This window comes from Schistocerca piceifrons, chromosome 7, assembly GCF_021461385.2.
Source record: "Schistocerca piceifrons isolate TAMUIC-IGC-003096 chromosome 7, iqSchPice1.1, whole genome shotgun sequence".
Taxonomy (NCBI): domain Eukaryota; kingdom Metazoa; phylum Arthropoda; class Insecta; order Orthoptera; family Acrididae; genus Schistocerca; species Schistocerca piceifrons.
In genome coordinates this window covers 293,034,507-293,106,595 of record NC_060144.1, presented here as the reverse complement: position 1 = coordinate 293,106,595, position 72,089 = coordinate 293,034,507, and positions in this window count along the sequence as shown.

The following is a 72,089-nucleotide window of genomic DNA, read 5'->3' as shown; positions in this document are numbered from 1 at the left end:
TAAACCAACTGTAAAAGCTGCTACAGCTCAACCAGTGAATTTACACGTCTACAGGCACAAATGGGCAATTGCCACTTACTACCTTTGTTGAAACACTCCTTCAAGGAAAGATATCTTCTAGTTGGTGGTTGGTGGTGGTTAATTTGGGGGAGCGGACCAAACAGCGAGGTCATCGGTCCCATCGGATTAGGGAAGGATGGGGAAGGAATTCGGCTGTGCCCTTTCTAAGGAACCATCCCGGCATTTGCGTAAAGTGGCCGGACGTGAATTTCAATCGTCGTCTTCCCGAATGCGAGTACAGTGTGCTAACCACTGTGCCACCTCGCTCGGTTATCTTCTACTAAAATACGTTTGTTCTGCCAGGTGTAGCAGAATCACCACTAGTTTCTTGGTTTTTAATTTTCATTTCAAGCTTTTCTGTATCTATATCCCAAAAGCATCATGGATAAAAGTACCACAGATTTATGTAATTACCTGCTGCGTATTTAATAGCTACTACTTAACATGACATTACCTTACAGGTTTGTTTGTGAAATAATTTTTTGTCACCTGTCACTATTTTCTTTTTATTTATATTTTGCACGACCTGTTTCGGAAATGGTTGAAAATTTCAGGTGCGTTCTCTGACAGCTATGCCCTTTATTATCGAGGTTTTCCATTGCCATGTGCTGCACTATTCTGTTCTCTTGGTTTTGATGTATAAAAAGACGCTCAGTTTTAAGTAGTGACTGAACTTTACACAGAGCTCCCCCAATAACGCTATAAAAAGATCGGTCGTTAGTTAAAATAGCGCGTTTTTTATGCTTTAAACACAACAGAACAATGTAAATAGTAGAAGAAATTTCCACGAACACAGTTTAGGTAAACAGTCGTTGGCTGTACTGTGCAGCTGTATAGGTAACAAACAGATCCTGTATCGCCGTTCTTCCTGGAAGGCAGCTTCCCTCAGCAGAAAATAAAAACGCAGCGCGTTTCCAGTGCGTATGGCCGGCGCCCATCATGAGCAAAAAGGCAGGTCGAATGTACCTCAGCGCATTCGTTCCGAGAGAAGGTAGAAGTCTACGGACAGGCAGCTTGCGAAAACCCATCGTGAGCCCAGTCTCATTCAAGAAACTGTGGTCTATATTGTCAGCACGACCTCCAGCAGAAAAGCACGTGAAAGCACGCTCGTGTGGCCGTAGCATGACACAATGCTGATGTATGACAAAAATTACACCCAATCACCTAACCACGTTCAAAGTCCGTGAGTTCCGCGGAGCGCCCCATTCTCCTCTCTCACGATGTCTAATGATTACTGAGGTCGCAAACGTAGCGTACCTGGCAGTAGGTGGCAGCACAATGCCCCTAATATGATAAACCAGGTTTTTGGGGGCGTACGGATACTTTTGATCACAAAGTGTATGAATGAATTTGTAAATGTACCTGTACCTGGGGTTCAGACTTGATCCCCTATTTACATTCGTTGCTGCAGTGCTATTCCAGACCACGGAGTGCCTCTACAATTCTGTTCGTGTGTGAAGGGGACTTTAAAGTATTTTAAGATGGCAGTGAGAATGTGGATAGGGGAGGCAGGCATGCCAGGGTAACCCAAGAAGTTGTGTGAACATCTGTGCCAAGGAGTGTTAGTGACTAACTCACCTGCCTAGTATACAGGAGACTCGAGTTCGATTCCGGCCTTAGTAGAAGTTTTCACTCGCCACTTCAGTCTATATACATAAAATCGTTATAGGTGTTGTGCTATACAATAATTTTGATAATTAGGTGGAATAATAGGGTGAGAAATGAAGAGGTTCTCTGCGGAACTGACGAGGAAAGGAGTATATGAGGAACTCCGACAAGAAGGGACATAATGATAGCACATCTGTTAAAACAACAGTGAATAACATTAATGGTAATAGATGTTGGTGTAGGAGTTAAAAACTTTAGACGAAGAGATCAGAATACACCCAGCAAATAACTAAGGACGTGGGTTTCAAAGTGCTGTTCTGAGATTTGGCACAGGAGAGGAATTCGTGGCGGGCCGCATCAAACCAGTCAGAAAACTGATGACTGATAAAAATAAATAAAAAATTAGATTTAAAGAAATTCCTTCAGCTACAGCTTTCAGTGACGAATGATGTAATTCCCACCTGTTTTGTGTCTCTATATTCTTTGCATTATTCATTAGCCATTTTTATGATTCACGCTTGACGGTATGTCTTCATTCCTCCTCGACCACTCCCTCTGACCATGAAAAGGGTTCTTTGAGAATACAGGAAACGATAAACAATCGATACTAGGAACTATTCCCGTCTGTTTTTCTTTTTCCCAATTTTCCAAGTTTCGCATCTGTTCTATGAACGTAAGCTGCTTCTTCTTTTTAGGGAAAGGTTTCTTGCGTCGTTAAGTCCTTGCTACTATATCTTTCTTTCTTTATCTAATCTACTTCTGTGATAGCAAAAAAGTAAAATCGTTCCACCTCTTGAAGAGTCTCTTTTCTAAGTATTACATTCAGTTATCGAACACTCCATTAGATGTTCCCACCACTACCATGACTTTTTTTCTTTTTTTTACGCATAACATTTATTATAACATTTATTATAGATTGCTAGAGCACATGTCTCTTGTCATTAAGCTCCCGGCTCAAATCCTCTTGACAACAGGCAACCACTAGTTATCGTAAGTGGCGCACATGACGCTGAATTGCTTCACTTTAAACCTCAGGACCAACACAGAGATAACAATCTACACTCCTGGAAATGGAAAAAAGAACACATTGACACCGGTGTGTCAGACCCACCATACTTGCTCCGGACACTGCGAGAGTGCTGTACAAGCAATGATCACACGCACGGCACAGCGGACACACCAGGAACCGCGGTGTTGGCCGTCGAATGGCGCTAGCTGCGCAGCATTTGTGCACCGCCGCCGTCAGTGTCAGCCAGTTTGCCGTGGCATACGGAGCTCCATCGCAATCTTTAACACTGGTAGCATGCCGCGACAGCGTGGACGTGAACCGTATGTGCAGTTGACGGACTTTGAGCGAGGGCGTATAGTGGGCATGCGGGAGGCCGGGTGGACGTACCGCCGAATCGCTCAACACGTGGGGCGTGAGGTCTCCACAGTACATCGATGTTGTCGCCAGTGGTCGGCGGAAGGTGCACGTGCCCGTCGACCTGGGACCGGACCGCAGCGACGCACGGATGCACGCCAAGACCGTAGGATCCTACGCAGTGCCGTAGGGGACCGCACCGCCACTTCCCAGCAAATTAGGGACACTGTTGCTCCTGGGGTATCGGCGAGGACCATTCGCAACCGTCTCCATGAAGCTGGGCTACGGTCCCGCACACCGTTAGGCCGTCTTCCGCTCACGCCCCAACATCGTGCAGCCCGCCTCCAGTGGTGTCGCGACAGGCGTGAATGGAGGGACGAATGGAGACGTGTCGTCTTCAGCGATGAGAGTCGCTTCTCCCTTGGTGCCAGTGATGGTCGTATGCGTGTTTGGCGCCGTGCAGGTGAGCGCCACAATCAGGACTGCATACGACCGAGGCACACAGGGCCAACACCCGGCATCATGGTGTGGGGAGCGATCTCCTACACTGGCCGTACACCACTGGTGATCGTCGAGGGGACACTGAATAGTGCACGGTACATCCAAACCGTCATTGAACCCATCGTTCTACCATTCCTAGACCGGCAAGGGAACTTGCTGTTCCAACAGGACAATGCACATCCGCATGTATCCCGTACCACCCAACGTGCTCTAGAAGGTGTAAGTCAACTACCCAGGCCAGCAAGATCTCCGGATCTGTCCCCCATTGAGAATGTTTGGGACTGGATGAAGCGTCGTCTCACGCGGTCTGCACGTCCAGCACGAACGCTGGTCCAACTGAGGCGCCAGGTGGAAATGGCATGGCAAGCCGTTCCACAGGACTACATCCAGCATCTCTACGATCGTCTCCATGGGAGAATAGCAGCTTGCATTGCTGCGAAAGGTGGATATACACTGTACCAGTGCCGACATTGTGCATGCTCTGTTGCCTGTGTCTATGTGCCTGTGGTTCTGTCAGTGTGATCATGTGATGTATCTGACCCCAGGAATGTGTCAATAAAGTTTCCCCTACCTGGGACAATGAATTCACGGTGTTCTTATTTCAATTTCCAGGAGTGTATTTCAATATAAAAATTAAATATTAAAGATCATAATTGGTAGCTTTGCCTTAGAATTTGTCGTAGTTGAAGTTCATCAACCATTCCCATAGTAATCACTTTTGATTTTTGCCTCGTAACAAATAGAAGGTGTAACACTTAAATCGCTGCAATTGATATTAGAATGACAAAGAATAGAAAACATTTTATTCCATCGCAAATAACCACTCACCTTTTCCAAATGTAGAAATGTAACGTATGTTTCGTTGTTTTCACTTCATCTGCCCTTTATTATTTGCCACAAGTATGAAATACATCAAACTTATCTTCCCCTAACGAACACAAATATGCCTTCTGTTCTCCAATAGAGTGATCTTGCCAAGTAACTGATCAAGATTCATAAATTTCAGCCACATGATTGTATAATTTCCCTTTTTCCCTTTGATCTGATGCCTGGAAAGTATCTGTAGCTATTTAATTATTGGGCCTCCCTAGGATCTTGTTCCTTTCGAGCTCGTGAAAACCTGTCATAACTTAAGACGTAGTGATTGCCTTTTGCCTATCATCCTCTTGCAGTACATCTTCATTTTTTAGTTACCTCTATTTTCGATGGAGAACTAATTTTCCGTGTATTCTCCCCACCTTATTTTTTTCTTTCATTGGCAAATAACGTTTTTAATCTCTGATTGTACCAACAGACAAACACTTTATGAAACCCTTAAAAAGTTTCATACGTAGAACCATTGTTATCGTGCTTCAGTCGTTCCACGGCAGGAAGATATCATGGAAAATACAAAATGAAGTTTTCTCCTGCTCACACTGAGCTAAGTAGAACCAGTAAAGTGTGCCGTGCACCAATCTGAATAAGAAACATGCAGAGAAACGATACTGAAAATAATGTGACACCTTTCTTGGGCGAGAAGTCTGAATCCTTAATTCAGCAACATGACCTCTTTGAGGGAATATTATAACATCATTCTGATACCACAGCACAGTTCTGCAAGAATCAGTACATTTTCCATTAGATCACTTGTCAGCTCACTGACAGGGTGGAATAGCACGAAGTTGTGACACCAAGATGCAGCGAAGAAATGGTTCAAGTGGTTCTGAGCACTATGGGACAACATCTGTGGTTAACAGTCCCCTAGATCATACAACTACTTAAACCTAACTAACCTAAGGACATCACACACATCCATGCCCGAGGCAGGATAGGAACCTGCGACCGTAGAGGTCACGCGGTTCCAGACTGAAGGGCCTAGAACCGCACGGCCACACCGGCCGACTGCAGCGAAGAAACTGATGAGCCCTGGAAACTAGGACAAATACGATAATCCTTGGCAAGACATAACGCCATTGCATACGATGGACAGGAATAAATGCTCAAGCTTCAAATCTCATATGCGATTCAATTACAGAAAGTCAGCTATGATGCAGACCATGTGATGTGCAGCCTACTATTCACCAGATGATTTCTGCCTTCGAGATGGTTGCCCGCTTGGTCTGACGAACATGGTCACTGTGAGTCTGCATCATCTCATCCGCTGATGGGACTCACTATCTGCAGCTTACTGAGAGCCATACATTTCTTTTTGAATGCCATATATACTGTTGCTGTCATTTTTCAAGATTCTTTACGTTTTCCTAGTTCCCTCATCAATTCCAACAAATGTTATCCATGGCTACTTAATTTCTACATTTTTCAATCTTAGTACCTGTTCCCATGCACGTAATAGACCAGCTCTTTATTTACATTTCATTGTTTCAACTTGTCTAAATCATAACGGTTGAGCTTCTTTCTCTTTTCACAAGCTGCGACATCTTGAATTTCAACTGACATTCAATTAGCGCTTGGTTATAGTCAATGTTAACGTCAACCGTTGGTAATTCTAGAAGGTTTTAACATGAATCATGCATCGCTCAATCTGAAGCGGTAATGCTTTTTTCTGGTGTCGCAAATAAGTGCTTTATTGCCAGTTTTTCTATTCATTGCTGATCTTTCTCTTCATCTGTTAATATGTGACCAAATAAGAAAAATTCTATGATAACTTCTCCATGTCCTTCCTTTTTGGCTATTATATTTTACTAATTTCTAAAGTTACTATCTTCCTCGTATTTACTCACATCGTTTGATTGTCTGGTCTGGCTTGTAACATTGCCTTGGTGTAGAAAGTTCCATGCGCCCACCTTAATTAACATTCCCTTTTAGCCTGACAGCTCCTCACGAGCAATTACCGCTCATATCTTCGAATGAAGATTTTTACATCATGCGTAATATACGAATGAGGAAATCTTCATATTAATAAAAATTCCTTAATGTACAAGGGAAGGATTACGTGGTGGTTTCCAACTTCCCCCCAATATTCCTGATTTCCACCAACTCTTACTTCTCTATGGTGCAGCTTTTCTGTGTATCAACTTCAACACAAAGGGCTGCTGCTTCCACCCCGTTAATCGCATTGGTGATCTCGTTGCCTTATTCACTCACTCATTCTAACCTTTTCTGGATGCAAAAAGATGCTCATCAAAAAATGCCCTGCTACGTCTGTCACAGCTGATAGCTAATTTATGTCATCATTTAGGGAAACTATTGTATCACACTCAGTTAATTCGTAGTGTATTACTTAAGCACAACTGCATCTGAGATATTGGAAGATTAAATGGTTGAGTTCGTGAGCTCTATTCAATGATAAGCCAGAAAAATTACGATCGACGCGGGTCGAGTAATATATTAGCATAGCAAGAAACCACTCCATCATCATCTCAACTTAAATCTGGTGATTAAGCAAAACATTATGACTACCTTCTTAAAATTGTGTTGGTCCACTTTTGGAACGCAGTTCAGCAAAGATTCAGCGTGCTATGGATTAGACAATTGCTTTACACGTTTCCTGAGGTTTGTGGCATCAGATGTCTACTGACAGGCCACACACTGCCTCTAATTTACGGGCTGTCAGTTTGTAGACGGGAAAAAAAATGAAATAAGCATGCGGCACTGATGGCCGGGAGGCCCCATCCGGGTAAGTTTGGCCGCCGAGTGCAAATCTTATTTCAGGTGACGACACATCGGACGACTTGCGTGTCGGTGATTATGAAAGAATGGTGAGAACAACACAATACCCTGTACACGTGCCGAGGAAATGTTCAACTCATCCGGAAATCGAACACGGGCTTTCTGCATCAGAGGCAAACACGTTAACACTCAGATAAGCACGCGGACTATGGACACGGAGCTGGCGCCGTTGGTGTCCCCGCTGGGTTTCAAAGGATACAGATAAGCCGAATGTGATGGTCAATACACCAATGTGAGTTCACTATCAGGCTCCCCAAGCAATTACAGCACTATTCTGCCCTTAAGACACGGTCCTTTATCCTGCTGGAAGATGCCATCGTTTTGAGGAAGACATTAGGCAAAAGGGTTGCAGGTGGCACCTAATAATATAACGTAGTCACCAGCAGTCATGGTGCCTTCGGTTACTACCGCAGGTTCTGTGGATGCCCAGGTGAATGTCCCCCATAACATAATACTGTTCCCACCGATGTGCATCCGTGGCGCGCGGTTGTTCGCCTGGATGACGGCGTATCTAGACACAACCATCGACGTGGTTTAACAATAAACGGGATTCACCTGACTAGGCGACACGATTCATTGATACGCGGTCCAATCTGTACGACCCATGTCCTCTATAAACATAACTGACGACGTTGTTGCGTCACCGTGGGAAGACGTAGGGGTTCCCTGCTGTGGAATAGCAAGTACAAAACTGTGTGCTGAACGGTGAACTCAAAAACACTTGTGTTTGCGGCAGCAATGCACTCTGTTGTCAGGTCTCCCACAGATCGCCACCTGTCCTGCAGTAGAGAGTGGAAAAGCCTCCGATCCCTATGTTTTGTGATGGGGTAGGGACGTCCAGCTTCTTGTTGACTACTCGCGGTTTCAGCATGCTTCAACCATTTTCCATAGATACTCACGACAGTAGCACCGGAATACCCGACTAGACTCGCCGAGATGCTCGCTGCCAGACACTGGGCCTCAACCAACGGGCTCTTGTCAAAGTCGCTTAAGTCGACGGATTTCCACATTTTCTCAACTTATCGTCACAACAATTACTCTCTATATGTCTCTCCCCCGCTCATATACACTACTGGTCACGAAAATTGCTACACCACGAAGATGACGTGCTACAGACTCGAACTTTAACCGACAGGAAGAAGATGCTGTGATACGCAAATGATTAGCTTTTCAGAGCATTCACACAAGGTTGGCGCCGGTGGCAACACCTACAACTTCCTGACATGAGGAAAGTTTCCAATAGATTTCTCATAAACATAGAGCAGTCGACCGGCGTTGCCTGGTGAAACGTTGTTGTAATGCCTCTTGTAAGGAGGAGAAATGCGTACCATCATGTTTCCAACTTTGATAAAGGTCGGATTGTAGCCTATCGCAATTGCAGTTTGTCGTATCGCGACATTGCTGCTCGCGTTGGTCGAGATCCAATGACTGTTAGCAGAATATGGAATCGGTGGATTCAGGAGGGTAATACGGAACGCCGTGCTGGATCCCAACGGCTTCCTATCAATAGCAGTCGAGATGACAGGCATATTATCAACATGGCTATAACGGATCGTACAGCCACGTCTCGATCCCTGAGTCCACAGATGGGGACGTTTGCAAGACAACAACCATCTGCACGAACAGTTCGACGACGTTTGCAGCAGCATGGACTACCAGCTCGGAGACCATGGCTGCGGTTAACCTTGACGCTGCATCACAGACGGGAGCGCCTGCGATGGTGTACTCCACGACGAACCTGGGTGCACGAAAGGCGAAACGTCATTTTTTCGGATGAATCCAACTTCTGCTTACAGCATCATGATGGCCACATCTGTGTTTGGCGACATCGCGCTGAACGCACAATGGAAGCGTGTATTCGTCATCGCCATACTGGCGTATCACTCGGCGTGATGGCATGGGGTGCCACTGGTTACACGTCTCGGACACCTCTTGTTCGCATTGACGGCACTTCTAACAGTGGACGTTACATTTCAGTTGCGTTACGACCCGTGGCTCTACCCTTCATTCGATCCCTGCGAAATCCTACATTTCAGCAGGATAATGCATGACATGTTGCACGTCCTGTGTGGGCCTTTCTGGATACAGAAAATGTTCGACTGCTGCCTTGGCCAGCACATTCTCCAGATCTCTCATCAATTGAAAACGTCAAGTCAATGGTGGCCTAGCAACTGGCTCTTCACAAAACGCCAGCCACTACTCTTGATGAACTGTGGTATCGTGCTGAAGCTGCACGGGCAGCTGTACCTGTACACGCCATCCAAGCTCTGTTTGACTCAATGCCCAGGCGTATCAATGCCGTTATTACGGCCAGAGATGATTGTTCTGGGTACTGATTTCTCAGGATCTATGCATCCAAATTGCGTGAAAATGTAATCACATGTCAGTCCTAGTACAATATATTTGCCCAATGAATACCCGTTTGTTATCTGCATTTATTCTTGGTGTAGGAATTTTATTGGCCAGTAGTGTACTTCTCTTACCGCGTTGCGTGTCCTGTCCGCCACCAGATAGCATACTACCTCCATGTGTGCACTGGTCATAATATTTTCGCTCATCACTGTATGATGTTTGTACCATCCTCATGGAACAAGAGATTACAATTAGATGCATGCTGCCGTACGACACAATGTTCCACAATAGTCACCGCTGTAACATACTCATAAGTACAGCTCCAGACAACTACCCCTAAAGAAACCTCATTTGAGAACCCAGAGCGACCCAAACCCGTATTCAACTCAACGACTGCTGGCATTCTCTGAGGCGCGTGCCACATACCATGCCCAAGCAGACCACTCTTGTTAGTATATTACAGGAAATGTCTCTTTTTTGTCATCTTTCTATCACTAGTTTGAAGTGCCCTGTGAGAACTTCCGAGTCTAGACAACCTCTTCATCTCTGAGTAGCACCTGCACCCAAGGTTTTCGAACTTTTGCGGTATATATCTCATTCTTGTTTCTCCTACAGTTTTTTTTTCCGTCTATGGCTGTCTCTAACACCTAAAAGATATTTTCCAGATATATTAACATATCTTGATGCCTCTTCTTCTAATCAGTGTTTCAACATATTCTTTGCCTCACCAGCTCGTTGGAGAACCTCCTCATTAATCGTCTCATCAGTCCCCCAATATCTACATGCTATTCTTCAACACATCATGCCGAAAGATGTAGTATAGTTTTTATGAAACGAACTGTAAAAATAGGTCCACTTTTCAAACTACAATAAAAGGCTGTAAGACAAATAAAAATTATAGATAGGCCACAGCGTAAGTCTTAAAAGTATCAGGGTTTTCATTCATCGCCAGCCTTCTACTGAGATGTACAATTTTCCCAAGTACTGTATTTCCTGACGTACAATTGTGTATTTCTCGCAATGAGAAAAACGTTGCCGGTATGACACTAGCAAGATTATGCTTGACATTAAATTTACATATTCCAAGAAAGTGTAAACTGCAAAACTGAAACTAACAATTCGCATGATGATATTGCACAAGAGGTTCTCAAAGGCGATGAACTATACCAACACATTTAAAAATTAAATGTAAACATACTAGCAGGACTAAAGTAAAATCTACTTGAATACTAAAGTACAACTTACTTGGGTAGAAAAGAGCATCACATTTCTGAAAATAGAACATGGATTTACGATAAAAACTTTATATAATTCTACAGTCTAATTGCACCGTATAATGAAACTCACTGGGGAGTTTTAGAGCCAGATCTCTCAAGGATCCCAGGCTCGGTAATATATTATGTATGGATGGATTTTGACTTTGTTTTTCAGCAGACAAGTAGCTAAAGTACCAAGAATATAGCATGGAAATGACGCAGTATCGATTTCGTCATGATGTCTGCAGAACGCCCGCATTTGTTTCTGTGTGTGTATGTAAAGACAGTATAGTAAGTGCAATGACCGGTGATGGGGTGTCAGCGAATGAGTTTGGCGTTACCAGTTAAATTGCTTGCTAGCAGGTGCATGCAAAAATACACTGCGCACAGCTTATCAATAGTTTACAAAGAAGACCTGTAAGTACTTAAGTGAATGCCGGTACCCGTTTATTAACTTTAACTGTATTTTCTATTCGTATTTCATTGCTATATCTAACATGCTTGTAGATTTCATACAGTGTACCTAACATAAATTGCTGAAATGACACTTCTACCAGCCGCCAGGCTCCGCGCTACAAACTTTTATTTCTCACACCAAACGATTTGAAACCAAATTACTTTCACTTGAAAAGGTAATCTGTATACAAATTAATTCATCTTCCTCAATCTCCACCTATTTCACCACCTTCTCGAGCTGTTACTGCTATTTGTGCCGAGTACTGTAAAAGTGAATCCAGATGATAAAAATCCAATCTGAGAAATGATCCAGCTCTTATCACATCAGCATCCCACGTTTAAAATCGTCATAGTAATAGCGACCACAGTTAGTTATTCTTGCAACATGTTGCAATAGCACTGCTTCATATTTCTCTTAATTTCCATTTTCGTGATCATAAGCAATATTTGATTTTTTTGACTGGCGTAGCAGCCGATGCTGATGTGTCCAATAGGTGCTACTAATTATGGACACACGTCAAAACTGTTTGTTAATATTGATCTGAAACATTCATGGTGATTTAAAATTACAAACAATGGTGGACAATTTGTATCAGTTGAGGTATAACTATTTTTTTTTACTACTACATGATGCATCACTGCGACAAATATTTTTTGGTTATAATTCTGCTCAAAGGCACAGTAGGATCATTGTTAATGAGTCAGTTGACCGTCGTTTGTCACAAAAGTGCACCGGTAAACTCTTCGTACCGCTGCAGCCCGCCAAGAGCTTATGTACAGAACAGTGGTATTCTCAGAGGAGACTACGGAATGGCCACAAGGTGCTACGATTGAGATGAAACTTACATTGGTCGACTGAAGACTGGCATTTCCTTAACTGCCTACAGGCCTGCCGCAGAAAGCTACTAAGTCCTTTTTCCACTACATGAAGGGAAAAATTACTAGTATGCTGATCTACTTTAACATATGGCCAGTCTCCGTTTTATGTTCTTACTTATTCATTAGCGGTGACCCTGCTTACAAACTTAAGTTCTGGAAAATTTTAACTATGTGCATTTGACTTGTCGTTCACAAATTCATTGTCGTAATAGCTGGTGAATATTTTAAGAATATTTACTATAGTCAGTAATAATCAGTAAGTATGCCATATTGCATTATTAATAATGCGTTAACTACTTAATTTATCACAGATATTAGGAACTGCGTGTCAAATATTGCAGTCAAACTACATTAAAACGAATTTGCAAGATGGTAGTTTGCCTTTAGAAGTAGTTACTACTGGGCAACTGGTTTATTCATCTTTTAATTATTGTACCAAATCGGTGAGGTTTATGACTGTACATTCTCCATTTTACTATAGTTTCATATGTCACGACTGGCGTGTTTAAAGGATTATCAGCACTGTCGTCAAATGCCACTTTTTATGTTTGGTGTGTTGTTCGAAAACTGTCAGTGCTTTTAAGCTTTGTTGATCATTTTCATCAATTTCTGGGGAGATTCTTATATTTATTTGATTTCCAACAGTGCAGTGGTGTCCCACTGAGTTACGAATACACTTACTTCTAGAGGATGGTAGGCAGGTATGATTCGAGAGTTCTCTACGTTGTGTACGAAAATTTTAACAGAGATCTTGTGCTACGGGGGCAGTACTAGGTCGGTCTCTTGGGTTACGAAGTATACACATTTTTCAGTAGATTACTATAGTAATAAAATAGGATTTGATTACTTTTAGATACTCTGATAACTCTCTGAATCTGTTAATATGGATGCTATGTTAGTTCCTTCAAGAAGCATAGGACCAGTCTCCTTCTCCATTCGCGAAATGAGATAGTTTGGACCTGTGTAGGAGGCAAGTGTCCTGTGTATCGGGTTAGTTTACAAAAGTCACTGCCTTGGTTACGTGTTGCGTTATTAACATTGATAACCCTTTCAGTTTGCAGACATTACGTGTAAAAATTACAGCGTCAAATCGTAAGTGTGTAGTCTGTACATCTGCGTACTGACAGCACGCCTGTGCGTCACTGTTTACCTGATAATGGCTACAAAGCCGAAACTCGATATGGGTATTCATAAAGCAGTGTGGGACCAACAAACCGACTTTTATGACCTAACCACTTTCCATTATTTGTCCGTTTTTTATGTCTCTCTATACACAGAACATTTTAATCCTTCAACCAACAGAACAAGTAAAGTTAATTAATTATTAGGTAGCAATTAGAAATTACGCGCGAATTTAGGGGAATAAAAAACGACACACCAACTTGAAGTAATATCCTGTTTCCACTGCCGAATGAATAGTACTCGTGATTACGTTAAAAGTGATATCGCATGCATTGTTCGTCATCTGGCCACATGGTCTACGTTAGTCGCCCTATCTCGATTTAGTTGGAAGAGAAGAAACATCACAGTATAGTCATTATTTACGGTACACTTTTTGTTTTCTAGAACTTGTGGTTTAACTCTCCAGGCTAGGCCGGCCGGAGTGGCTGAGCGGCTCTAGGCGCTACAGTCTGGAGCCGCGCGGCCGCTACGGTCGCAGGTTCGATTCCTGCCTCGGGCATGGATGTGTGTGGTGTCCTTAGGTAAGTTAGGTTTAAGTAGTTCTAAGTTCTAGGGGACTGATGACCTCAGAAGTTAAGTCCCATAGTACTCAGGGCCATTTGAACCATATCCAGGCTTGCTTCATGTTAACAGGACTGTTTCTTGGGTCTTATACCATTCGATTTTATCTACAGTACAGCTTGTTCTGACTCAAATGAACCTCGTTTTTCTGGAATCTAGTTTAATTCCTTATCCACAGCTCCATCTGTCTAAGTATCTTGTTGCAGTCCTCTAACAAGGAGGGAGTACAAACTGGACAGGATAGGAAACAGGCATCAGAGCTGTATTGTAATGTGTAAAGTTGAATTGAGTCCCAACAGGAAATTTGAAATGAACTATTAACTGTCGTCTAATAACAGATCCACGTCCAAAACGTTTTGCTGGGAAATAGATCATCCATTCTAAAACAGTGTTCTTGTAGGTTTTTTTTTTTCGTCACTGATATGGTCAACGGGATTAACTCGAAATCTGCCTACTCGATTTAGAAACTTGTTCAGGGACATTTCATGAATAATTGTCATAACGAAGCCGTAGTCTCGTTGCAGAGTAATAACATTTACTTTTAATTTATTACCAAATTTATCTTTCTATGTGTATTGCAGCGGAAATAGCTACAAAACATTGCAAATTATCGACGGTATTTGCTGTTTGTCTTCTCTGGATGTGAACTTGTTTCATTCGCTCACCGTGCTTGTTTTTGACGAGAGTAATACCCATTTTTTTTTCCTCTCAAGCTCACATTCAGTAGTACACGGTTCCGTCTACAGTTAATTTTTCTGGTTGTGTTCGTTATACGTTTAACATGATACACAACAGTGTGGTAAACATTTGATATTGAAGAGCTAGGTGATATTCGCTTATTCCGTTGCTGCTTTGAATGCAAAGAAAGAACAGAAAACTATGCTACGCTCAGCTGGTCTTTCAGCAATGGCAAACACAGTTTCAGATGAGAGTTTTGGTTTTTTCTGTGTTTGGTGCTCTGCGTATTGGTGGTTGCATATTACGAGCTTTCCCACTGTTGGAAACCTATTTTCACAGAAATAAAGGTAACTTCCCGAACAAACTGAATAGATCATACCTACATTGTTACACTACACCAAGCCGTAGGAGACTAGTATGTCCTTTTCTAAAAATGCTCAGAAAATATCGCTGAGCAGTCTCCTAAATTTTGTCGTTGGAGTTCAGGTTCATCCGATGTATAGCGAACGCTCCTTTCGTCGGTCCTTCGGAGTTTCTGTGGCGTCGCGCGGAACCCATAGGCAGCCACGGCTAAAATCACGCACCCTTTGACGGTATGAGGCGAGTGAGACGAATGTTCCATACTGATTTATACTTTATTTTTTCCCAACATGACTGGTGCGCCATTTGACTCATCGTTACAGTTGCGAGAATCTTGAACTGTGGTTTAACGACGGCCGAAGTGGCCGTGCGGTTCTAGGCGCTGCAGTCTTGAACCGCGAGACCGCTACGGTCGCAGGTTCGAATCCTGCCTCGGGCATGGATGTGTGTGATGTCCTTAGGTTAGTTAGGTTTAACTAGTTCTAAGTTCTAGGGGACTAATGACCTCAGATGTTGAGTCCCATAGTGCTCAGAGCCACTTGAACCATTTTTTTGTGGTTTAACTATAAGAGGCAGGACTATTACTAGAAGTGTAAACCCAACTTTAATGAACGCGGTCGGAAGTGTTTCACTGTGGCCGGCCAATGGATCCCGGAAATATTGCCACAGCATTTGACCGAGACAGTAACTTAAAACGGCTTCGTTGTGCCTGGCGACAAGTAGGGAAGAGTACACTCTTGATTACGTGACTGACCGAAGGCAAAAGACGTCAGCAGGACAGGGCTGCAAGACCTAATCAAATACGGTAATGAAAGAGCACTGTGTACGTGACTATTGGCTCTAAAAGCTTGAAAAGGAGGCACACGAGCCATATAAAAGGGATGCTCGCGAGGATCCAAGGTAGAGGAGGGCACCACAGCCACCAGCATATGCCGTCTCAAACTGACATGGTGAGACCATGGCTGTGTACAATTAATGTAGGTTGCTTCTTACAAAGAAGAAGACAGCAACCATCCACTATTAATAATGTTATTTATTTAAGTAAATAAGTAGCACTATTTTAACAGTGGCTAGTTGCTGTGTTCCTCTTTGTAACAATCAACCTGCATTAATATACCGTCTCCATGTTGCACGGCGCCAAAAACCGGACGTTTTCGACTAACCTCGGGTCCAGAGTTAGTGCCAGAGGAGCGTTCTAAATCTACAAAGGAGAGGTGACTTCTAGGGATTTCTATCCTGATTTCTTAATCATCCTCACCGAGTTCCGTACTCTCTACCCCATACAGATTGCAGTCCAGCAATAGTAGGAGGTCTCCAAGCAACTCAGTCTATCTTCCACTCAACAAATCGTCTACTGAGGTAAGACCCCTGTTACCGTAGCTACATGTCCTTCATACACCCTCTCGGGACACGACACCCCGCAGTCTGCAGGCCGAACTGCTGTCATTACGTGAGCAGACAACACGGAATATGATCACCACGTTATTTCTGCGGAAGGATATTGTAAGACTGCGAATTTAAAGTTACGATTAGTGACACTGTACAGAGAGTGTGCACCGTCAAGGAAGAGTGCTGTTGCGATATGAGGACGTTCGCTCTCATGCGAGTTGGAAAACCACCGCTGCCGTACCTGAAATGGAGATTCAGGTACTGCCACACCTACACTACTCTCCTGGGTTGACTTCTAAGGCCCTGCTATGACAATAACAGTAGAAGACGAAGAATGATGTGCTCGGATTAAGATGGGCTTAAGACAGGAATATAGTCTCTTCCCTACTTTCAGTCTATACGTCGAAGAAGTAATGACGGCAATAAAAATTTAGGAGTGGAACTAGATTCATGGTGAAAGAATATCATTGGTAACATTCGCTCATGACATTGCTATCCTCAGTGAAAGTGGATGAGAATTACAGGCTCTGCTGAACTGAATAAACAATCTAACGAGTACAGAATGTGGATTGAAAGAAAATCGAAGAAAGATGAGAACAATGAGAAGCACAAGAGATGACAACAGCGAGAAATGTAACGTCAGGATTGATCCGACTTCAACTGGCAGAAGAGCTTTTCCGTCCAAGACAAATTTGCTAGTATCAAAGACAGGCCTTAATTTGCGGACGAAATTCCTGAGAATGTACTTTTGGAGCACAGCAATGTATGGTATTGGAATATGGACTGTGGAAAAACAGAAAAATAGGAGAATCGAAGTATTTGAGATGTGGTAGAATCGGCGAGGAAAGGAACACATGGAAAACACAGACAAGAAGAACGGACAGTATGATGGGATAACTATCAAGACATCATGGAATAACTTCCACGGTACTAGAGGGAGCTCCAGAGGATAAAAAGTGTAGACAAAATCAGAAATGAGATACATCCATCAAGTAACTGAGGACGTAGGTTGCAAATCCTACTCTGGAATGAAGAGGTCAGTAGAGGAGAGGAAATCAAGGCGGGCAGCATCACATCTGTCAGAAGACTGATGACTGAAAGGAATGGAAAAGGCCTTCCTCGAACCACATTTCTCGAGTCCCCACCACAGGACAGCTGCTCGCAGTTCGTAGACGTCTGCGAAATAAAGTCACACATGTCTTTCTTTACAGGATCGAATAGGTGGATATCACAAGGGACCAAGTCAGCAGGTTAAGTCTGGTTCGGTAGTAACTATAATCCCATTTCAGTCATGGCAACAGTGATCTTCCGACTCGTATAGGGATTAGCGTTTGAATTGCACAAGCACCTTCCCATGACGTGCACACCCCATACAAACTAAACAAACTGACTGTGAATACATGCAGTGTTTACACACACTTTCAAAAATGATTAAAATGGCTCTGAGCGCTATGGGACTTAACATTTGAGGTCATCAGTCCCCTAGAACTTAGAACTACTTAAACCTAATTAACCTAAGGACATCACACACATCCATGCCCGAGGCAGGATTCGAACCTGAGACCGTAGCGGTCGCGCGGTTCCGGACTGAAGCGCCTAGAACCGCTCGGCCACTCCGGCCGGCTTACACACACTTTCAACAGAGACCTCGTCGTCAAGCTGCGTCTTGCATGAGCACACTCCATCTTGTCCACTCACGTAATGAGAGCAGTTGGGAAAATGGACTTACTGTGCAGGGATTGTCCTGCCACCTTCATTTAGATGACGAGTCAAATGGCGAACGATGGGAAAAAATGAAATTTTAATCAATATGTAAAACTGGTTTTACGTGATGTACTGCTTCATAATTAGTGGTAATCATTTATTGGTGCGCCTGCATTACTTCTCTACACTGTTATAATGCGAAATCAGTATAAATAAGGGTCATCATTCCCACTTTGACCCGCTAGTCAAGATTAAACTTCATAACTGCGAACTCAATAATTAAAAACCTGGAAAGGGTGTTTATAAATGATTATCAGGGTTTTAACGCATTAAAATATTTATTACATTAAACTTACAGTTATAAATATGTCAAATGAAAGACCAACTCAAACAGTTTTACCAAGAACCTTATAAATGTTCAATGTGAGCACTGGCATAGCGAAACACGCGATTGGTTGAACTTCAACGTACCCAAGCGCTAGATAGGCCGCAAGGGGCCCAATGACAGGGCTCGCTTTGCATGGCCTCCACGTTCACTCAGCCTAACGTCATGCGATTTTTTCCTTTTAGGCTTCATCATGTAACGTGTGTACGTGCCTCCGCTACTAACAGACCTCCCTGAATTAAGAAACCGGAATGAAGCAGCTGTTGCTACAATCACTGAAGACACACTTCTCAACTTTTGGGAAGAACTCGGCTATAGATTTGATGTGTGGCGTGTGACAAATGGTGCTCACATTGAACATTTACAAGATTCTTTTTGAAACTGTTTGAGTTGTTCTTTCATTTGACATATTATTTATAACTGTAAGTTTAATATTGTAAATATTATAAAGCGTTAAAACCCCGATATTCATTTATAAACGTTCTGTACTTATATAACACTTTCAGGAAAGATTACGAAATACGACCACTGAACTAAAATATGTTCACTGCTGATAGTTCTGTACATCACTTTCAAGTGTCCGCAGCTCGTGGTTGTGCGGTAGCGTTCTCGCTTCCCATGCCCGGGTTCCCGGCTTCGATTCCCGGCGGGGTCAGGGATTTTCTCTGCCTCGTGATGACTGGGTGTTGTGTGCTGTCCTTGGGTTAGTTAGGTTTAAGTAGTTCTAAGTTCTAGGGGACTGATGACCGTAGCTGTTAAGTCCCATAGTGCTCAGAGCCATTTGAACCATTTGAAGTGCCTACTAGCATCTGTCACCGATAATCCCAACAACAAAGCAGAAATACAGTTCAAAGTCAGTAAGGGAAGAGTCACACAGAGACGTCACTCTCAAATTAGTACGCGGACCAATGAAATTCACTCTGCCTCGTGCTGACTGGGTGTTGTGTGATGTCCTTAGGTTAGTTAGGTTTAAGTAGGTTTAAGTTCTAGGGGACTGATGACCAAAGGTGTTAAGTCCCATAGTGCTCAGAGCCATTTTGAACCAATGAAATTCACAGCACGAATTAATCCTAACCGTGTCCGTCACCTTTATGCAAGACCATCAACAGCTAGATAATGGCTCCACGCCATGTTCTGATATCTCTCTTTCATGGATCGATTCCATGTTCACTAACCCGCAACACTCGCTGAGAGAAGCAGAAATGTACCTCAGCAGAGCTGTACGCTCGCGGACGGGAATGCAATTCAGATTCTCTGACTTCCGTACTGTACTAAGGAACTTAGTTCAAATTTTCTCATTTCGAGAATACTGAAGGACGATCTGCTTTAATTGTTAAAAACCATTCAATAGCCAAGATAGCATAAAAAGTTCTTTATACAAGACGATTGGTTCCAACAGGATTTGCTGTCATCTTCTGGTCTTTTGTTGTAAAACATGTTCATTTTTCGGTGAACATCATGCACAAAGTGTCTCGTGAATAAATGTGCTCTTTTATCCACTTGATATCTTGTGCATGAGGTTCGGCGTAAAGTGAACATGTTTCACAACAAAAGAGTTCAAGACCTGAAGACGACAGCAAAATCTATTGAAACGGGTTGTCTTAAATAAAGAAAATTTTTATGCTATCTTCGCTGTTGAATGGTTCTTAACAAGGAACTTAGTTGTTTACAAAGGATCACCTACTCAGGACTTGAGAAATACACAAATGGAAACACCATCTCCATACCAGAGGACACACGATGTCCCACGAGGGTGGCCGACAGATTTCTAGATTTTGCTGAACTCCAGACTGCTCCATGGAATAATTTGGCATAGACGCCCTTCAGCCAGTCAGGATTAGCAGCAGAAAGTGGTCTTCTCACTGGCCATTTCCTTTCCCTGCTGACAACTTTTTTTTGCTTTACTGGCAGGACTTTAAGAAATGTCTCCGAAAAATATGTTGGGAAACACCAGCCGTCATGAAGAAATTCTTTACCCTATAACCCAGTTATATATTCTCTTGTCACAATTCAGTAAGGAGGATCAGAGAAAAAGAAATCTATCAACACCAAACTGACGAAAGCGTACTTCACACCACCTGAAAACTAGCTGATTGGACGGCTTATTTCTAACTGATTCAGAAATAGACGTCTTGATTCCCGTCAGCTACCATATTTATCTAGCAGCTGACGTACTGGTTCTCAGTAGATGCCATCTTATTTTTCCATAGCGTATGTGTCGATTTCCTTAAGCAAACCACATTACCTTAACATTTCCCTTCACATCTTACACAGACTTAGGACTTTCCACATACAATAGGTATAGTTTTAAACGTTTGACTTTTTTTGGTTGTCATAACGTAATTACAGTACAAACAAAGTTGCAATTGTCAAGCACAAATATTATTATTATGTAGGTGGAAGAAACGTCTAGCAGCTGTTTCGCAGGTATTCATAACGGGTAATGGTTTAAATACACAACATTTTCGTCTGTTATGTTGTGTAGTTTTGTTTGTCCCGGATTTTCTTTGGAGTAGTTTTCTTCTCCATTCTTATTTCAACACAAGTTTCAATTTGAAAACACTTTAATGTCTCTAGCAGACGGTATATGTTGGGATGGGAAGAGTAAAACCGAGCGTTCGGTTTAGAGTGGAATGCCTCGCAGCAGTTGGTAGTCCGTTCAGAACTACTGCCAAAGTCGGCCTACATAATGGGTGAAATATCGCTATCAGCAAGAAAATAGGTGTGAATTAGATAACCAAAAAAGTCATCAACGTGTTCATTATTAGGTTTGTGGGGCATACGGTCTTCGATGAAGCAATCCTAAATTTCAATTAGAAAAAAAAAAAAACAATCAAGATCGCACAATCTCTCATTTAAAAAAATGAACAGTTTCGGCACGTTTAATGGGCCATCTTCTGTTTGCGAGCACTGTAAAAACATAAAAATGCTTGTTCATCACGGAAATCAGCTTTAACATAACATACGCAAAGATAGAAAATACTGTAGCGTGATGTTTGTCTGGAGCTTTACATAACGTATACGGAAGACCAAAAATGCTATAGCGTGGTTTTAACCCATTCGGCTTAAGTTGTCGGCATGGTGAACAACTGCGTTCTTCACAGTTTCTTTTTTTTTTTTGTTGATCATCGAGAAAAGGTCGCTGTCACCGATTTACTATTTTGGCTAAAATTATCTTCAGTTTGGTTAGGGTATCGGAGTGGCAGGACAAACAAAGTTTTCAGAAGTCTTCAGATTCCTTTCATTTAAAATCACTCGATACTTCCAATAATCGAATTTTTTTTTCCACCAAGTCTGCCAGAGATTAATTCTGCAGCTGTTTATATTCGTTTGGGGCCAAACGTAGGCCACTTCCTGTTTAATTGTCGTCTCGAAGTCAACGTATGTTACTTGCAGTTAACTATTCTTGGTCTTTTCACTTCCGATTAAATCGATCCAGATCGCTCACACACAGTGAACTGACTATTGGCAATCGTAACTGACCTGTCTCGGTTATGGTGGAATTGAGTAGCGAAGGGGCGCCAGAAAAAGGTTTGCGGAATCAACATGGATATTACTGTTCGGCGAATTTATCGAAAGTAAGAATCAGGTCATTCACGTTTCGACCGCAGAAGGACGAAAAAGGCATTGACGAACTGGACGAGCAGACGTGAGTGGGCAGGAATTTGTGTGGTCCCATTTTAGCATTACTGTTACAGCCGTGGGATAACCGGAGATACAAATGAGCAGTTTTTGCTTCTCAGGTTTGAGTCTACTTGTGGAGCTACTAAGATCCGTAGATGGTTTGGGAGACAGTTTAGGCGTGTGAGGAAGAGGAAGACAAAGCAGCAGTTAACCATATACATGGTCCTTTTTTCAGTCACTCAACTCGAACATGAACATTAACAAGTCTTTCATTATTCCATCGGGCTACTAGAGTCAAGGGCATTCCTTTCTTCACTGTAATATTCCACGCTGAGCTGCAGACGTAGCCAGGACTAGTGGCACAGAAGAGCTAGCTGCTTACTCAGTGGAACGCCGTCCCGGTGTGCTGACCCAGCGACAATGATACAGACGTCGCACTAATCTTCATACGGTCCGCCCAGTTAGCCCTGGCGTCTAACGCAGGGCTTTCCGGGCGGGAAGGCGTGCTGCGCGCCGGCACGAATCCCCCGGTGTAACGTTCTTCGGATCTTCGGTCTTGGCTAACACTCAGCGGTAGAGCAATGAGATTGTTATTTCTTGTGTATTTCTTATGTATCAGAATTTCTAAAATCATTGGGGGAAGTGGCAACAAAACGACTATTCACGTTGGTGTGTAGAATATATGAGTCTGGCGATATACCATCTGACTTTTGGAAAAGCATCATCCACACAATTCCGAAGACGGAAAGAGCTGACAAGTGCGATAATTATCGCACAATCAGCTTAACACCTCATGCATCGAAGCTCCTTACAAAAATAATATACAGAAGAATGGAAAAGAAAATTGAGAATGCGCTAGGTGACAATCAGTTTGGCTTTAGGAAAAGTAAAGGGACGAGAGAGGCAATTCTGACGTTACGGCTAATAATGGAAGCAAGGCTAAAGAAAAATCAAGACACTTTCATAGGATTTGTCGACCTGGAAAAAGCGTTCGATAATATAAAATGGTGCAAGCTGTTCGAGATTCTGAAAAAGTAGGGGTAAGCTATAGGGAGAGACGGGTCATATACAATATGTACAACAACCAAGAGGGAATAATAAGAGTGGACGATCAAGAACGAAGTGCTCGTATTAAGAAGGGTGTAAGACAAGGCTGTAGCCTTTCGCCCCTACTCTTCAATCTGTACATCGAGGAAGCAATGATGGAAGTAAAAGGAAGGTTCAGGGGTGGAATTAAAATACAAGGTGAAAGGATATCAATGATACGATTCGCTGATGACATTGCTATCCTGAGTGAAAGTGAAGAAGAATTAAATATCTGCTGAACGGAATGAACAGTCTAATGAGTACACGGTATGGTTTGAGAGTAAATCGGAGAAAGACGAAGGTAATGAGAAGTAGTAGAAATGAGAACAGCGAGAAACTTAACATCAGGATTGATGGTCACGAAGTCAATGATGTTAAGGAATTCTGCTACCTAGGCAGTAAAATAACCAATGACGGACGGAGCAAGGAGGACATCAAAAGCATACTCGCTATGGCGAAAAAGGCATTTCTGGCCAAGAGAAGTCTACTAATATCAAATACCGGCCTTAATTTGAGGAAGAAATTTCTGAGGATGTACGTCTGGAGTACAACATTGTATGGTAGTGAAACATGGACTGTGGGAAAACCGGAACAGAAGAGAATCGAAGCATTTGAGATATGGTGCTATAGGAGAATGTTGAAAATTAGGTGGACTGATAAGGTAAGGAATGAGGAGGTTCTACGCAGAATCGGAGAGGAAAGGAATATGTGGAAAACACTGATAAGGAGAAGGGACAGGATGATTGGACATTTGCTCAGACATGAGGGAATGACTTCCATGGTACTAGAGGAAGACAGAGATTGGAATACGTCAAGGAAATAATTGAGGACGTAGGTTGCAAGTGCTACTTTGAGATTAAGAGGTTAGCACAGGAAAGGAATTCGTTGCGGGCCGCATCAAACCAGTCAGTAGACTGATGACCAAAAAAATAAAAAAAAATAAAAAAATAAAAAAAAAAAAATATCGGTTTCGACGTTACAAAAAGGACATTGATGAATTGAACTCGCGACTTGTGCGAATCGATAGTTTATCTGTTGCTATTTACATATTAATGATAAGTTGTCTATCTGTGTTCACTTCCTAAATAGTGTTAACTTCAGGTTATGAAATTGAAAGTCACTTCTGTCCAATTTACGCAAGTCCTAAATTACTAAGTATTAGATTCCTGATACCTTTCTGACAGTGCTTGTCTGCATTTACTGTTTAATATCCAAATAATAGTGTTAACTGGAAATTTGTTTGCTTGTTCATTTTACATGGAATTTGGAACTTGTTTTGGGGAAATCTTTGGGAATTTTGGAGCTAATTTTTGATTTTCATTTCTCGTCCAAGGAAGTGGCATTGTACTGGCGGATTAGTGTCGAGGTACGGTGTGTCAGACTGTGGATGGTTTTTAAGGCGGTTTTCCATCTGCTTCGGCGAATGCAGGGTAGTTTCCCTTATTCCGCCTTACTTACACTATGTTGGAGATTGCTATGCAAACACTGTCTCCACGTACGCGTACAGCATAATTAACGTAACGCGCAAACGTTTTTTGGGGTGGGAGGGGGGTCCACTGAGAGCCGAAGCGCACAATGAGCCTGTGGTCGATGTGAGGCGGTTGGGTGAGTGGGCTGCTGTAGCCTGTTGTGGGTTTGTTGGGAGGCACTGAGGGCTACGGAGGGGACGAAATCTCTCCGTCGTTTCTAGGTCCCCACCTTCTTCCATACAATCTTCATAAGGCTGCGGTGTGAAGCACGTCGGCGAGCATGGTGATCTATCTTAATGCTTTGCCGACTGCGGCGATGGCGTTGCTGGGAGTCGAAGTCTGGACAGACGCTGAATGGCAGAAGTGGTGGGCTGGCTCTGTGTTGGCTACTCAGGCTGAGCAGACAGGTGGCCGTCGTTGGATCGCGACCCAGTGGCGGCAGAGTTACAGCACCGGCATAAATTGACAAGCTGGGCGTCACCTACTGCCCAACTGGTCGAATGATGAGGAGTTACTACGGCCACAGCTCCCCGCTGCTGATCCATGGTAGCAGCTGTCTTTGTGGGTCACGTCTTGGGTCGTGTCGACGTCCTAAAGATGTGGCATAACCGGCAGTAGGTCGACCAAGCTACTTCGATTACGTGATGTCGGGCTACGGCCTGGTACCTACATTCGCGGTCTGACGTTCCTCCAAGTTCTCCTGTAGTTTTTTTCGTTACACATGAAGGATAACTGAGTTAACTTTTTTTTGAGCCATCAATCTTCTGACTGGTATGATGCCGCCCCACACGAATTTCTCCCCTAAGCCGACCTCTCCTTTTCACAGTAGCAATTGAAGCCTACGTCCGCAATAATTTGCTGGATGTATTCCAGTCTCTGTATTCTTCTACAGTTTTTGCCCTCTGTGGACCCTCTAGTACCACAGAGGTTATTCCCTGTTGTCTTAAGATATGTCCTATTATCCTGTCGCTTTTTTTTTGTCACTGTTTACCATATATTACTTTCTTCGACGATTCTGCAAGAAAAACTAAAGAGTCAACCTAATTTTCTACATTCTTCCGTAGCACCACACCCCAAATGCTTTGGTTCTCTTCTGTTACTGTTTCACTACAATCCATGTTTCTCTGCCATATAACGCTGTGTTCCAAACATGCATTCCCAAAAATGCCTTTCTCAAACTGATACCTTGATACTAGCAGACTTCTCTTGGCCAGTAACGTCCTTTCTGACAGTGCTTGTCGGCATTTCATGTCCTCCTAGCTCCGTCTGTCACGGGGTTTTTTGATGCCTAAGTAGCGGAATTCCTTAAATTTATCCGTGATCTACAATTGCGACGTTAAATTTCCCGCTATTATCATTCATAATACTTCTCATTACTTCCTTCTTTCTTCAATTTACTCTCAATTCACATTGTACACTCATTAGACTGTTCATACAATTCAAAAGAGCTCGTAATTTTTCTTCACCGTCACTCAGGATAGCTATATTATCAGCGAAACTTATCAATGATGTGCTTTCAACCTAAAGTTTAATCCCAGTGTTCAAACTTTCTTTTCTTTCCGTCATTGTTTCTTCGACGTATAGAATAATCAGCAGGGGCGAAAGATTACATCCTGGCCTAACACCCTTTTTAATTCGAGCAGTTCGTTCATGGCCTTTCACTGTTATTGTTCCCTCTTGATTGTTGTACATATTGTATATTATCCATCTTTCCCTTAAGCTTACCCCAATATTATCAGAATTTCGGACATTTTGGAGCAGTTTACATTGCCGAGCGCTTTTTGCAGTTCGACAAATCCTATGAACTTGTGTTGATCTTTCTTCAGTCTTGCTTCCAATATCAACCGCAACGTTAGTCAAGCTATAAACTTAGTTCCAAGTAAACAAGCACGTCATTATGGGTAACAAATCATAATATCGCAGTCTAATAAGATCTAAAGTCGAAAAGTTAAGATGGAAACACAGGTGCAGACAGATTCCCAGAGATAGCGTGTTAGGTACAGGCACGTTCCTCCCTGTAGCGTGCATCCGCATCTACATATACGTCGATATTCCAGAAAACACGCTGAATTGCATGATAAGGATACTTCAAATTGTAGCCGTGCTTTCGTATTATTTTAGTACTGAGAGTGGCAAGTACGGAAGCATGCTGTTATTAGTCTAATCTTATGTTCGCTCATGAAACTTTGTAATCGAGGTTTCGCGGGACAGTTGACTTCTTTCAGTATCGCTTATTAGTTCAGGATTTTCGGTAATTCCATGACGTTTCCTCTTGAGTCAAATAAACTGATGCCATTTGTGACATCTTCTTTGTACACGTATGTCAACCCATATTAGTGGTCTGAGTAACTCTAGTACGGGTCACAACTATGTTTTATAAGCTCTCTTGTATATAGACCGGCTTTTACTTACGACTGAGCTAACGTCATCAAGCCATTTCATAACCCCAATAGTTTTCTTCGGTTTAAACAGCTCTTACGGATATACGATAGTGTAGTGCCTGTATTTGTAACAAGTAAGATGCAATGTTCCCACAAACACAGGCATTGCTATACTGTATTTATCCGTCGATACCGGGGTACCGACTTGTAATTAAATGTCTCCCATTTATGGCATTTACAGTAAGCGTCTGATTACAGGTTAATGATACACGGACGAAGACATACGGAAGTTTAGGTCTGTTCGTGAAGCGTGCACGGATAGCCGAATTTGTCAAGGTGGCCGCTCGCGACGCGCGGTCAATACGGGTTCGAGTCCCGGTTCAGCACAAATTTTCAATACCATTATTCCATTCTACAGTTGGAGGCTGCCAGTAATCACAATTGCAAATACATCTCCTGAGTGTTAATGAAAGGACTGGGAACTGATTGTATTCCATGGGCAAAAACTTCTAAGGAATCATGGGCTGGGTACAGCTCGGTGGACGTTATCGACGTATTTTGCTTTAACAATTTAAATTCCCGTTTAAGAACATTTCAGTGATAGAGCATTCTTCGACAGCGATGAAATAAACATCTTAAAATTCAGATTCGAAAGGAACAAGCAAATTACGACTCTGAAAGATTTTCTGGCAGTTCGGGTGGGACGGTCTGAATTTGCATTCCATTCCGCAGAAGGCATTTGGCGAAACAGCGGCGATCGTGCTGCCTCTGCGGCGGCGCTGGCGGCAGAGATTGTTGCAAATGCCGCTCTTTGCATAAGTACCGAGACGTAAACAGGCGGGCGGACATAAATTTGAAAACCATTAGGAACAGCCGCTCCGTGATGGGACGGTAATCGGCTCGGCGGTTGCCGCGACGACGTCTGGGGGGTGAAAGAGGCGGTCGGGCGGGCGCGTGGCACCGCCAGACACGCCGGCCGTCCCCGGGGGAACTTCGGTGGCAGAGGCCGGGGTGGGGGGCGGAGGCTCCCGGCTGGAATAATGACGGATGGCTGGCGCGGCACTAACTCAGGATCGCGGCTGACTCGTACGTCACGTGTAATACGGGGGCGGGGACGGTGGCGTCACGACGCCCGCCGAGGCGTCGCGACAGCGGAGACGGCCCCCGCGCACCTGATGCTCACCGCAGAACAGGTGCGCTCCGTACGGAACAGCGTGACAGCAACTTACTGTTCACCAGCGCTCGTCAGATTTGGATAACGTCAAGGGGAGTACGAAGCGAACAGCTCATTTATTATACAGGTTGTCCCAAAGACGATAGCTGGCTACAAACTTAGAAACATCTATGTATGTGTACTTACGCACTTACTGGAGGAACCACTTACAGTCTCTTAATTACTGCGTCGTAGCATAAGTTCGTAGCGTTTCCCCATAAATTTAATAAATACAATAAACATACAAAAAAATGGTTCAATAGGCTGGAACTTAACATCTGAGGTCGTCAGTCCCCTAGAACGTAGAACGACTTAAACCAAACTCACCTAAGGACGTCACACACATCCATGCCCGAGGCACGATTTGAACCTGCGACGGTAGCGGCAGCGGTTCCAGACTGAAGCACCTAGAACCGCTCTGCCACTCCGGCCGGCAACAACAAACATACATAACAGAGACTTTAGTCATCAGTAATATATTCGCCTTCACTGTTTACAAAGTCCATCAACGCTGGGGTAACTTGTCGATTCCGCGACTGTAGAAAGCTTGTGGTTTTGGAGCGAAGAACTCGTAGAGGCTTGTTCATAGTGTATTTTCATCCGGAAAGAAAGTTCCTTGAAGAGGAAAGAAATAAAAAGTAACAGCGCAAGATCAGATGAATAAGACAGATGTGGAATGACTTCCTAACCCATCTGCTATTTAGTATTTATTGTCAGTCTAGCAGAATGTGGGCGGGCGTTATCGTGGAGTACACTGACTTCACCCAGACTTCCTCGCCGTCTTTTTTGGGTGACTGTCAGCAAGGCACCTCAAGTTGTTAACAATAAACGTCAGCCATGATGGTTACGCCTCGGAGAGGCAATTCATAGTACACCAAACCATCCGCTGCCTAACATAATTTTTTGAGAATGCACTCAGGTCTTTGTTCGGGGTGTTCCTGCTTTGTTTGGGATCAACAATTCTTTCTGGTCCTCATGTTAGTATAAAGACACTATTTCTCGCTACCAAAAACAAAACAGGGATAGCAATGATCGGTGTTGCTCACGAGCCAATTGATGGGGAGCAAGCAGAGTTATACACTTATGGTTTCCCATTGATTTTTATGATTTTGACTAAGGATATGCCTACCCAAACAATCGATTCTTGAATCTTCCCTTTTCCATGTAAATGTCTCACAATTGTGGAATGATTACAGTTTATCACATTAATTGTTCTCGAGTACACAGACGTGGATTATTGTGGATTAATGTGTTTTACTGTTTTCATCAAACCCCTATGGGCTTCCTGAACATGGAGAGTCACTAATGTCAAAACGATACTCCTTAAATTGAGAAAACCATTTTATTGCCGTGCTGTGCCCAACGGCTTTACCTCCATGTATGGTGAGTGCCTCCACCCCTTTATTGACCTCAAACAGAAGAATAGTTTGAAAATCTTCAGATTTATCCTCTTGGCACTCCATTTCATAGCGTCAGAATCTCCGTTCACTATCTCCAAACAATAAAATTAAAATATGTAAATTCAAATAGCAGCAGTGAATTACAAATAATGTAAGACAATCGATAAATAAATCCCGGGCAACCGAAATAACAACACGCGGAATAAGAACGCTACGAACTTATGTACCAACCTAATACCTGCGAAGAGTGGCAACCTTGCTTCGTCAAAGGATTTCAAATTTTTTCTGACTTATTTTCAGTATCCCTGAAGCAATATTGGTTGTATGTGCGAACAAGTTTTACTATTCTATCTCAGATGTCAGTCTACTGATCAAAATAAGAGAAAGATGGAAGAGGGAAACAATAAACAGAAAGGTTATTAACCGGAATTCGACTTCAAGGCAGTATTATTGAAAAAGAAGACGAAGCAGATGAACAAGATAAAGGCGGTACTATATTTACAGAGGAATTTGGTAGAGCACAGATAGGCCCTAAGTCAATAAATACAAGGCCCCTGGTCCAGACGACGTTCACTCAGAGTTCCTTGCGGAACACAGCCATCACTTAAATATTACGACTAGTGTGCAATGTCTGTAATCCAGAACCGCTACCCTCAATCCTTCAGAGCAATATGATAATTCTAACTCCAAAGAAAGGAAGTGCTAAGGGGAGTGAATATTACCGAACTATCAGTTTGATTGATCATAGTTTTAATACGCTGACATTAATTGTTTACAGAAGAATGGAATACTGATGGAAGCCAACCTCGAGGAAGATTAGTTTGCACTCTGGAGGAATGCAAGAACACGTGAGAAAACGCGTATTAATTTCGACTTCAGAACAGTTTCAGACTTTCAGCAACAATTTTCTTCTTTTGAAGCATGAAAATACAAATACATGTTAACTATCACTTTTCGAACGTTGTAATTTTCTCCTGTCAGTTTGAAATTAGCTCAAGTGTGCCTACAACGTCCAAAAGAAAGAAAAAGACGCGGATCAGAAGCTTATAAGGCGCGTAAATGGTATCACAACGCCACCAAACTTTTCCACATTTCTGAACTGTGCCACTGTGGAAACACCGCGCGATGGAATATCGTCATATCCCGCTCTTACTCGCTTATCATCCCTTCTTTGGAAGCCTCTACGATGGAGATAAAACTCGCGAAACGCTGTGTTCATTCACGTGGTTTTCTAATATGTGGCTGTCGACGTTTCAGACGCACCGTCGCTCAAAATCGACACGAAAGGTCCTTAGGGATGACATAAATGGTGTCAGTGCAACCACCGTTTTTGTTGTGGCGTTGATTCTACAAGTTTCGCCATCGAAAACGACAATTCGCAATGTGATGGGCATCACGACTACATTCTCGACAACTCTTGACGCTGCTTAAACCACTGGGTTCTACCCTTCTTTAAGGACATTTTGGGTCAGCAACCACATTGAACATGATGGCACCTCTTTGAAGTTCAGTGAGACTCCAGTTTTGGTTCTTGTGGACCGACTGCAAGCAATATGGACCGTTCAAAACCATTCAACGAAATCTGAACACTGTCCGAAGCAGTAAATGGTTCAAATGGCTCTGAGCACTATGGGACTTAACATCTCGGGTCATCAGTCCCCTAGAACTTAGAACTACTTAAACCTAACTAACCTAAGGACATCACACACATCCATGCCCGACGAGGGTTCGAACCTGCGACTGTAGCAGCAGTGCGGTTCCAGGCTGAAGCGCCTAGAACCGCTCGGCCACAGTGGGCGGCTGGTCCGAGGTAGTAAAGGTTCCTTACTCATTCCCAGCCTCCTGCTCCTTGCCTGCCCGTGATGTGGTCAAGGATGTTGCGACATCGACATTTGCGTGGGTATCACGGCAAAGGGTTCCTATAAGACCCCCAGTTCAGCAATACCCTCAGTGCCACTTGTTCGCCTTTGTTGAGCGCTTTAAAAAAGCAGCTGTATGGAGACAAACTGTGATGTGAGTCGCAGGCACCTGATGGCAGACTACTCTGTTGCACTTGCACTTCCAGTGTCCATGTGGAATTGGACGAGTCTCAAGGGCTGCCTGTCTGTAAGCACGTATTCATCACTTTTTTCTGTACAGTTATGTTTTTGAAGTACTCAACAACTCACCACCGAAAGTGTTGCCGAACTTGGCTATCAGGTGGGGGTGGAGGGGGGGAGTAGGGTTCGGTGGGATTCTTTGCTGTTTTATTCACAGAAGTGTCAATACAGCACGCTTCTTAGCCTCGCCTTAAGAACCCGCGGAACACGTTGGCTGGTTGGTTGATTGGGGGCAAGGGACCAAACAACGAGTTCATCGGTCCATCGGATGAGGGATGGAGGGGGAAAGAAGTCGGCAGTGCCCGTTCGGAGGAACCATCTAGGCATTTGCCTGAAGCGATTTAGGAAAATCACGGAAAACCAAAATCAGGATGCCCGGACGCGGATTTGAACCGTAGTCTGCGAAATAGGAGGGCTGAAGAACTATAGGTACCCTTCATTGATTCAGGTTGCGTTCAGATTTCGTCGGATGGTTTTGAGCGGTCCGCAGTGGTTCCGCCCTGTACACCAAAGCCAGAACTGCAGTCTCACTGCAATCCAGACTGGTTCGCTCACGTTCAGTGGAGCTTCTGATCCATAATGTCCTTATAAGATTGTTGAATTGTCCGGAGGTAGGAGAGGGCAAGGTGTGCCAGCATTGTCTACGGTTATCAAAATCGTCGTCCTATTGCTCATGGGACTGCGAACGGTCGTATTAGACCGCTAAATGTGTGGAAATCAACGCCCCAAGGAAATGGGCAGTTCCATTGACGGTCTTCATGCCATTCCTAAGGCCTTTTAGTGGCGATTCTAAGCGCGCTGCGTCAGAAATGTTTCCCTCGGTACCCAACTAAAACCGCCTTATTTTCACGCAAGGCATCTCGATTCTGACCTCCATCAGAGGCTTCAAAAGAAGGGGTGAAATGTGGATAAGACGGGCTGTGATGACCCGTGGATCACGTAACATATGGCACTGGTCACAATAGTGGAGATGTGGTGCCAATGTGACATCATATATCCACATCAACTTCAGAGCTCTGGCCATCTGCTCACACGTGTGGGCACTTTGTTGTTCGAAGCGTCGGCGAGCCCGAGGGTGATGGCGTGTAGCGCCACGATTCTGTACCATTACAAAGGAATGGTGTAGATATGTTTGAGCCTAATTTCAAACTTATACACGTCAATGGGAAACAATTTCGAAACAGCGATCCTTGAATTAGGTTGCACTATGTATAACACCAACGATGAGTATTGTGCTTGTTATTGTAAGCAAAAGGGAATTATCTCATACCTGTGTAACATACAATATCATTATGCTATTGTTTGAAATGCCTCTCTATATAACTGCTAAGCATCTTTTGTGTCGTGTATGTTTGATGAGAATGTTATTAACGAGCTATGTATGGTCGCCAGAGAGAAAAGGTATTTAGTTGCTTCTGCCTAGAACTACACTCAGCCTTTCGTCGACCGAGCCGCAAATGCAACTTCACTTCTGTGGTTGAATGGGCGAGTTGTAGATGTTATCCTTGTGTAATTTCTGTGATAATTTACGTAAGTGCTCAAATACTGAAGTCTTTTTCAGATTTGCAGAAACATTTTCTGTACTTATTCAGACTGAACTCAACCTAAAAATAATTTAATAATGATGACTTAAAGTCAGATGTTAATGACTTCTAACTGAACTAACAAACCTTTATATTTTCTGTTAGAGTAATTCTTTTGTTGTATTTACTTCGAAGGCTAGTTTGGTGCAGATCACCACAGTCATCCTCCCTGTGGAAGCATACTCACCATGGAACAACTAGCGAAACGTACATCCATTCGTATCTGCTTACTGCCTTTATGCCTACATGTCTCTCAAATTATTATCTCCACTCTTCTCCATTAACAAACTGATAATTACTTTATGTTTCAGGATGTGTCCTATCAATCGATCACTTCTTTTAGCCAAGTTTTGCCATTTTTTTCCCATTTCGATTCACTACTATCGATATAATCTTCTGCATACTTCTGTAGCATCACTTTTCTTGCTTCAACCGCTTAATTTCCAGGTTATCTCTTTGACATATATTTTTGGTTACATATCAAGCATCATTTAAAAAGGCTTCATAATTTTTCTATATTTTGAGTTTCTCAGGTGATATATATTGTTATAGATGTGCAACAGTTAATATGTTGTTTATTGATAGTGTGTCTGAAGACACTCGTTACTCTACATGTTGTCAGGTAGTTTTATAAATATATGTCCGAGAGATTCAGCAGGCAATATTTAACGCAATTTTAAAATACTCTCACATCTATATTCATGCGGTTCTGAGATCATACTGGATCTATAGATCCTTTTCCGTTTTCCCCGCTAATGCGCCGCTCTTTGTATCTTGTGCATGTGATACTATCGCCATCGGTATATGTGAATATCGCTGTTCCATGACTTGTCACTTCAGTGTATATTAACCAACGTTTTAATAACAAGGGAAAGTGTACGAAACTTATTGCCTATTCTTATTGTTACCAATAGAAACATAATTTTAAATACCGTCTAGTCTGAATTGCGATACAGCTGCAGTCAGTTTTAACACCCTTCAAATATTTAATCCGAAAATGCAATTCCTGCTCAAGTAACACTCAACTTCTGTCAAGTTCTCCTATTTTTCTGCAAACTCTACCTGACAGAGGTAATTTTCTTTGGTAAAGTAGCCACAGGTAATAACCGCAATTTGTTCTCTAGCTCACATTGTATTTCATATAAACTTAAATTGAGTTGAAGGCTTAAGCCAGATACAATGTTTCAGTTCTATACACTGCTGTGCTTAGCGTTCACGAAAGTCGACTAACATCCACGTAATCATTACGTTGTTTGCCAAGGTAGGCAACTTATGTTGGGATTTTTTTTTCAAAGAACTGAGGTATTCGCCGTACTCTCTCCGCACGGCAACACAATAAAAGTCATAATCTGAATGACCTCGAAAATTGAGTATTCCATGCCTCGTGCATCAATGACTAAATAAAGCTACAATCAATCGTCACTCAGATGACCAACCATTGTTACGGCAAATTATCAGACACGGAAAAGACAACAACAATTTCATTCGCCTTACTGATTGGACTGTACTATACTTGCCGCAACATTAGCCTCAGTACAAATGCTTATGAGTGTACATAGTCACAACACTAAATGTACGCAAGAAAGTTTACCGACGAGTTATCAGTAATTGTTCGCAGCTATAGGAGGCAATCGGGTTCTTCATGGACCTTGTGTGCGGCACAGAATAAGTCAATCTATTTTACACCCTGAAGTTAGAAAGTCACTGGCTTCAGTTAGCTCCATCATCGCACAAATATCAGAAAATTCCCTTGAAGAACTTTGCACCGTATGACATTTAAAACACCAACCTCATGAAGTGCTATACTCGAGACTATTTTTTTTACTTACGTTGTAATTTCAGGTATTCACAATTTTGAACCTTTCAATGAATCTATAAATAACTTTTTTGTGCAGTTCTTATTATTCTCGCGCAAAAAATGTCAGGAAATCTCTCTTCCATTTGATGTTTCCTCTACGTAAAACTGTTGACCACCTTTTAGTCAGGTTCTCAGCAAGATAACAAAGACAAGTTGGCATACTGTTAAGATTTATTATTCGTCATACCTAAACAGAATTATTTTTTCGTTCTTCCCTTGCGCTTATGTGAAAGAAACTGTATTTTGTAACACATTCGTCAAAATCCCTGCTTCTTTTCAGTTCTGTAAATCATTTCACAGCAGTGGAAGTGTCCTTCGTCATCTCTTTAGGCGACTTCTTTTCTGGATTACGCAGTGCTTCTAGATCATATAATGCAATATTAATGTCCCAGTGGCGTCGTCGTTGTCGTTGCCTGTGGCTCTTGATTCATATTCCACATTGTGATCATAGTTAAGAGTAACAGAGGATACTGATGATGATGACCGTATGCCATTGTTGGCGGGGAGGTCCCATTCGGGGAGTTCGGGTGCCGTATTGCAAATCCTTTTTAGTTGACGCCACATCGGCGACTTGTGAGTCAATGATGATGAAAATAGACACACAACACCCAGTCCACTGCAGGGAATCGAACCCGGCCCCCTGCGTGGTAGGCGCTAATGCTACCGCTACGCTACGGAGGCGGACTGGATGTATACAAAAAATGGCGGCAAGGACGGTCACGAATTTGTTTGACTTAACGGAGATGCTGAAAGAACTGAATTGACAAATTCTTGAAGAGAGACACAAAGTATCCTGCGAGAGACTACTAGTTATGACGCTAAAAATATGCTACAATCCCCTACGTACCACTCCCATAGGGATCCCGAAGACTAGACTAATTATAGCGCATACAGAGGCTTTTAAGCACTCATTCCGAAGCTCCTAATAATTGATCAAGTGGGAAGCTCCCTCTGCCATTCATGTCCCAGTAGTTTGCGGAGTAGCGATAGAGATGCAGAGGTTGAACGTCCCTTTACCTTCTATTGCGTATTCAGATATTCGTAGGTGGTCGCACTGTATTAATGTGCGATCACGCCAAATAACAACTTTGAGGCAGTATGCCTATTACTTATTAACGGCAATATGGGATTGTGGGACTGCCTTGATGCAAAACACTTACGTTCTATTTTCTTTTCCACACTAGTTTCAGCGACAATATCACATTCACCATGGGGTTTTACTTTATGCTAAAACATTCAAAATTGGCGTTGTTATAAGGATTACAAAACATTATTGACGTGTACTGTTCGGTTCCAGATACTGTACTGTGTGTACTGTTTTAAAGTACTTAATTTAAGTCACAGCACGTTTCTGTTTCTTACCGTTATTTCCTACCTATTTTATGTGTTTTGTTCCGTTTATTCGGCATACAGCACGTCATCTGCAACTGTATGAGCGGCTGTTATTACGAAATACGAAAATGTGAAATTTCCTGGATCTTACAATTAAAAATAGCTCATCCAATCACCTGTGACCTCATAAGTAGGCCAGTTTCACACAAAATTAAATACGTTGAACAGAGCACCTCTTAAACCTGAAAACTACACACACCAATTCAACATAATTAAACAAAATGCAGTTGAAAATGAACAGAAAACAAATAACATAAGTAAGCTGGACAACAACGTAAAAACTAAAGATAATGATAGTGGCTACCCACTCAATAGCACAACCAAATGGTTTTAAAAACAGGAAGAACACACAGTCATCACTGCATACCACACCACCTCAGGAAAAAGGAACAGATGGAACACACTAACATACAATAACAAAATAGCGCACAAATTGGAAACGTAATGAAGAAGCCAGGGATCCCAATAACTGTCGGAACAAACAGTACAGTTCAAAAGAACCTCACACATATACAAAAATGCAGGATTATACCAACTCCCTTGCAACTCATGTCAAGCCCACTACATAGGACAAACAAGCAGAAATTTCCAAACAGGGTACACAGGGCATACGCAGAGTACATGACAGCTCTGAAAAGTTACAGAATACAGACCTAATTCTCAGAACACTAATCCCGAATCTGATCAATGCATCATGAGTAACAGCAACCGTTTACACTGCAAAACAGCAATAGAAGAAAATTATTACATACAAGGGGCTATGGTGCGAGGCAAAAAACAAACGAAAAAATAGTAGATCAATGCTTCGTAACAACACACTTTAAGTACTGACACATTACGCAGAACAGGAATAAAACACACACACACACACACACACACACACACACACACACACATACACACACACACACGAGCACACCAACATAAAGAACAGAAGTAGTCAGACTACCAGCTGAGTTTTTCGAAACTTTCCCGCGATATGTGACACATACCATATTCAATACACAAGCGAACAGCAATATGACTTAACGTTTTGAATTACGACCAAAGTATAAGAGTTGCGCTTTCCTATCTTTGAAAGCAGGTGCAGTCTGACCAATGAACGAGAGTACATAACATTTTATGTAACCACCTAGCGCCCACTAAAAATGTTTTCACAGCAGTACCGAAGTTCCCAATAGTATCACACTGATGTATGTAAGTTCATATTTTCATATTTGTTAATAATTGCGGCGCATACAGTTGCAGATGACGTTCTGTCTGCCGAAGGAATGGAACAAGACTCAGGAAATCGGGCGAAAATCACGGCAACAAACGCAGAAACATGCTGTGACTTATTTAATTTGAGGTATTATAAAACTGGAATACTCACTTTCAAATTCTGAAGGTGGCAGGGGCAAAATACAGGGAGCGAAAGGCTATTTACAGTTTGTACAGAAACCAGATGGCAGTTATAAGAGTCGAGCGACATGAAAGGGAAGCAGCAGTTGGGAAGGGAGTGAGACAGGCTTGTAGCCTCTCCCCGATGTTATTCAGTCTGTATATTGAGCGAGCAGTAAAGGAAACAAAAGAAAAATTTGGAGTAGGTATTAAAATCCACGGAGAACAAATAAAAACTTTGAGGTTCGCCGATGACATTGTAATTCTGTCAGAGACAGCAAAGGACTGGGAAAAGCAGTTGAATGGAATGGACAGTGTCTTGAAAGGAGGATATAAGATGAACATCAACAAAAGGTTATAAGGATAACGGAACGTTGTCAAATTAAGTCGGGTGATGCTGAGGGAATTAGATTAGGAAATGAGACACTTAAAGTAGTAAAGGAGTTTTGATATTTAGGGAGCAAAATAACTGCAGATGGTCGACGTTGAGAGGATATTCAATGTCGACTTGCAATGGCAAGGAAAGCGTTGCTCAAGAAGAGAAATTTGTTAACATCGAGTATAGATTTAAGTGTCAGGAAGTCGTTTCTGAAAGTATTTGTGTGGAGTGTAGCCATGTATGGAAGTGAAACATGGACGATAAATAGTTTGGACTAGAAGAGAATAGAAGCTTTCAAAATGTGGTGCTACAGAAGAATACTGAAGATTAGATGGGTAGATCACATAACTAATGAGGAGGTATTGAATAGAATAGGGAAGAAGAGGAGTTTGTGGTATAATTTGACAAGAAGAAGGGATCGGTTGGTAGGACATGTTCTGAGGCATCAAGGGATCACCAATTTAGCATTGGCGGTCAGCATGGAGAGTAAAAACCGTAGAGGGAGACCAAGAGATGAATACACTAAGCAGATTCAGAAGGATGTAGGTGCTGTAAGTACTGGCAGGTGAAGAAGCTTGCACAGGATAGAGTAGCATGGAGAGCTGCGTCAAACCAGTCTCAGGACCGAAGACAACAACAAAAACATTATAAAAGTATTTAAATAATACAGTAACTGGAACCGAATGCAATAACGTTTCATAGTGCTTACAAATGTGCTCATTTTGAATGGTTTACAGTAACGGAAAACTCACAGATGGTGGCAATAATGTCGCTGTAACTAGTTTGGGAAAGAAATAAGCGCAGACGTGTTTTGCATCAAGGTAGACCCGCGATGCCATAATCGAATCGAGCCACTGTCACGAATGGTGGTGATGATGAAATGATGACAGCACAAACGCCTAGTCTTCGGGCAGAGAAAAGCCCCAGTATGGCCGGGAATTTAACCCGGGATCCCGTGATCCAGAGGCAGCAACGATAGCTACAAGACCACGAGCTGCGGACTTCGGAAGGGGTAATGGGATTTTATACCTCAGTACCTACACCGATACTCAGCAAACGATTGTGACGCACATGGCAGAGAATGCTTCTTATTGTATGAATTCTTAGGACTTTTGCCGCCTTGGTTGGTTGGTTGGTTGTTTCGGGGAAGGAGACCAGACAGCGAGGTCATCGGTCTCATCAGATTAGGGAAGGACGGGGAAGGAAGTCGGCCGTGCCCTTTGAAAGGAACCATCCCGGCATTTGCCTGGAGCGATTTAGGGAAATCACGGAAAACCTAAATCAGGATGGCCGGACGCGGGATTGAACCGTCGTCCTCCCGAATGCGAGTCCAGTGTCTAACCACTGCGCCACCTCGCTCGGTTTTGCCGCCTTGCATTCAGGTATGTAGCGGAGAACAGTGATTGTTTATACTGTATGTCTCTGCGGGCCTTGCAGTTAGTCTAGTTTCCGCTATCCCTACTATAGTGATATGTAGAGGATTGTTGTATATTCCTAGAGCCATCACTTCAAGTCCGTTCTAGAAACCTAGAAAAAAGTCTCTCGCTTCATAATTTGCGTTCATCTTCTTTGCTAGTTCAGATCTTTCAGAATCACCGTGAGGCTCTCGCTTCGGTCAGACGAACTTGTCACGATTCATGCTGTAATGTTGCGTAATTCTGGATTAAAAATGCTGTGGTACAAGTTGTGTAGTGTAAAATGTAGATTATGCTCTCAGATGTTTATACTAGATGCATTTTAACTAAGTGGCACAAGCTGTGTTGTGTAAAATGCAGATTATGCCCTCAAATGTTTATACTAGATGCATTTTAACTAAGTGGCATGTTGTTTTTGTATTAGTCGTCCGTCAGCGTTTCGCTGTGCTGCAATGTCCATTCATCATGTTTCCTCTAAATACAGTCACCAATAAAGGTACATGCGCAGGCTAGGCCAGTTTGTTAATGTAGGTTTCTGCCCTGCAATTGACTTTGAAGTCTTTTTTGTTTACCACAAATGAGGGACTCAGTTTTACTACACGTTTAATACAGAAAATTTCACATTCCATTCGCAGTCAGACGTTTCTGATGGTAACGATATGTTGATATGCGAAAAGGTTGTAATGGTACTGCACAATTTATTGTAAAAACAAGGGGTTAGGCGCGTTACCAGATTGTCTACTGTGTGACTATTCAAATTTGTCATTCATGCTATATGTAATTTTTCTGTTGGAGTGTTTATAATCCTTTTCGACCTTTGTTCGTGTATCTCAAGCACAAAATTTTAATTATATTAACTACTGTATCAGAATTGCTGCAGAGCGGATTCTGTACAGTATATTACTACCTAACTTTAAACTGCTTAACTATTCCCTTGCGGGACACTGTATGGAACTATTGACCAAGCTACATAGGTGCGTAACTACACATATTTTACCTTTCTGACTTGTCTTGTCTAGCATTCCGTTGAATATGGATATGACGGCTAATACTGGTCCGGGTTCGTAAATTTTAAATAAAAAAAAAGGTTCAAATGTCTCTGAGCACTATGGGACTTAACTGCTGCAGTCATCGGTCCCCTAGTACTTAGAACTTCTTAAACCTAACAAACCTAAGGACATCACACACATCCATGCCCGAGGCAGGATTCGAACCTGCGACCGTAGTGAATTTTAAATAAATACTGCTACCCTTTTCGCTGTTGGTGTGAAATTCGTGTGACCTATAGAGCCCCGAATATGTAAAAGATATTACAGAACACTGAGCGAATTCCGGTTTGGCGCATGTACCGCGAGAAAAAAAAAATGAAACTAAGAACGTATTCTCAGAACAGAATGTCGATGAAGCTCGCTGAGGACAGATATTAATAACTCCCGTATCATTATTACTGATCATGAGAGAATATCTCGTCGACGGCGGGTGACTCCCGAACCTGGCAGGAACCAAATTCCTTTCGTAGAAGTTTGCTCGAATCTCCCTATCCCTGCCGCCAGCCAATATTCATTAAAAAGAAGTACTCGTGGCATCCTTTATGCAATGAAATCCAATTTAAAACTTTCCGTAGCCCGAAAAAGATTTTCAATCTCTTTGCAACAGCGCTGAAACTATGCGATAAAATCTAAGAAGCGTTCTCGCGATTACTGGAATTGTTGGAGGCAGTTGAATCAAGGAGACGAAGACAGGCTTTTTAAAGATAAGGAGCTTTACCGAACCAGTTCATACCCGTTTAATCTTGGCTTCTGTCACGTTTGATCATCCCGGTTAGTTACGGTGGCAAGGAAAGATGCCTCAGACAATCGAAAGCTTAGCACTTCTTTACTGCCCTTGGCAAATCCGAATATTTGATGTCCGTAATTTTATGCATTATTAGAAGAACACAACTGACATCAACGAGAGATTTACTGTCCGTGTGATGCTACCGTTGAGACATACGTCCTAAGATATATCAATTGGCAATAAATTCCTCTCATCCTCATATGACTTCTAAGAGAATTCAGTTATGATAAACTGTAGGAGCTAAGCGAGTCACTAATTACACATGTCAACGATGGAAAAACTTTTTTGCTGAAAATTCCTTATTCTTATGTTTTTTATGGAAAACCAAATACGATACTTAAATTCTATTGTAATACAGAAAGTCTAGAGCCAAATTGTTTACTCAGATCGAGCTTAACGATCTGGGCTTAACGATAGAAAAAGCCGAATTGCTTGGGTCTAGATTAAAATAAAAGAACTTATTTCGGTTGGAACAAGTATATACTTGCATAGAGAGAGGGAGCAGCAATTTTCCAAGATTTTTCAACAAGAAGATGATTTAGTGTACTGCTCAAACATTCCCAGTCTGATGAATGAGTTTGGTATTGAATGCAAAAAGGAAGACTGGAGGCTGCTTATTGATTCATCCAAAACTAGTGATGGAAAACCCCTACCATGGCCACTGGAACACCAACATGATGGGGGACTACTGTTGGTTACTTCGAGGAGAAGCTCAGGAAGCGACTCATCGTATAAAATGCTACACAATAAGCTTCAAAGAAAATAGAGGAAAAAAGTACAAACCAATTCCTGCTGACAAGTGAAAACTCTATTAACACATATCATTGTTTTAAGTAGCTTACTGTAAACACAAGCCATGCTTATGTTGTAACAAAGCGTTTCATTAACTTCACCATTTACCATATAGCATAGGATTTTTATACTATATAATAAAAAGCATATTGCTCGAAAACTATGGGTGATACAAAAAACTAAGGGTAGAATTGGATTCAGCTCATAAAAATCTATAAAGATCAGCTATCAAAGTAGAAAACATTTTTGAAAAAAAAAATTGTTGGCCTGCGTTATAATTATTAGCATTCAGCAACAGAATTTCACGTGTTCTTCACACTGTACAACTACGCGTATTGGAAGAACATTTCGCTTCATCAGATTTTCATCACTTGGATCCGACTTCTTTAACTGTTCAACGCACAAAATATTATAAAATGAGCAACTGAGGCACATAGTCTTTACGTTCGTCCGTTTGTTGACCGTCGAGAATAAAGCCTACTGACACGTGTAGGATTCGAAATTCCTACGAAAGTGTAAAATGAAAATCTTGATCAGCATTTCACTTTTCATGATAAAATAATTTTCTGGATACTGAAGAATTTTTGTCTTCTTTCCGTGACAGGGGAAGGTAAATTAAGACTCATTTAAGCCACCAGTCGTCTTTGAAAGTGTCATATGCTGAAAAAACCTTTAATAATTTCCTCTACTGCGAACCACATTCTTTTAACCGTACTTAGTCTTATACCATGTTGGCGGACCACTTGCATGGTGCTTGTATTGGAGCTCGGCTCAATATCCAGTAGAATCGGGTCCTCCAAATCTGGTGTTAGAACAGTCCGTCGCCTCTCAATACGTTCGTCCGTCTGAAAGGACCCATGGTCACATGAACGCTCGAAACGGGCTTGAAATGTGGTGTAATTTGGTTGGTGTCCGTGAGGATACTTATTGTGGTATACCCGTGTCGCCGCCTTTCGGCTGTTTCCATCTGCTTTTCCACACAGTCACCATCACGGCTTGTTACCGACATGAATGCTGTACCATTCTGTTGCTTACAGAACACTCCATCAATCACACAACCTGTAGCACATAAGCAACACACTGCATGTGGTCAGCGAAAGTTTCATTCGTCAGCGCCGTTTCCTGTGACAACGATGAATTCCCGGAAAGGTGTTCAGATGATCATTTCTCCTCTATTTCCAGTCAGGAATCCGTTCCTACTGTTTATCGGTTTAATTAATGTTCACCCTGTGTAACTTAGTACCGTGTACAGTGTTAACAGTCACCACAAGGCAGGAAGGAAGTGCCAACATCTCGTGGTCGTGCGGTAGCGTTCTCGCTTCCCACGCCCGGGTTCCCGGGTTCGATTCCCGGCGGGGTCAGGGATTTTCTCTGCCTCGTGATGGCTGGGTGTTGTGTGCTGTCCTTAGGTTAGTTAGGTTTAAGTAGTTCTAAGTTCTAGGGGACTGATGACCATAGCTGTTAAGTCCCATAGTGCTCAGAGCCATTTGAACCATTTCCAAGGAAGGAAGTGTCGACGTATCTATCTATCTGAATTCCCGGTAATTTTTTTAAAAAGCGAAACATGAAAATATAACTATATAAGAACATAGCAGGTGAAAGAAGATTCAAAGCTGAGAAAGGCATACGGAAAATCTCGAAAGAAATGTTGCACTAGCCTAAAATTCTACACAGGTTTATGAAAAGCAACATGTAATGAACGAAATGTAAGTCTCTTCCAGATGCAATTCATCTTCCAGTCAACCTGGAAACACATATGTTTCGAGAAACTGTATCGAGAACTAGACACATTCAGCTACATTACTACAGAACAGTAAGAATTTGCACTGAACAAATGTAGGAGGTAGCATGATATGATTGAGTTCGACACAGCAGTTTCTTTTTACACTACTGGCCATTAAAACTGCTACACAACGAAGATGCCGTGCTAGAGATGTGAAATTTAACTGAGAGGAAGAATATGCTGTGATATGCAAATGATTAGCTTTTCAGAGCATTCACACAGGGTTGACGCCGGTGGTGACGTCTACAACGTGCTGACATGAGGAAAGTTTCCAACCGATTTCTCATACACAAACAGCACTTGACGGGCGTTGCCTGGTGAAATCCGTACCATCACGTTTCCGACTTTGATAAAGGTCGGATTGTAGCCTTTCGCGATTGCTGTTTATCATATCGTGACATTGCTGCTCGCGTTGGTCGAGATCCAATGACTGTTCGCAGAATATGGAATCGGTGCGTTCAGACGGGTAATACGGAACGCCGTGCTGGATGCCAACGGTCTCGGATAACTAGCAGTCGAGATGATAGGCATCTTATCCGCATGGCTGTAACGGATCGTGCAACCACTTCTCTATCCCTGAGTCAACAGATGGGGACGTTTGCAAGACAACAAGCATCTGCACGAACAGATCGACGACGTTTGCAGCAGCATGGACTATCAGCTCGCAGACCATGGCTGCGGTTACCCTTGACGCTGCATCACAGACAGGAGCGCCTGCGATGGTGTACCCAACGACGAACCTGGGTGCACGAATGGTAAAACGTAATGGCTGAATCCAGGTTCTGTTTACAGCATCATGATGGTCGCATCCGTGTTTGGCGACATCGCGGTGAACGAACATTGGAAGCGTGTATTCGTCATCGCCATACTGGCGTATCACCCAGCATGATGGTATGGGGTGCCATTGGTTACACGTCTCGGTCACCTCTTGTTCGCGTTGACGGCACTTGGAACAGTAGACGTTACATTTCACTTGTATTACGACCCGTGGCTCTACCCTACATTCGATCCTTGCGAAACCCAACATTTCAGAACCTGTACGGGCCTTTCTGGATACAGAAAATGTTCGACTGCTGCCCTGGCCAGCACATTCTCCAGATCTCTCACCAACTGAAAACGTCTGGTCAACGGTGGCCGAGCAATTGCCTCGTCACAATACGCCAGTCACTACTGTTGATGAACTGTGGTATCGTGTTGAAGCTGCAGGGGCAGCTGTACCTGTACACGCCGTCCAAACTCTGTTTGATTCAATGCCCAGGCGTATCAAGGCCGTTATTACGGGCGGAGGTGGTTGTTCTGGGTACTGATTTCTCAGGATCTATGCACCCAAATTGCGTGAAAATGTAATTACATGTCAGTTCTAGTATAATATATCTGTCCGATGAATACCCGTTTATCATCTGCATTTCTTCTTGGTGTAGCAATTTTAATGGCCAGTTGTTGTTGTGGTCTTCAGTCCTGAGACTGGTTTAATGCAGCTCTCCATGCTACTCTATCTCGTGCAAGCTCCTTCATCTCCCAGCACTTATTGCAACCGACGTCCTTCTGAATCTGCTTAGTGTATTCATCTCTTGGTTTCCCTCTATGATTTTTACCCTCCACACTGCCCTCCAATGCTAAATTTGTGATCCCTTGATGCCTCAGAACATGTCCTACCGACCGGTCCCTTCTTCTTGTCAAGTTGTGCCACAAATTCCTCTTTACCCCAATTCTATTCAATACCTCCTCATTAGTTATGTGATCTACCCATCTAATCTCCAGCATTCTTCTGTAGCACCACATTTCGAAAGCTTCTATTCTCTTCTTGTCCAAACTATTTATCGTCCATTTTTCACTTCCATAAATGGCTACACTCCATACAAATACTTTCAGAAACGACTTCCTGACCCTAAAATCTATACTCGATGTTAACAAATTTCTCTTCTTCAGAAACGCTTTTCTTGCCATTGCCATTCTACATTTTATATCCTCTCTACTTCTACCATCATCAGTTATTTTGCTCCCCAAATAGCAAAACTACTTTACTACTTTAAGTGTCTCATTTCCTAATCTAATTCCCTCAGCATCACTCGACTTAATTTGACTACATTCCATTATCCTCGTTTTGCTTTTGTTGATGTTCATCTTACATCCTCCTTTCAAGACACTGTCCATTCCATTCAACTGCTCTTCCAAGTCCTTTGCTGTCTCTGACAGAATTACAATGTCATCGGTGAACCTTAAAGTTTTTATTTCTTCTCCATGGATTTTAATACCTACTCCGAATTTTTCTTTTGTTTCCTTTACTGCTTGCTCAATATACAGATTGAATAACATCGGGGAGAGGCTACAAGCCTGTCTCACTTCCTTCCCAACCGCTGCTTCCCTTTCATGTCGCTCGACTCTTATAACTGCCATCTGGTTTCTGTACAAACTGTAAATAGCCTTTCGCTCCCTGTATTTTGCCCCTGCCAACTTTAGAATTTGAAAGAGCGTATTCCAGTCAACATTGTCAAAAGCTTTCTCTAAGTCTACAAATGCTAGAAACGTAGGTTTGCCCTTCCTTAATCTTTTTTCTAAGGTAAGTCGTAAGGTCAGTATTGCCTCACGTGTTCCAATATTTCTACGGAATCCCAACAGTAGTGTAATTTTATTTACCTATTTATATATTTATTTTTTTAATTTTTCGCATCATCAGTCTCCTTCCTTGTATGATGCTGTCGGCCATGAATTCCTCTCCTTTGCCAACATTTTCATTCGGGGCAGCAATTATAACTCTCTTCCTCAATTGGTTGTCGGTTGTATGCTGTCTCTGTCTTCCTTTACAGTTTTTGCCCTCTACGGTTCGCTCTAGTACCATCGAAGTTTTCCCCTGATGCCTTTATAGGTGATCTTACATCTTGCCGTTTCTGTACGGTGAGTGCCGATACTGAATGGATTTATTAGTATAAAGCTTGATTTTTATTTTTTCACTTGATGTTCGTCAGTGCCTTCTGCCTGGAGGTAAGCTGCAGCGTCTCAGGTTGCCCAGAACGGGATAGAACCACCCTGAAACTCACGTGTCGAACCGTTGGCAGCTAAACTCGCGTGTTGCTGACGAGGTAACCCTACGGAACTACGCGTCTTACGATCTGATCGACCAATAGGGAGGCTTGGAGGTGGTCAAGTGGGAGAAGACACGCCGTTCGCTCTCTTTCTGCTGGCAGCTTCCAAAAAGATCAGAAACCCTCCTCACTGCTCTCTTGGGCGGCTACCCATTCAATCTCGGCGGCTTCTCCAGGCCCGCCTTTCTTTACGGCATTAAAACTTCATACCGTTTAAACTATGTTTTATTCTTCACCTCATAGGGTGGCTACTGCTTTCCCCTCCTGGCCAAACCAGACGCATTAACATTTCTTCTTTAGTTGGTATTTTACATTTATTCCTTTCTTCGATGACTCTCCTCATTCCTAACCTTATCAGTAAATCTTAATTTCAACACTCTTCTGTAGCACCACATTTCAAATGCTTCGATTATAATTATCTTCTGTTCCGGTTTTCCCACACTCAGTGTTTCACCACCACACAATACTGCAATCCAAACGTTACATTCTTAGAAATTTATTCCTCAAAATGAGAGCTATGTTCGATACTAGTAGACTTCTCTTGCCCAGGAATGCCGTTGTTGTCAGTGCTAGTCTCCTTTTTATGTCCTCCTTGCTCCGTCCATCATGGGTTATTAGGCTTCCTGGGTAACTGAATTCATCAACTTCACCTACTTCGTACTCACCAGTTCTGATCTTAAGTTTCTGGATTTCTCATTTCTGCTACGACTCATTAATTTCGTCTTTCTTCGATTTACTCCGAGTCCATGTTCTGTAATCATCAGGTTGGGCAACGTCATCAGCGAGTAATATAATTGCTATCCTTTCACCCTGAATTTTGATCTCACTCTTGAACCTGGCGGAAATAAAAGACAGACAGGGTCTTCGGGGGCTAATTTAATTCAGACAAGATGAAGACGAGGTATTCTGTCAGTTATTTAAATTGCTGTGGAGTGTAGTAGCGTAAGGCTTTTACTCATGTTGAAATACATTGAAAATAATCTCATGTTCTCTGAAGAAACCGAAATCGCTTCAATATAAGAGATAGGTTGAAATGTAAATATTCCACCTATTTATCTATATTTTAAAAGAAAATTAAACTGCACCTGCTATGCAAACTACAAATAGGCAGACTTTAATAGGACAGCCAACTTCATAAGTTTTTTTATCAATTGTTGAAGTCCACTCAGTAGAGCATTTAACTATGAACCAAAGGCTGTTCAAGCTATAGACACAGCAGAAACCAAACTCGGTATTTCCAATTGCACCAGCGTAAATTAGTACAACATAGTTTAATAGATGCTGCTAATGAGAAATAATATATCAAGAAAATATAATAACAATCGTGTCAGCCAGTAAAAGGCAAAATTCTTACCTGTAGATTTGCTATATTATATGTTGAACAGTATTCTAGAGCGAGTCTTAATACAGCCAGAGCTCGCCCCATTTTTAATCAGTGTTACTTCAGTTTTCGCACAGGCTTGTTACAGGCTGCATACAGTGCTAATCTTGCCTCTGCCTTTGTTCAGTTAAACCTCCGGACATGTTAGTGTTAAAATTTAGACTTTTTTAAAAACCAAGACTGATTTGATATCCTTTATAGAAAAGAGCTGTTTCCGTGTTGTCTGTGAAGCAACCTTTGGGCACTTGATCTGTATTGTATACTCTTTTACCTTCTGACGAGAAAAGTACTATTAAGCTCTGCGTAAGTCCATACTAGCTTCTTGTTTGTAAACATCATTGACTGCAAGAGACCTGGACTCACCGGGCGGAGTTTAAGGACGCAGTTAAAGATTGACGGACTTCCAATTTTGGACTTATAAAAGAAGCTTCTGGCTATTTATTTTAAAGACGGATCCTACAACACTTTTAGGTGGTGATCCAACAAATCTGTGCAGTTACAGGTAGGTAGGGTTAGTTATGCGTTACTATGTAGTAGTAGTATTTCGACTGGAGCGAAGGACATCGGATGACCGCGATTCAAGATTGGTGGTAAGACCTCGTGGAACAAATGTTCAGGTCTTGCTGTAAAATTGAAACATTATTTCCATTTGCTTCTGATATAGATCTACGCGTGCCACCAAAACATCTTAAAGTGCGTTATTCTCTCCTTCGAGCCACATGATGGGCTAATACTTTGAGAATAATTATAGCTCAAAAATTTAACATCTAACCACACTCACATCGCAGAACAGTTACCTACTCTTTCTTCAGATTTTTTGTGAATAAGATGTAACTTACTTTCAGTTAATAATTGTAAGTATTTTTGTCAGGTCAGAGATGCTTTATCAAGTCCGTTGAATTCTGACTGTAGTTTGTTATTACTTACCAGATGGGGCGGAAGTTACGAAACAGGAGTATTGATTTGTAGAGGCATCTGAGGGTGCTTGCTTGATTTAGTACTCCTCATTTGGGTTTCCAAGAATTTGATGAATGGAAGGAATATGTGCAACAATAGTTTGTCGCTAACATTTCAGCATTCGCTGATCGTAATTAGTAATATAGATATGTTTTTCTTATTGTTATTAATATTATTGTTGCTGGTGTTATTTATGTTATTTAACCATCTAAAGGACAAAAAACTGAATAAGTACCCAATATCACCACTGTTTATGAGTGAATGAAAGGAGCCATCTCATTGTCCTCAGTTCATCACGTAAACTTCAAGTTTTACAAGATTTGGTATCCACAGACTGTGTGACAATGCTTAAAACTGAAATGGGAAGCAGGAAGAAGAGGGTGCCAGTCCATATTCATCCATTATAACAATGGAGAATCGAATAATAACGTCCTGTTTTACCCTCTTCGCCTTTCCACTGCGAATATCTTTCAGAAATTATGGTACTGAAAAATAGAGATTACTGAGCTATCGACAACCGTTTCCAGCATCGTCATTAGGAGTAAAAGCTACTGAATGACGTGAATGGCATGAGGTTATGACTACTTAAGCCCGGTAACATGCCTCTATGATTTGGGTGACGAATTTCAGGGTAGGCAAGATGCAAAAAGAGTTCCCTGGTCAGAAAGTAATCTCCTGGGTCAGAAAGTTATCTGCGGGAGAGAAACAATTTACCGTTGGCCAAGGATTAATGATTAAAGTTTGCCTTAATTTTTTGGGACTAGCACAAAATATTTCACTCAGTCTTTTCACAACTGTCACAGTAGTTACCGGTTTACAAAAATATTTTACAGGTGGGGGTGGGAGATATTAAATCGTACAGGGGGTTCGGAAATTCCTTTCACAAAATTCTAGGACTTCTAGAAGGGAGAGAGTACATAGCATTTTGAACAGGAACCCATGTCCTGAAACGTGCCGTTTCCATTCTGTTGACGGTTTCAATCCAGTTCCTTATCTCATCCACTTCTGCTCGAGGAACTGAATGAGGAATGACGCAGAACAATTATTACGTAACATTTCGAAAGGAAACATAGCGAAACATCCACTAATTCTTTAGCACATTTTTACTATTAACATGTGAACATTATGCGTTTACATTGTTCCAAAACGAAAAAGGTCCCAGCTTATTGTACGCACAAAACAGTACTGATGCACTACAAGAGCTGCTCGATCAGGTGACCACCAACGTTGTTACGAACGTGGTATCTACGAAGCATTTTCCAGTACACACTCTCCTTCTTACCTGGTGTCTCTTCTATTTTCACTGCAACAGCCAGAATTTGTGGCAGTATATCTTCCTCTGCCTAGCAGCAAGACGGACGTCGAGGCCCACTAGGAAGATAGGACGCAGCGCGTACGTCACAGCGCTGCAGGTCTCACGAGTGCCAGCATCCGTGTTCGGCAGGGAGCAAACAACTGTTTTAGATATATTTCATTATTCTTAGCTGCTCGGTTAAATGCTTGTAGGCTCTCGACAGCATACGACAAATTTAACACCTTTAGTGGATAGCTTTTGAATAATATATTGATTTCCCGTGGGTTCACGAAGTGTGGCGAACAAACTGAATAGTGTTGCGTCACAAGATCTGCAAAATCGCAGAGAACCATAGAGTCACTCATAGTCCAACCACACCATTTGGTTCTAACTCGGTGAGATGTTGATAATGGCGTCTCAGTCTCCTTAATGGGATTCTTGCCTAACGTCAACACACCACTTCCGATCTCAAAGGTAACTAACGCTCACGACCATTGCAGTGTGTATTTAAAGCATACCTGATTTGAATCTTCACAGTTGCACTAGTCGCTCCACTCTTATGCTACAGACGGGAAATTTGAGTAGACATCATCACAGTGGCGCTAGTTGCTCCACTCTTATGTTACACACGGGAAATTTTAATGGACAGCATCTTTCAGATGCAGAAACACATGTAACAACTTGCGTTGGTGGCGCATAGTTTCTTTTTGGTGCTGCAATTTTTTTTTAATCTCAGTTTATGTTGGCAACTGAAGTGGAACGTTCGTAATCGTTTGCAGTATGGGCGTTTTGTCCTTTAATGACCAATGGCTAGTGGAAACCGGTTACTGCATTCATAGGTAGTGTTTGTAGTCCTGACGGTAGACAATAAAAGAAGATGACGGGTCGCATTATTTAGATTCACACGACGTAATCTGTTTTGAACTCAGAAGTTTGAAAATCAAGAAGACTGGGGTGCCAGTCCGTATCCATAACTTGTACCAATTTGGTATCTTTTTTTGAAAAATCGCTGTAAATATGAATATGGATTGGCAGAAGGGAATACGAATGGATATCCTTCCGAATGTGAGTCCGGCTAGTGGGCTGCCTCACTGGGTGATCTATTAAAATACGGCCATACATCTGGGCGATGGAATATGGAACATAATCTCGCAGCCAATTTAACGGGTCTAATTGTTACTGAAGCGGTTCCTGAAAACATTTCTTGCGCGTTGGTTCTCTCAGTAAGATGGCCGCCTTCTCAGTACTGCCTCGTTCGAGGCGCACAGCCTATTGTCACTGTTCTCTGGTGTTGAGCTATCGTCGAAAAACCGCCGCTACACCTGCAAGAAGTCTACCGTCCGCGAGGCCTAGGGTTGGGGAGAAACACCCTCCATCAGCTGGCCGACACTGGGGTGTGAGTGGAGCTGCCTCCAGCACACGAGCACCGGGGGGCAGGGAAGCATGTTGTGCCCGGCGGGTTGGGCCAGCCCAAAAAACTGGTAATTACATCGCCATTCATCTTTGGGCGCGGCTGCGCGTGGCGCGGACCTCCTTGTTTTAGCCGCGCTGACGTCGGCTGCAGGGTGCTGAAGGCGCAGCCTCTACAGCCGCAGCAAGTGGGGCGAGTTGTGGGGGCGGGAGGCAGTGCAATAACCTGCCCCCCCCTCCCCCCACCTCTTGCCCTCTCTCCCTGCAGATAGAATCCGACCCCGTTGCCCAGTCGACCGGCGCCGCCCGCCTCGCTGCTCCAATACAGCTCAGCCACCACCGCCGCAGCCACTTCACCCGGCTCCACCCCAAGCCGTTCGGCTGGATCTCGCTCCGGCAATATTCTCCTCATCTGCCCACGAAACGGCCACTTCTAGTCGCTGATGGAATCATCTCCCCTCTTTCTACCTCCGAGCTAAGTAAAATATTAAAGGCCAGCGAGCATTATATTCGCTTAGGTACTGAAGTGGGGACTGGAGTTGGAGTTGACATTTATCGGTAGCACGTGACACTGTGCGCTACCTAATACGTTCCAAAACACCGAGCGCAAAAACAGGCTATCTCCGGGGCACATGCCTATGATTCTGCTGGTTACAGAAAGGTAGGGTGAAGTGCTTTAGATAGCCATTGGGCTAGGGCTCGTTTGTATATTCAACAGATGCCATAACCATCCTACATAACGGGGTCAAAGTCTGGACATTACACATTTCCTCCAGCTTAGTCATATGGAGCAACCGGTTGGTTCATTTTGCATTTTATGTGGTCTACAGTGCGCCTTGAGGGGCTTCTGGAGGCACCCTGTAGTTCATGGGCAGTTCCTGGCTGAAAATTTTGTAAGATATTTTCCTATGATCCCTGTCTCGAACAAACTCTAAATCTGTCTTGGCATCTTTACCCGTTTGCGAGAGACAAAGGTTCGAGTTATTGGATGTATGGTCCACCAGTTACGCAATACACTGTTTTTCAAACTTCCCAGCTTGGGAACTTTGAATAACTGGCGGAACTTACGTCCAACAATTTTAATTGCAACACGAAAAATCCAAGGGCTGCGACTATGTGTGAAGAAATCTAAATAACACACTACGTGATCGAAAGTATCCGAAAACCTACAGAAACATGCGTTTTCATATTAGGTCCAGTGTGCTGCCACCTACTGCCAGGTACTCCATATCAGCGACCTCGGTAGTCATTAGACATCGTGAAAGAGCAGAAAGGGGCGCTCCGCGGAACTGACGGACATCGATTATGGTCAGATGATTGGGTGTCACTTGCGTCATACGTCTCTACGCAACATTTCCACACTCCTAAACCTCTCAAGGCTAGTGTATTCGATATGATACTGAAGGGAAAACGTGAAAGGACACGAACAGCACAAAGGCGTACAGGCTTAGGCGTCTGTTGACCGCCGACAGTTGAAGAGGGTCGTAATGTGTAATAGGCAGACATCTATCCAGACGAATACACTGGAATTCCAAACTGCATCAGGATCCACTGCAACTACTTTGACAGATACGCGGGAGGTGAGAAAACTTTGGTATCACGGTCGAGCGCCTGCTCATAGGCCACACATCACGGCGGTAAATGACAAACGACATCTCGTTTGGTGTAAGGAGCGTAAACATTGGACGATTGAACAGTTGTGTGGAGTGACGAAACACGGTACACAATGTGGCGATCCAGTGGCAGTGTGTGGGTATGGCGAATGCCCGGTGATCGTCATATCTTCCACTGAGTGTACTGCCAACAGTAAAATTCGAAGGCGGTTGTGTTATGGTGGGTCGTATTGTTGATGGAGGGGGCTTGCACCCCTTGTTGTTTTGCGTGGCACTATCATAGCACAGACCTACATCGATGTTTTAAGCACTTTCTTGCTTCCCACTGTTGAAGACCAATTCGGGGATGGTGACTGCATCTTCAACACGATCGAGCGCATGTTCATAGTGCACGGCCTGTGTCGGAGTGGTTACACAACAATATCATCCCTGTAATGGACTGGCTTGCACAGAGTCCTGAACTGAATCATATAGAACACCTTTTTGATGTTATGGAACGCTGACTTCATGCCAGGCCTCACCGACCGACATCGATACCTCTCCTCAGTGCAAAATTCCGTGAGGATTGGGCTGCCATTCCCCAAGAAACCATCCAGCACCTGATTGAACATATGTCTGCAAGAGTGGAAGCTGTAATCAAGGCTACGTGTGGGGCAACACCATATTGAATTTCAGCATTACCGATGGAGGGCTCCACGAACTTTTAAGTCATTTTCATCCAGGTTACCGGATACTTCTGATCACATAGTGTAACAGCAGCAAACTAATCATTTTTTACTGTACATTCTCTAGGCGTTTATCTAGAAGTGCCTGAGCTATGCCGCCTGGTCGACACCTCGCGCCCGGTGAGTTTTTCACTCTCTTTGCTCACTATAAGATCTTTGACTCTCGAACTCTGGGTAGGACATACAAGTTACGGTGCATGGACTAGAGTCGAAGCTGAGTGGCCGTCGTGAGAAGACGGGCAAGGGCTATGGATTTGTTTCTTGGGAGGCGTGGCCAGTTTCTCTAGCGCAGGCATTTTTCAAATGGGATGCTGAGGCTGGCCTTGCGGGACGGAACGGTGTGGCAATTGTCGCGGCGTGCTTGTCGGTGCTAGTGCAGCCACGGGCTGCATCGGGCCTGAGTCTTTCTGAAGTTCCCCTGTCGGAAACAAAGCACCGAGATATCCGCCACTGCTGCACGGTGAGCATCGGTTGTGAAAATTCTCGAAAAACCCGTTTCTGTCGTCGGCAGCTCGTTGTGCTGGAACAGCTCGGCATCTGCCTCCCCACGTGGTTTTGAGTCATATGGCCGCACGATGATCATTGGCTCTTTCTACATCTTAAGAGAACTGTGAGCGCCCTGTTCCAAGTAAAAATTTAATGATTGTGACATGTGTTTCGATTTCAAGGCGTAGCGGGTTGGGCCCTGCTGTACGTGGGACCTTGACCTCTAGTTGTGTTGGACTGAAAAGGTACGTCCGTTCTGCCTTGTGGCAGCCACCCTATTTGTACTTCGTACCATAACCTGTATTTTGAGATGTCACAGCCACCTTGCAGAACGGCCAAGAGTATACGGTTTAGTGCTCCGAAGGTTTTAACATCTGCTACGTTTGTGGTTGAATTGTTCCAGCATCTGTTTTCTGTAGATAATTGAAGTGCCCAAAGTTTTTCTAGCCTACCTGGTCAGCCTACAACCATTCATACAGTGACATTAAAGGCGTTTGGTGGTTTGTAGGGGCTACTTTCTGAAATTTACTTTTGCATTTGTTAGGTTGGTTTCGGTATTTTTCACGACTGATACTTTGGTAATTTTTAAATTTGCCGTGCATGCATTCGTATTTTCCTCGAGTTTGGTATCCTTGACGTGGGCCAAAGATTTATTGTTGTCTCCCTGCGTAGTCTAGTAGAGTTTTGCATTACTTCGCCTGTCTCTGTGGGGACGGGGGTTGGCCTACCTCTGAGTCTACTGTGCCGCCTGCGGGCTTTCGCCACGATTCGACGTCGGCCTGACCAATCGTAACTTATTCTTGTTTGATGTAAATCATCCTTGCGACAGTAAAAATCTTGGAACATGGTTTAAGATTAAAGCGGAGCTAGAGTAAAATAATGTTCCTTAAAGTTTGTTGGTTCTAATGAAAAGAGACAGTTATGTAATGTTTATATTGGTCTGAAGAAAGAGACGTTTATGTTTAGATCGTGTAAGATGTTAGTAAAGAGTTTTGATGTTCAATAAATTGGTTATAAGGATTCCTAAGTAACAATCGATGTTCAAAAAGTTTCCCAGCCCTTCCTCTAGCACCTAAGATGTTGGTGTCCTTTATCTTGGTATACATTCTTGTTGACCGTGAAAGTGCCATCTCCCCGTTATCAAAATACTTTATCCGGGAAACATCTCAAAAAAATGGTTTTTGGCACCAAAACCGAGCAACGCATTCGAAGACGGCTATGCACAGTAAATGGCTGTAATGTATACGGTGTGTTCTTAAGATTCCGAGCTCGGACTGCGTTGAACATGTTCCTGATATCTTCATCCGTTTCCGAGATATAGTGGTTGAATGTTACTGTACTTGTACACGTAAACTCTGTACATAAAATACGGTGGGAGTTGGAAGTGTAGTTTATAAAGTGACGTAGCATGGAGAAACATGCTGTAATGGGTCTCCGTTTTCTTCAGAAGGATTCTGGGAAACGCATATTGTAGTACTCTAGCACATGCAGAATGTTTATGAACTGAAATCTAGTCTGAGGTGTAAAATTAGTTTCTCGGTGTTTCCGTTTCACGTAAGCAAACCATCAAAATTTTTCTAACCCACGAAGTCCATTTCATGGGAGTGACATGTTCAGCTCTAGCAGGGGAAGGAAGAGAACCAGCGGAAAAATGCTCCTATTGGAGCACAAAAAGGTGAATATTCTCCTGTTAAACGACTCTGACTAAAAAGTGAGGTACCAGCTGCCTCATTCTATCTTCCTCAACACCTTTAAAAATTTCGCCGTGCCAACATGCTCGCCCTTTTTTATGCTGAGAGACAAGGAGTCGGTGGTAAAAGAAAAGAAACAAATACTGGATGGAAATGGAAATTCCTTGTGGCTAGGACCTCCCTTCGGATAGACCGTTCGCCTGGTGCAAGTCTTTCGATGTAAAGCCACCAGGGTGACGATGGGGATGAAAATGATGATGATAAGGATAACACAACGGGTCTCTGAGCGGAGAAAATCTCCGACCCCACCGGGAATCGAACCCGGGGCGTTAGGTATGACATTCCGTCGCACTGACCACTCATCTCCCAGGGGCGGAAAATACTGGATGATAAAGGTAATGGACGTGCTATAGGAAGAGGCAAGAAGACAATGACAGGGGCATATTTGCAGTGGAACACACTTAACAGTGACGTAACAGTTCTAAGAAAAGAGTGAAGGAGGCATTGCCAGTGGGGGAGAAATATACAGAAAGAGAAAGTGGAAGTGGGAGAGAGCCAGTGGTAGTGAGAGGCGGAGTCTATGACAATGACAGCGAGGAACAGAGGAAAAGGGACAGTGAGAAGAGACAGCAACACTGGGAAGCAATGAATGAGATGGTAGCGGAAAGAGGGAGCAAGACGGAGACAGTGACAATGAGATGAGACAGTAGTAGCAGAACAGAATGGAAGAGACTGTGACTATGAGATAGAAGACAGTGACAGTTAGATAGACAAAGAGAGATAATGACAACGAATTGTGCTGAATGGGCAAGTCGGAGTGGATGGGTATGGTCGACTTTCAGCGATGGACTACTGGGTGTGAGGGAGTTAAAGTTAGGAGAGCTCTTCGAACTGAGAGTTGCGCTGCATGTTAAAAAATGCGTGAGTGTGTTTGCTTGCCAAACATTTTGGCAGTAGTTTTAAAGTTGTTGAGGAAGGTCGAATGAGGCAGTTGGCACCCCACTTTTCATTCATAGTCTTTTAAACGGAGCATATTCGTCCTTTTTTTTGTGCTCCGATAGGGACTTTTTCCGATAGTTTATTATAATCTAGTTTTACTCCCACAAGAGTGTGGCATTTGCATCATTTGTATACTAGGTTTTAGGCAATGATTTACGTTGTTTATCTTAGAGGACTTTAGAGTGAACGAGATATTATTTCCATTGGTTCTCATTATCCAGTGAACCTATGTTCGTTAGGTTTTTGTTGTACTTGCTTACTCCTGTCGTTTGTTTTGTGTTATTACGTTGTTTCGTTTTATTATTGTTAAATCCAGTATTCGTACGTTCTCCGGTCAGGAATGTGCACGAATTAGCCTGCTTTACTGGTGTAATTCTTTGTGCCTTAGGGCTCTCCTTGGGTACATTACGTCATTGGACTAAAAAACATATCAGCAATATAAATTACATGCTGGATTATATGTTGTATGGGCACCGTTAGTTTACTTTTATTGTGTAATTTCATGGCTTGATTTATCCCAGTTTTAGTCACAAAAAGTGTGACTTTTGTTGTCAGAACTTTCATTGTATTTTACTATCATGCTATGTATATTAACATATGGGGACCTGAAGATGACGTTTTTCCGCGTCGAAATTGGTAGTATGTTTTGAATAAACGATGCCTTAATTACGATAGAGCTGTTTGTTTCAATTTTCATTATTCAAGTACTTTACGTCCGGCTGCTCTCTCCCTGACCTCGAAATATTACCAAAAACGAAAATAAACGGAAGTCAATAACGTTCACGACGGTAATCTATTAACAAATATTTCTTTCTTGGCACAGGTTTGTGGGACCAAATTTTGTACTTTCGATTAATACCAGTCCCACGTATCGGGCACTATTTCAAACAGCTTTTATAAAACTCAGCAGCAGAAAACGTGGAGTGGTCTCGCCTATAATAAAGCCAACATCGAGCTATTTTGTAACCTAGCGCTCAGACTCTGAACAGCTTTCACTGGACTACAGCTTGCGCATCCGCTGTTAGCCAAGTCTTGTCCTATAGCGCTGTCGACACAGCTAGGCGTTTCGTGTCATGGGACTAAGGTGTATTGCGTCACGTGCTACCTGCCTGGTAGCACAGCGGCTACGATCTTTCAGGTGATCTTGTGGTGAATGTATTTTCTTACAGCACAATGCACCGACATTTGGATTAGCTACAAAGCTGACGGCCGCCAAAAATGCTTCTGTTTCAGGAGAGTAAAATCTACCTCCATACGACAGGTCTTGGCATGAAAGACACCTATAAATTAAAAAGATCAGTTCGTTTAATTATAAAGCCCAATGAGATTCGATAAAGGTTGTTGCTCAATGGTAAATATCTGGGGTTTCCCAGTGTAACACACACACAGTTACGGACGCGAAATTAGCTGAACATCATTAATTTGGTACCAGTGAAATTGACACTCACGCTGAAATTCGCTCGTTTTCGAACAGGAACCATTACGTGTAATTGCATTCTGTCCACTAAATACTGGGCTCCGAACTGATGCAGACTGCATCAGCACATGAGTGTTCTCACAGTACGGAAGCTTCACGTGGTCTGTGTTCCTTGTTGTCAGAAGCATTATGACAAGGTAACTGTGTTCTGTTATTAAGAATTTTTTTTGAGGAAGTTTTCAGTGAGTCCTTTTCATAAGAGAGACTTTTTTTTAATTTTGATCATAAGATAGGGACAATGTCAAAACAATGGTACTACACGCCATCCGCACAACGTTCTCGTTTAAGCTCATTGCATGGATCAATAGAGCGGAAGGTAGAATGACTTACTAATTTGTTTCAAGTATTTATGTACAGTTATCCATATAAAAAAGGGATTTAAGGGGACAGTTTACTTCGAACGCATGGAAAAGAGTTTTCCGTGATTTTTTAAAATAAACTATAACGTAATGCTGAATCTTATGACATAGATACATTGCTTTTGCATTTAAGAAATCATTTTTGAGTCCACATCGAATGTTCCCAGTAACCAGCACTAGGTGAAATGTTACGTTTTAGCCGGAACATTACCCATCTTGGTGAATTCTCGAAACCCTCCGATTGGAACAGTGATATATAAAGCCTCCGATCACATATAGTGAAATATAATTTTGTATAAGTGAAAAATTTGTAAACAAGTTGATACCTTTACTACCAGAATATATACGATATTAGAAAAGTATTGACTTCTGACAGAATGACGACGTGCTGAAAGAAAAAAAAAAATCTCATTTTCTTCGCCAACAGAATCGAGATAAAAGCGTGCACTAAAATTGAATTTTGAAGATATCGCGCAACTTCTACGTGCACTCATAGCGAATTCACTTTAGAATGCCCCGCATCTTATTCCGATTAAAATCGTATGTACCGTTCTCAAGTAACTTTTCCCGCCAATCTGAAAAATACGCTATCGAGAAAACGCATTTAATGTTTTCAGTTCACTTTTTTGCAGTTACGTCCAGCATACCTCAAATTATAGATCCCTAGACCATACAGCAATCCTTGCAGATGCAAAAGGAGGTCCTGCTCTTTCTTCTTCGAGGCTGTTGCTAAGTTGGCTGATAGAGAATTAAATTTAAAATAGCAACAGCAAATTCAGATGAAACTCTTGTGTACCGTTCTCAAGTTGTGTTTCCGCCAACTTGAAAAATACTGTTTCGGGAAAGAAGCTTTTAAACTTTGGGGCTAAATTTTTTTGTAGCTACGTTAAACATTACGTCTCGTTATCGATCTCTGGACCACAAAAGAAAGCTTGCAGATCCGGAAGAAGGTCCTCTTCCATGTTCTTCGTGGCCGTGGTGTTCCTGCAGGCCTCTTTGGTAGCTGATGTGACGCGCTGTTCTCCTCGATTGTCACACTAGTAACAGGCTGGTCCCATCTCAAGTTAAAGCACGTTCATAATTTCCATAATGCCTGTCAGGCCATCGTTGAAATTACACGCTCCATAATGGTCGCGATGTCGTCTATTTTTTTCCCCATTGTCAATAGTTTTCGGAGACACTTTTCTTACATATTGCCTGGTAATTCCATTATGGTGTTTCTGACAAGCAAAGGACGAACGCCACAACAAAGTACACATCCAGATGAAGAATTAAGCAAGAAAAAATCAGTTTTTTCACATTTTCAAAGAGAAGTACCCCTTAATAAAGATGAAAAACTTTGTACTCTAAGATACTTTTTTCAAATAGCCCTCTACCTTATTACAAAGAATTTACTGACGTTTAATATTCAAAAAAGGTATCTGTGAACTCTTAATATCTAGAACTTCCCAAACGTAAGCCTAACAGTACGCACCAAGTTTAAGGCAGTGGATGAGTCCATACAAATCTGTGAAACCGTCCACAATCCGCAATAGAATTAAAGATTGATGCTGCACGTCAAAAATAAAATGATCCTTCATGCTGAAAATGTAAGATGGTCTGATGGATGCTCTGAATACACTGAATATGGACACAGTCCCAATCGATGACAAATGTTCAAAATGGTTCAGATGCCTCTGAGCACTATGGGACTTAACATCTGAGTTAGTCAGTTCTCTAGACTTGGGAACTATTTAAACCTAATTAACCTAAGGACATCACACACATGTCCGAGGCAGGATTCGAGCCAGCTACTGCAGCAGCAGCGCGGTTCCGGACTGAAGCGCCTATAACCGCTCGGCCACAACGGCCCACGCAAATATTCATTGACTTAGTAGTTTTACATAATGGCAAATAGCTCCATTCTACTCTGTGGTATATGCAACCAGTGCACAATAAGTGTACTGAAATATGAGAAACTTGCTGGTAGGAAAAGGCTATGGAAGAGGCCAGTGAGACATATACGGGTATTTCGAATCTATTCTGGCACAATGACGCCTTCGTTGATACTGCCGATGAGAATTTATGCCATACTCACTATGGCCGTCACCAGTTATTTTGATGGCCACATAGAAAAGTCATCTGCTATATTTTAGTGTTTCATTTTTCAGTTGAATTCCCTCAACATCATCAGCATCATCAGCATATAACAGGATACAGAACATATTCCAGGATACATTCCTACATACAATACAGAGAAAAATGGTCTATTCCGTAATAGTATGCAAACTATTTTAAGGTTGTACTTGTTACCGAGCTCTAGTTTTTCAATGAACAATAGCAGGACTAACATACAACTCCTAGTCAAATTCCTACGCTGCCACGCGCAAACCACAGATAGGGGTCAGTCTATCAGGATACAGCGAATTTCTTCATTACAATTTCCAATCGTCAAGGACAAAAACCTAAATGTCCTGCTGTTTTCGAAAAATTTATTAGGGCAAACGTGTAGCTGTTTACTATATTGTATCAGCTGTTTTATCTTTGGTAATGGTAAATCGTAATAAAGACGTTCCGTGCATCCCACTTCCCACATCCCCCACCCTCACAGAAACCCTTTCCCCATCTCCTTTCCTTCTCGTTTTTCCCGGGAGTGGTTCCATTTTTACCTTTACCCGGGAAGGTCGTTGCTCTTCGGCTTTATGCCTCTGCGTATGTTACGCAGCTGACATCTCTACTTTACTGTTGGATTAAATAGATATATCATGTTGTCATGTGTCATTATGGTCATTTGGTAAAGTGGAAGAGAGAACTTTTAATTTGTGATTTACCTAGGATACGTCAATAATAATAATTTTATAGGTACATATTCTTTCCTTGGTTAAATGTTTTACGAGCATGAAATAATTCGAAAGGTAATGTTTTAAGCGCAATATTATGTTTCTTTTCGCACTATTTATAGTCCACAATAAACGATGTTATGTGTCACCAGAGCATAACACTTTTGTTTGCATACGCCACAAGTTTCACTCCCCTTGTTTACTGTTCACTGCCTTTAAATTCCCTGTTGTTTTTGTTAAAAATAAGGAGCTTTAAAATTTCGTGCTGTTTCTGGAAAATTTTAAAAAGTTTAAATGTGATGGCTGACTTGTTCTTTTATTGTATAAAAGTTTTTGTCGTTGTGGCTGGAAACTATGATAAAAAATTCCTTGCATCCTGATAGGAGCTGCCTACCTGAGGTCCGCTTGTGGCAGCGTAGGAAGTAGAATGCCAGTTGTACGTTTGTCCTGTCAGTGTTCACTGAAAAACATGACTTCGATTGGCGGGTGTGTACAATCTTAAGATGGTTTACATGTTGTTACGGGTACGCCATTTTGTCGATTTGGTACTTATATCGTGATACATGTTTTGTATCCTGTTATCTGCACTTAGTTTTTGTAACAGTTTTTTTTTAATAAACTGTAATTCTAACTTTGAGTCTCACACTGTGATTTGAAAATGGGTTAATGTAACCCGAAACTAGTTATCAAATAAAAGGACTGAATTTTACAACTTTGGCTTTTTTCTACATCAAACTGAGTAACTCAAGTGGCTGTCCCATTATTCAATCATCGTTTTGCTTTTCTAGATATTAATCATTCCTTTGATTCGGTCTTTAAATCATTTGATGTCTCTGACAGAACTACAGCGCCGTCAGTAGACCTAAAGTTCCCATTATCTCTCTCAGGGTTTTAATTCTCTTTTCACTTGGATTCCTTTACTGTGTGCTATGTTGAGTAGTTCGGTCAAATTTGGTTTTCCCAAGGATGTTAATGATTCTGATGGAATGTTAGCAACTCCGCTTGGTTTAGCTATTGCAGTGACCTGACAAGTACTTCTCTCGATATCTCTTCAACAACTTCTTCTCCTAATTCTAGCTTGTCGTCTTCATATTTGTTTCCATTCTATAGTACCTCTATACGGGCTGAACCAGCTCTCCACCGGCAAACTGTCGGAGGTTGTACAGGGATGCCTTCTGTGAATCTTTGTATATGATATCCACTGTGTTCGGCGGTTCGTTGAGCATTCATAATGTAACTATGATTTTTACGGTTTGTTATTGATGTACAAACATTTTTACAAGAGTGAAGAATCCTGTAAAATGCCATACCCAAAAAGTACAAAACACATCAAACAGTAATGTAACAACCGTCAGACGCAGAATTACTGTGATGCAGTTTCCGTCAGTACGGGAACAGCCCGGCAAAGCGTCGTTGTGCGTCCTTCCATTGCATTCAGTGAACCCGTACGCGAGGTACATGTCGGCCAACTCTTCATCTACAGAAAACCTATCGATGCTGCAGTGTTTCACTGTTAGCCAGAAAACAAAATCCTAGACAGAAGAGAGCAACAGAGCAAACTGAATTCAAACCAGTGGGCAAAGCGTAGAAGTGTAAGTTACCGTTGTCAACAGCAGGTACAGTCGTACTCAAAAGTCTCCGAACGACCTGAATTGCATTTCGCCTGGTTCGCATGCAAGCCACATAACGCAGCTGTCTAGCAGGTCCTCTAATCGCTCCTCGGTACAGTCGTTTGACTATTGAAAATGGTTCCAACAAGTCAGCACTAGAAAACACTACTCTGTATCTCAATTACTCTAGATGACAAAGTAATACTACGATACTAAAAACATCAGAGAACACCCCATCACAGGTAAGACTGTCCTTAAGGCTTGTAAGCTCACATTTATTACAATAAATGACGTACCTGAAATGTTACCACTCTCATTATTACGTCAGATAGGTAATGCTCGTAGTAATTTCGTGGTATTCGTGATTTTCTCTTCAAAGTAACATACCGTACTTATTATTTAACACAAAATGACATTAGAAATTTAAGTTGTTCACGAGCAGCTAGTTGAGAATATGTATGAACTTCAAATGACACGACGAACCGTCTTGTTCTGCATATGGATTCAAACCCGCGTCATGCAGACTAAGCAAAGATTTTGTGACTGACGGAAACTAACAGTCATTCCTGATTAGGCACATAGAGAGTGATATACCTCAATTTTAGACAGTATCAATTAGCAAATACCAACTTTAAATTACATAGCGCAACGTTTTTAACGGACGCGAATTCCCACCCAGCACCTATTGTCCCAGTTAACGAACTACGAGAGATGTTAAATATTGCTTCTTAACAAATAACTTACTTGAAACGCCGTGAGGTAAAGCTTTGTGTTGGAGAAGTATTCGAACCCAGAAAGTAATAAGATAGATATCGAAGCACAATCAACTGTGACATATCGCATTTTCTCGGCAGTAGCTAAATGTTTTACCTGAAACGACGAGACGAAACTATAATTTTTTCCTTCCCAGGACTCCAACCGGGCACCTATCGCTGTTATATTCTAGACAAAACAAACGTTAAATATGGGTTTGTTTCACCAACTGCGATATGTGAGCATGTTTGAACTAGAAATAATATGACGAAGAGTTCAGTGCTGACTGGGATTAGAGCCCCACAGATATCGTTATTAATTACACGCAAAGAGACGTCAGCTACCAAATTTTTCCCCACCGGAGTAACATCATGAACTTACAGTGATCTCGCAAATAGTTCTGTGTCTCTCTGGGAGTCAAAAACGTCAAATATCGTTAGTGTTGACAACGAATGAAAATACATTAAAAATCGAAATTATTATCCACCAGCAGATAGGTGTTCTCATGTTGGATCTTGATAATACATAATTAAATGTTTAGTGCCGGAACAGGATTCGAACCCATTCACGCTCAACATGTGGAGATGTAGAGGAATCTGCTGTTTTGAACAAACAACAAATTGTAGCCGAGCTGTATTGTCACGAAGGGAACAAATTCCACGTTAAGCGCGGTCTGAGTTGCATTCCCAGTTCAGAACCAATTTTATTGACATACATAATCTCAGATAAAAGATGGATTAAGTTTCCTATGAGCCTACATCGCCTTTATTTCGTCACTAGACATAATTAACTAGTTTAAGGAAGGTTACTGGTGATAGAGTTTCTACATGTCGCCGCTCCAGACTTAATTGTGGATCAACCTAACTTCTTCTTGGTAGAGAAAGAATTTCATTTTAATGTGAGTTTCAGACCACAATACCACTATATCTTCTTCACTTGCTGTAGCCAGAAGAGAATGGAATCTGTCTCTACCTATCTAAAATCACAGTGCATACATTCAACTCTATTTTGTAATCACCAAAATAAAATCACGTAACTGCCACCAACACAGACCTGCCAACAGTGTAGGATGCAAAAATTTAAATAGGAAGTGTTCCTTTTCACTTGAGCAACTCTATTGCGCTATCTGTTTGTTGAAAACGTCGTGTAGTGCAAAATAAAAGGTATAACTGTTTGTCTCTCATAAGTATTGACCTGGCCCAATGCATTATCCCACAGCGCTGTGGAATGCAGAAGTTCTGGAGGAATTGTTGTTGACTTCTGGAGGATTTCTAGTTGCGTGTTGGTTAGTAGTGTAATGGTAAATATCGCACACTGTAGATAAGATGTCGCGAGTTCGAGCACATTCACTGCTATATTTTTTAAAACGCAATTCTGCTGTCTGCTAAAGTTATCAATCTAATGGAACTTGTGACATAATTCCCTTCACTTCTCAATCCAAAATAGTCGTATGTGGAAAAAGGGCTAACTTCTGTGACATTTTGCTCATTTCAGGTTTAACAGATAGCCAGACAGTAGTTACATCTCGAAACTTTTGTTGTGGTGTCACCGCCAGACACCACACTTGCTAGGTGGTAGTTTAAATCGGCCGCGGTCCATTTAGTATATGTCGGACCCGCGTGTCGCCACTGTGTGATCGCAGACCTAGCGCCACCACAAGGCAGGTCTCGTGATACGAACAAGCACTCGCCCCAGTTGTACGGACGACCTAGCTAGCGACTAGATGTACGAAGCCTTTCTCCCTCATTAGCCGAGAGACAGAATAGCCTTCAGCTAAGTTAATGGCTACGAACTAGCAAGGCGCCATTAGCCTTACAGTGATTGTAATTAAAGTCTCCTGTGTATAGTCAAGAGCGATGTACCATAATGATTGATTAAAGATAAGTATTAATCCAGCTACGTACTTTTCTTCATAGCATTAATTACGTAGCCTGTTCCAGTACTTCACGCCCGTCTGCGTTAGTCTAGCGTGCATTTTCAGCCATCTCGATCTACAAGGTGTTGGCCCAGCTGCTGACACATCACATGGCGACGAGTCTACAAAGGATCTTGTGTTTTACTTTGCCCTAATTTATTTGTGTCATGGCTTCGCCACATTCTCCAGATGTACTGTCAGAATTTTATCGCTTGCAGAATCAGCAGACGTAGGCGTTATTGGATGCCCTTGGACAGCTCGTCCAGGGTCAACGTGCCATTCAAACCGATGCGGCCGCCGCCGCTTCACCGGTACCGCAGCCACAACCTGCCGTTGCACCACCATTTCGAAGTTTTGATGAAACCCACGAGACTTGGCGGGAATGGTCCCGCCAGTTTGCCTTCCACCTCGCCGCCTACAGAATTCAAGGTAATGAGCGGCAGCCGTTTTTGCTTTCTTGTGTCGGTGTGTCCACCTACCGTGTGATAGTGAAATTGTTTCCCCGACGCGACGTAGCAACTCTGTCCTACGACGAAATTTTGTCTGCTTTAGATGCCTATTTCAAAGAAACAGTTAATGTGGTTGCAAAACGGTATACGTTTTTTCGTACAAAACGTACGGCCGGCAAACTAATAGGGAGTGGGTAGCAACATTGCAAGGACTTACTAGGGACTGTGCCTTTTTACTGTGACTGTGGTCTTTCTTATTCAGATACAATGGTACGTGATGCTATTGCACAGAACGTTTCTGATGTTCGCATACGGGAGCACATTTTGAAACTAGTTAATCCCTCCCTTCAACAAGTGATTGACATATTGGATCCACAAGACACACTTGACTGTGCTCAGGAATCTTTTGAAACTTTGCCAGCAGTGTGTAACATTAACCGGCCTGCCGCGCGAGCTGCGCGGCCCGGTCAACTGCCATCGCACAAACAAACGCAGCTGCCGCCGCGCTCTAAGCCACGTGTGCCGCGCCAGCCCACAACTGCAGTGAAATCATGCCCGCGGTGTGCTACTAGACATTCGCGTGAACACTGCCCGTCACGCCAAGCTATTTGCTTTTTCTGTAATAGGAAAGGACATGTTCAAAGTGTTTGCCAGAAAAAGCTCCGATCAGACAATCACAATCATTCCAGGCCCTTTGCTTCGCGCCGGAATCGAACCAAGGACACACAGGATCGTGGACCTTCGCCCATGGACATTCATGTCGTTAATTCCACTTCGTCCAGTGACACTTTCTCTAACAGTGACTGTGTTCGTCCCACAAAAACTGTGCGTCGACGTCGCCGGAAATCACGTCAATTAGCATGTGATTCTGTACCAGTGTCTATTCAAATTGCACAAAACAGTCGCTCTTGTCGTCAGCAGGACAATAAACTTTTTGTGGACTTAGACTTTGACGGCAAAGTGATACCATTCCAGCTCGATACCGGAGCTGCAGTTTCATTGCTCAATCACGACACGTACAAACAACTGGGCGCCCCTCCGTTGGGTGCCGCAAATGTTAAGCTCACTACATATTCCGAACAGACAATTCCTGTATTAGGACAGTGCACTCTTCTTGCAACATATAAGGGACAATCAAAACTTGTGTCATTTTATGTTCTTCGTTCTTCTACTGCAGTGAACTTGTTTGGCTTCGATTTATTTCAGTTGTTTAACATGTCTATTGTCAATCAGGTGCTATCAGTGAATCAAACTGTGCCTTCAGACAGTGTTTCTCGCTTATGTGACGAATTTGCAGACATTTTTGCACCAGGCTTAGGTTGCGCTAAAAACTATGAAGCACATTTGGAACTGAAGGTCAACGGGCAACCGAAATTTTTCAGAGCGCGCAATGTTCCCCACGCATTGCGTGATGAGGTCGCAAGAACATTAAACGATCTAGAATCACAGGGTGTAATTGAACGTGTGCAAGCTTCTCTCTGGGCCTCACCCTTAGTAATTTTGCCAAAACCTTCCGGAAACTTGAGACTTTGCGTGGACTTCAAGGCCACAGTGAATCCACAACTAGTGACTGCTACTTTTCCTTTGCCCCGCCCGGAAGATCTTTTTGCTAAACTGTGCCCGGGAAAATATTTTTCGAAGTTGGATCTAGCCGATGCGTACTTGCAAATACCTGTGGACGACGAATCCCAGCGCGTATTGGTGGTTAACACGCATCTTGGATTGTACAGGTTCATAAGACTGCCGTTCGGGTGTGCATCCGCCCCTGCCTTGTTTCAGCAATAAACTATTTGTGCGTCGGTCCCTACTGCAGCAAACTATCTGGACGATATAGTGATCTCCGGACAGACAGAAGAAGATCATCTTGCGAACTTCCGAACGTTATTTCAGGTCTTGCGACAAAATGGTCTTCGCTTGAGGAAGGACAAATGTGTGTTTTTTGCTCGTGACTTACCATACCTGGGCCATGTCATCAATGCCCAAGGCATACATCCGAGTCCAGAGCACCTCCGTGCCATACAAGATTTACCTTCCCCTCGCAATGTGAAACAGCTACAGAGTGTGTTGGGTAAAATTAACTATTATCACAAATATATGCGCAATGCCTCTTCCATTTCAGCTCCGCTTCATCGCTTACGCCGTAAAGGTGTTCCGTTCGTCTGGACGACGGAATGCGAACGCGCCTTTCGCCAGTTGAAATCGGCGTTGCTTTCTAATACTTGCCTCACGCCTTTCGATCCCCAGAAACCCCTATTTCTTGATGGTAGATGCATCGGATTTCGGGATCGGTGCTGTGCTTGCGCACAAAGTTGGCTCGCATGATCGCCCTATTGCCTTTGCGTCGAAATTGCTCTCGTCTGCGCAAAGAAATTATTCCCAGATAGAGAAAGAAGCTTTGGCTCTCGTGTTTGGTGTTACTAAGTTCCATGATTTCTTGTATGGTCGTCACTTCACCATCATCACAGACCACAAACCTTTGACATCGCTTTTTCATCCGAACAAGCCTGTACCTCCGCGTACAGCGCAGAAATTCATTCGCTGGTCTATTTTCCTCTCGCAGTACCGCTACGATATCTTGTATCGGTCCACTGCTAAGCACGGAAACGCCGATGCGTTGTCCCGTTTGCCGGTTGCTGAGGATAAAGCATTCGATTCTTCCGAATTTGCTTGCATGTTCATTGATTCGGAAACCGATGACGTGGTCGAATCGTTTCCGATCGATTTTCGTCGTGTAGCTACAGCCACAGCTGCTGACCCTGTCCTTGCTACTGTTTTGTGTTTTGTTGCTACGCAATGGCCTTTGTCAAAGTCTCGGATCGAGGATCCGTTGGTTCGCCGATTTTTTGCTCACAGGGAGAGACTTTTTGTTCGACGTGGTGTTTTGTTGTTGCGTTCTGATAATGATCAGTCCAGAGTCGTGGTCCCACGTTCGTTACAATCCTCTGTTTTACGGCTTCTTCACCAAGGACATTGGGGTATAGCGCGAACGAAACAACTTGCTCGTCAGCACTGTACTTGGTTCGGAATCGATGCTGCGATTACGGCTATGTGTTCTTCTTGCATGGCGTGTGCCGAACAACAATCCGCACCGCCGCGGAAAGTCTTTGCATGGCCAAAAGCCACTTCCCCTTGGCAACGCTTGCACATTGATTTTGCTGGTCCATTCTGGAATGCTCGATGGTTGGTTCTGGTCGACGCCTTCAGTAATTTTCCTTTTGTTGTCCGGATGTCTTCCACGACGTCCTCCGCCACCATCCAAGCGTTGTCTGCTATCTTTTGCATTGAAGGTCTTCCGCAGACTATTTTTTCCGACAATGGCCCACAATTCATGTCCGCAGAATTTCAGTCATTCTGCCAGGCCAATGGTATTCAACATCTGACATCCGCGCCGTTTTCGCCTCAGTCAAACGGTGCCGCTGAACGATTGGTCCGGACTTTCAAGTCACAGATGTTGAAATTGAAAGAGTCGCATTCTCGGGAGGACGCATTGTTGCTCTTTTTGTCTTCGCATCGCTCTCAGCCCCGAGATGGTCGCTCGCCGGCTGAGTTGCTCCATGGTCGTCCTCATCGCACCTTGATGTCTTTGCTGCATCCGCCGCATCAGGTTCCTTTGCAGCGGCAGACTCCTGCTTTTGCTCCAGGCGACGTTGTATTTTATCGCAACTATCGAGGTTCACGGCGTTGGCTCGCAGGCCGCATTCTTCGCTGCCTCGGCCGCGCGATGTATTTGGTTTTGGGGGCCTCTGGTGAGGTGCGTCGGCATCTCAATCAGCTGCGCCTCTGTCGTCGCACGGGTTCTGCCGCTCCCCGTCTGCTTTCAGCGACGGTGCCGTCCGGTCAGCGCCCTGGGGACCCATCTACTGGCTCGCCTCATCCCCAGGTGTTACCGACGATGCCTTCCATTTTGCCCCATGGCGACGCGCCGCCGCAGCAGCCGCCGCCGCCGCCGCCGCCGCCGCCGGTACTCCCGCCGGCGCCGCCCGCATTCGACTCTTCGCTGCAGCCGCCAAGCACCTCCCAGGGTCACGCGCCGCCGATTGCTTCCCGTGACCAGCTGTCCTCCGCCATAGAACTCCCGCCCGCTCCGGACCACATGACGCCATCGCGCGTCGGCTACCCCGACGCAATGGAGGTCGACCCTTCGGCCCCTCCTGTCTCTTTACGGGCGCATACACCGCATGTTGACGTGCACCCTGGAATAGGTTTTCAGGCGTTTCCTAGCTCCCCTCGGACCGAATGACCGGGTGCGGGTGGCACAGCCTCGCCTGTTGTTAGGCTCCCCACCTCATCGCATACGTCAACATGGGGTCCTCCCCACGGCGGGCGGAAGCCTTATCTCACGACCGTTCGCCGATTTGCGGGGGAGGAATGTGGTGTCACCGCCAGACACCACACTTGCTAGGTGGTAGATTAAATCGGCCGCGGTCCATTTAGTACACGTCGGACCCGCGTGTCGCCACTGTGTGATCGCAGACCTAGCGCCACCACAAGGCAGGTCTCGTGATACGAACAAGCACTCGCCCCAGTTGTACGGACGACCTAGCTAGCGACTAGATGTACGAAGCCTTTCTCTCTCATTAGCCGAGAGACAGAATAGCCTTCAGCTAAGTTAATGGCTACGAACTAGCAAGGCGCCATTAGCCTTACAGTGATTGTAATTAAAGTCTCCTGTGTATAGTCAAGAGCGATGTACCACAATGATTGATTAAAGATAAGTATTAATCCAGCTACGTACTTTTCTTCATAGCATTAATTACGTAGCCTGTTCCAGTACTTCACGCCCGTCTGCGTTAGTCTAGCGTGCATTTTCAGCCATCTCGATCTACAAGGTGTTGGCCCAGCTGCAGACACATCATTTTTATTATGTATGGGTAGAGCACATCGTGTCAAAATACGTCGGAAAAGTATTTTCTACATTAGCTGTCGTCTGGTAGTGGCATTTTATTCTTCTTCAAACCTTTGATAGCTTTAACTC